The sequence below is a fragment of the Henckelia pumila genome, chromosome 4 (assembly GCF_033568475.1).
Source record: "Henckelia pumila isolate YLH828 chromosome 4, ASM3356847v2, whole genome shotgun sequence".
Lineage (NCBI taxonomy): Eukaryota > Viridiplantae > Streptophyta > Magnoliopsida > Lamiales > Gesneriaceae > Henckelia > Henckelia pumila.
The window spans coordinates 1,177,260-1,236,968 of NC_133123.1; the positions used below are offsets into that span (position 1 = coordinate 1,177,260).

Consider the following 59,709-nt stretch of genomic DNA (forward strand, 5'->3'; position numbering starts at 1 on the left):
ATTAAATTTTTTTTTTTGTTGTTTAAAATGTTAAAAAAAACACACAAAATTAAACCAAAACAATAATGCTCCCTATCTATGCTTTTTTTTTTTTTTTTTCTTTCTAGAAAAATAGAGTTCATTTAGTTGGATCCACCCGTTTGACTTTGGCTTGTTGAAATTTTTTTTCCACATATTGTTTTATTAATTGAGCGCAACTGGTATAGATAACAGACCACATTAATTATGTTAATTCGAAACTTATAAAGAATACGAGCTTGAATATATTCTTTTTCTAGAACCCAACACAGAGGAACCTCCATGAATGAATCCAATAATGTTAAAGATGCTGGCTTTTGTTCAGTTATTTTAAACTAAAAGGGTTTTTCTTTAATTATATAACATGGAATGCACCACCTAAAAGGGCGTAAATTCTTTTGATATAATGAATAATATATACAAATCTAGCTAGCACTTAGATAAAATATAAATGTCTCCGGACTCCGATCAATATAAAAAAATTCTAAAACTTATTAATTAACGGCTTGACCCTCTCGATCCATCAAATATGAATCCAATAATGACACCAGCTTATAATTTTTCAATAAATTAATAATCCTCCGACTTAAATGGGAAATGACCATGCAGTATTAACACGAGTCATTTAAAAATTAAATTAAATTAAATAAAAAATGAGTGGGATAAAATATATTTTCTGAAAAGTACTTCCCACAAAAGCACGATTCCCACCAAGCCTAACTTTTTAAAAATTTGAAGGGACTTTAGGTTGTGACATTTTGAAATCAAATAATGGTTTAGTATTGATCGAACCAATGTAATGGTTTAGTATTTACGGTGAAGAATGTAATTAATGTGTGTAATATTACTTTTTGTTGTCAATTTTAAATTAGAGGCCAAAATATGTGATGAATTATATATTTTGTTAGTGAATAAAAATATGGATACAAATTATTACAATCGTCACCACCATCATCATAATAATTAATAATGGCGGCCCCGCCTGGCTATATGTAGTTGATTTAGATGTTCTTCATAATCAATTCAATAAATATATATACATTTTATTTGTTTATATAAATTAAAAAAAATATCAAATGCATGAATCTCACGGAGAAGTAATGATATGTGACGTCACCTTATCAAAAGCTAATAGAAAAAAGTAATAGGGTTGGTTGATAAGATCAACGTGAAAGTGCACCAATCATAGACAAGAACCCTTTTTAATTCTTTTTTAAAAAAAATTTGAAAATCAATGTGAAATCTCCTCCTCCGTTTTTCACTACAGCCACCTCGTACTTTTGAAAACACCCCACATATGATTTTGACGTGACGTCCAACAACTTAAACCATTCAAGTAAAATACGAGGAGTAGTCCTTTCAAGAAGAAAATATATATATACGTGGAGTTGTAACTGTATCATAACCACTATGCCAATTTGTTACATGTGTTACTTGGTGAATTCTCCACCTTCTGAAAAATAACCTCGTTTTGGGTGGTGGGGATCCAGGGATTTTGGAACACTGCCTAAGTAAACAAGTGTATCATTTGATGTTATTGCGAGAAAATTTGATGAATTTCAGCCATGGGTGATGGTGGAAAATGGCAAGTTCCCACCCATTAAAATGTTCGTTTTCCATGAGTAAGATTACACGTTACACATTTTGTGCCGTTTCACCGGCTTTTCGCGGTCCACCCCAGATATCCTTACTGTTTAGGTTGCTGGAACAACCAACGTACATAGGAGAACTCAAAGTGTTACACATGATCTCTGTATTAGTCTGTATAGTATCAATTTTATGTTCTGTTTCATGTCCTTCCCTCGAAAAAAAAAAAAACTAATGTATTGTGTTTTGACAACTAAAAAAGATCACTCGAATACAGAGAATAAAATTTACATGTCACGATCGATGTTGGGGGGCTTTTGGATGTTATATTGCCGCTCTCATGGCTCCCCTAGCGGCTTCACGCTTCATTTCTGCAGCTTTGCCACTGCCTCGGAAGTACGTGTATACTTGCTGCACAAAGGATCGGAAGCAACAGTAAGAATTCCGACCAAACGACTCACTTGCATGTACAGCATAGAGTGGAATTAATACTGGAAAATCAACAAATAAAAAATGCCAGACCTGAATAACCCAAAGGCTTAGAACTGATTCCAGGCAAAATAGTCCGAATCCGATGAAGTAGAAAACCTGTGACATTTATTCTTTTTGTTATCAGATTTCTGCTACAGAAGAGAGTGGAGGGATCCCTTTTGTATCAATAAAATCATAAACTTAATCTGCTACAGATATGTTAAACTACTTGCTCATCATCACAGCTCAATGGGGATTAAAAACTCACCCCGACTATAACATGATCGCCTATGATATCTATAGCTGGCAGGATACCTCTGTAAAAACCAGCATCCGTGATCAGACTAAACATCATTCGAAAAGCTTCGAGGATAATACAACACAGATTAAATTAAATAATTCAAAATTAAGTGAACAAGGATTCGCAGGTGGAAATCATGAAATGAAAAATTTCAAGGAAGACTTACGTCAGGGATTTCCCTTTGAAAACAATTGGAGGCGCAACTGCCGCAAATATACAAAAGCCAATATGAAGCTGCAAGGATGTGAAATGAAGCATTGTGATCAGTTTGCAGATACAAAAATCCATGACAACTCATATAAGAAACTCACCAAGTAAAACAAGAAAAACCACCCAAACTTCAACGCACTCTCTTTTCTGTAATATATAAAGGAACAAGAAGTCAAACTCTATAAAGAATCGCCAACAGTTGATCCATGTATGTATACAACAACAAATCAGGCATTCAACGAAATTCCGATCTCCACATTGATGAATTTCCCCAACCTAGAAAGCTGTCCATATATCAAGTTTCAGCAACAACCTTTTGAATCCCCATGTTTTCCACCATAATCATACTCGAGACTAACTGTAAATTTTGGTTTTGCAAGAGATAAAAAGACGGACCTAAAAGCTCGGTAAAGTGGGCGATACCATAACACATAGGCTCCTGGAACCCCCGCAATGAAGTAAATAACACCAAGAAACCAGATCTTCGGATCTACGAGATGATTATAAAGTTAGAAGCATGAGTCCAAAACACACACGTCAATAATAGAACACAATAGCACGATTGGACAACAACCTCCAAGTTTAATCCATGCGGCAGTCACAGCAACCAAATTCCATAAAAGGGCAACTGTGAGTCCTGATCACCACCAGCGCAAGCATGATTAGTAACTTTCATATACAATCCACCTCATATCCTCAACGACAAGTAACAGGGAAGTCATGCAGATTTTAAACTAAATGACAAGAATTCTTTGATGCACCCAAAACTGTGATCCTGCACTCAATTAATCTTGATCTCTGTGAACCATGGATACAAAGACATGCAGGATCTCCAATCTTTACATGAGTGGTGTGGTCTTGGTTCTCTTTGATACACAAAAATAATCTGGCAATCTCAGACTCAGTTGAATGTTAAGAGGAAAAAAAAATGGTTGCACCCAATTCAACAGACATTCTCTAGTCAACAAGTTGTCTGGAACAAATTTCATCCAAACGCACAGTACTTTGATTTTAAAAAGGAAAGTGTTAGATGTCCCACGTCGGGTAGATTAAGTTCTTGAAAGTTGTATATATGGATTTGAACAGTCATCCCCACTTGAGCGAGCATGTATAAATCTGAGATTTTTATTATCCTTTCTGTTGAGATTATGGACTTGGGCCAACAGCTTTCACTCAAGTAGATAACAAATCTCAACCATGCATAATTAAATTACTTCTATTTTGTTATATCTAGACAAAGTATGATAAATCCTGACCATTTTTAACACTCTACAATTGAAAAGTAAAACAATTATATAAAGGGGAATGAGAAACTACAGGATAAACTTAGCAGAATAAGGTAGGTGACAAGAAACCACAGAACTTCCACAGCAATGCTATCAAATTACGTACCCAACAAGGTTGTAAATGCAACATATTGCAACCTCTGCAGATGAATTGGTATTTCATTCGCAATGTCATGATGAATGATGGGGAAAAAGGGTGGCCAATTTTTCTCCTCAAGAACAATACCAGCTGCACAGAAACAAAAGACAATGAATTTATCTTCATTATGGCGTAAATTCAAGAAAGTAAGAAATTTTTTTAATGAACGAAAAACAAGAAGTTTCAATTAAATAAGAAAATGCACCTCGTGCAGCAGCTTCTTCTTTTCTCCTAACTTCCTGCAGGGCCACATTAACATGCATTAGAAGAGTCCAAACTAAAAACATCTTGCATGCGTGTGTGTGATTTGGTTTTTTTGGTCCGGACATAGGGATGCAGGGATAGATGAGCTGGCTGGATCAGGGTCAATTGAGTTGGAAATTTTGAACTTGAGCTCAAACCCAATTTTAGTTGTCCGTGAGCTTGTAAGTTGCTTGTGAGATAAATTTCTTAAAAAATAACATTTTTAATATTATATATAATACTATTGTTGATTTTACTTATAAATTTCATGAATGTGCTCAAACCCCGCAAATCAAACTCGTGATTTGAGCTCAAGGCAGACTGTTTTCTAATCCAGCTCGCAATGGATTGGGCCTATCACATACATTAGAAAATATCGACATGACGCAAAATGTAGTCCAGTGGACACATATACACAAGTCAAAGGATCCACAAAAGAACCCTTTATATTATGCTTAATTGCTCATAGCTATTAGGCAACAATGTGGGAACTCCACTCAAATATTCAAAGAATTAAAGACTGATGCTAGATGGAGAAGTGCATTTACTGCAGGCACGGAGGTGCAAAATAAATGGATATTAAGAGCTCAGAAGGATTGTCGCACTAAGTTTTACAAATTATCATTTGGTTGCTCCTTTCATCGTAACAATGAATAGCAGGGTCTACAAGACAGGAGTCAGTAAATAAATTCATTACACATCAGGGTCGAAAGATTCCCAAAAATTCACGTTGCGCATATGCAGTTACCTGTTCCCTCCTTTTCAATTCATTTTCCTTAGCTTGTAGCTCTCTTTCCTTCTTTTTCAAGTCCTGTATTTGTGGTTATTTTCTTAGAAGATGTAGTGGGGCAGAGTGAAGGAAAAGATAACTGAAAAAATAAATATAGTGTCACAGGTTCAAGTTAAAAACTTGCACCTACCGCAGCACTATCCATAGGAATATCAACAGGAGCTGTAGGATTGTAGAAATCAGCAGGTTCTGGAGGAAGGGGCGAAAGTCTCGAGTTCGTGGCAGTCTGAAAACAGAGAAATCAAAGTTTCACGTGATTGATGATAATACAGCAATTTATATCGCTCAAGGATTAAATTATCAAAGTGCCGATAGATCATGTTGGTTATAATAAGTCATAAGTCGCATTTCTTTGTTTTACGTTTTCTTTAGCTTAATTACGTGGTTAGGCACTCTTGTATATATACAATTCCTTTGTACATCATATTAAGATATACAGTTACAGAGTTTCTTTTTCACTCTGTTATACTCTTAACATGGTATCATAGAGCTTAGGTCTTGGGCGATGCTTCATTTTTTTTCTCGCCGCTTCTTCGGCTTCGAGTTTGATCTACTGCAGCTCAGATCTATTATCCACTTTCAGATTGGAGCTTGATCGCTGTTTTGTTTTGCATCAACATCAAGATTTTTGTGTGAATCGCAGCTCGATCCCTGTTTTGGCTTTTAAATTGCAATGGCAGGTTACACCAATTCGAATGATCCTTTGTTCATTCATCCCTCGGATACTCCAGGTATAAATATCATCAATGAGCAATTGATAGGTGTTGATAATTACAGTATCTGGAGTCGCGCTATGCTAATTGCTTTGCGCGCCAAAAATAAGATCTCCTTTATCGATGGAACTTGTCCACGTCCAGCTTTGGGAACTCTTTCACTCACTCAATGGGAGCGCTGTAACGCACTTGTGTTGTCATGGATTATGAACACAGTTTCTAAAGAAATTTTTGGCGGGATCGTTTACTCTAGTGAGGCTTCTACCGTATGGTCTGATTTGAAGGAACGATTTGATAAGGTTAATGGATCTCGGATTTTTGCGCTTCATCGAGAGATCGGCCGATTGCATCAAGGTACCAACACTATCTCAACATATTATAGTCGACTCAAACAGCTTTGGGATGAGTTCGGGTCCTTGGTTCCATTACCTTCGTGTGACTGTGTTACCGCACGGAAGTATATTGAACATGATCAACAACTGAAGCTCTTGCAGTTCTTGATGGGTCTTAACGATAGTTTTATGCATGTGAGGAGTCAGATTTTATTGATGATGCCTTTACCCACTGTTAGTCAGGCTTTCTCTTTGATTTCTCAAGAAGAGTCACATCGATCTTTGGCTACTGTAGAACCATCTCCATCTGTTTTTTATTCTGCACAACATAGAGTTGCTGTTGAGGCACCTCCATCTGGTTTTTATTCTGCGCCAAATAGAGCTGCTGAATCTAAAAAGGATGAGCTTCGATGTGATCATTGTAATGGTCCCGGCCATACTAAGGCTTATTGTTATAAGCTTGTTGGTTATCCTCCTGGACATCGACTCTACAAACCACAGTATTTTAAAAATGCTCCAAGGAAACCATACCGGGATTTTAACAAGGTGAGGAAGGGCCAAACAGATGTAAATGTGGTTGAAGGAAGTACTGATGAGACATCTAAAGTGGAGAATTCCAATCCTATATTTACCCCTGCTCAATATGCTGAAATACTTAAGATGTTGGGACAAAATTTCTTGAAACCTCAAGATGATCACATTGCTAATATGGCAGGTAGTCTTTCTGTTAATGGAAGCATAAATTGGATTCTTGATACAGGGGCAAATGAACACATGACTGGTAATATTTCACTACTTCAAAGTGCCAGATCTTTGCCTGAACCATCTAGTACAGTGAGGTTGCCTAATGGTGCTCGTGTCAAAATCAATAGTGTAGGATCTGTCAATTTTTCTGACAACCTCATTCTCCATAATGTTCTTTACATTCCTAACTTCCAATTTAATCTTTTGTCTGTCTCCAAACTATCTCAATCGCATAGCTGTGTTGTCATTTTTTTCCCTCATATCTGTCTATTTCAGGACCTCAAGAGTGGGAAGATAATGGGGATTGGTGAGGAGTGCAATGGTCTATACTATCTCAAGAGTTTCCTCTCCAAATCTTCTTGGTTCACTGTTAGCCAAACTTCTTCTTTCATACCTCATGTTAATATTTCTTGTAATTCCACTAGTATTGATGTGTGGCATCAACGTTTAGGACATATGTCCCTTTCTAGAATGAGTATGTTACCTTTTATTGTCACAACAGATTCTTTACATCACTGTGTTGTTTGTCCATTATCAAAACAAACCAGATTAGTGTTTCCTAAAGCAACTCTGTCTCGAGCTTTGCACTCTTTTGCTTTATTACATATGGATATTTGGGGGCCCTTTAGAGTCCCTACCTATAATGGGGAACGATATTTCTTAACAATTGTTGATGACTTTTCTAGGGGCACATGGGTGTATCTTATGCAATCTAAGTTAGACTCACTTCAAATTCTCAAGAATTTTTTTGTCATGGCCCGAACACAGTTTAAAGCCAATATTCAAACAATTAGAACTGATAATGCATCAGATTTTTTCAAAACTGAGTGCAGAACTTTGCTCTCTTCCCTTGGCATTGTTCATCAAAGTTCCTGTCCATATACACCCCAACAAAATGGGGTGGTTGAAAGAAAACATAAACATATTCTTGAGATAGCTAGATCATTGAGATTTCAATCCTCTCTTCCACTCAAGTTTTGGGGTGACTGTGTATTAACCGCAGTGTATCTAATCAATCGAACTCCAACTCCACTTCTCCACAATAAAACACCTTTTGAAATTCTATTTCATAAACCACCCTCTTTTGACCACCTCAAAGTTTTTGGATGTCTTTGTTATGTTACTTCATTGGTTATTGAGCATAAGTTTTCTGCTCGTGCTAACCCTTGTGTATTCTTGGGATATTCTAATGTTCAAAAAGGGTATAGAGTCATGAACATACACACTCACAAGTTTTATGTTTCAAGAGATATTGTGTTTCATGAACATATATTTCCTTTTGCAACTCCATCTTCTGATTTACCTATCTTTTCTCCCTCTATTCCCATCATTGACACCGATGCTCTTGCTGATTCTTTTCCAGAAACTAATCACATCCCGGCTTCTGCTCCTATTCTTAATTCACCTTCTCAGTTACGACGGTCTTCTAGAATATCTAGACCACCTGTTTGGACTACTGATTTTTCATGTCCCACATTACCTCCAAGTATTCATGCTTCCTGCTTATATCCCATATCCAACCACCTTCAATATTTCAATTTTTCTCCCGTTTATCAGAGTTTTCTAGCTGCCATCTCTTCAGTTAAAGAGCCACGATTTTACCATGAAGCTCTTACTGATCCTCGGTGGCAACAGGCAATGGCTCTGGAACTTGAAGCTTTGGAGTCTAACCATACATGGGATGTAGTGGAGTTGCCTCCCAACGTAAAGCCAATTGGTTGTCGGTGGGTTTACAAGATTAAGTTCTTACCGGATGGCAAAGTGGATCGTTTTAAAGCCCGTTTGGTGGCCAAGGGTTATACACAACAGCTTGGAATAGATTTTCATGACACTTTTTCTCCGACTGCAAAAATTGTGACCATCCGATGTTTTCTAACACTTGCAGCCATGTATTGTTGGCCTTTGCATCAGCTGGATGTCGCAAATGCGTTTCTTCAAGGCAACTTAGATGAGGACATCTACATGCGTCTGCCACAAGGTTACAATGTGACTGGTTCAAATAAGGTTTGCAAGCTACGCAAATCTTTATATGGTCTCAAACAAGCATCTCGGCAATGGAATATTAAATTTGCAAGTGTGATGCGTGAAGGAGGTTTTAATCAATCTCAACATGATCATTCTTTATTTGTTCACATGGAGGGATCTCATATTACACTTTTGATTGTATATGTTGATGACATTATCATCACCGGCAGTAATGCACATGCCATAACCAAGTTGAAGAAGTATCTTCATTCTAAACTACAGCTTCGAGATATGGGACCATTGAAGTATTTCTTGGGTATTGAAATTGCCCGATCTAAAGAAGGAATTTACTTAAATCAAAGAAAGTATGCTCTTGAGTTAGTTGCCGATGTTGGTGTCTCAGGTGCTAAACCATTTGCTACACCCATGGAACAACACAAAAAATTGACTAGCCATGATCTGGATTCTCTTATACATCAAGATCAGCAGCATGCGTTGGATGATCCTTTACTCTCAGATCCAGACAAATTTCGGCGCTTGATTGGACGTCTCCTTTATCTTACTATTACTCGTCCAGATATATGTTATGTTGTGCAACACTTGAGCCAATTTATGCATGCTCCTAAGACATCACACATGGATGCTGCTATAAGAGTGACTCGATATATTAAAGGTTCTCCTGGATTGGGCATTTTGTTGCCTGCTAAGAATTCTTTCCAGCTTTCTGGGTATTGTGATTCTGATTGGGCTTCATGTCCCATGACTCGCCGATCTCTTACGGGCTACTGCATTAAGCTTGGAGATTCCCTACTGTCCTGGCGAACAAAGAAGCAGAACACTGTGTCTCGTTCTTCTGCTGAGGCAGAGTACCGAGCTATGGCCTCCACCACATGTGAACTTGTTTGGATTATGGGCTTGCTGGGAGATATGGGTGTTAAGTTGACTGGTCCGGCCACCATGTATTGTGATAATCAGGCTGCGATACACATTGCAGCTAATCCTATGTATCACGAGCGGACTAAACACATTGAGATTGATTGTCATTTGGTGCGTGAGAAAATTGCAGCCGGTTTAATCAAGACGATGCATCTTCCTACTTCTCTTCAACTTGCAGATCTTTTCACCAAGGCTTTAGGATATGATCAGTTTTCGTTTTTACTGTCCAAGCTTGGTATACGCAATCTATACCAAGCTTGAGGGGGGTCTGTTGGTTATAATAAGTCATAAGTCGCATTTCTTTGTTTTACGTTTTCTTTAGCTTAATTACGTGGTTAGGCACTCTTGTATATATACAATTCCTTTGTACATCATATTAAGATATACAGTTACAGAGTTTCTTTTTCACTCTGTTATACTCTTAACAGATCAAGCATATTAAATCTGAATAAAATTCTTTCTAAAACTTGGAATAGATGAACTCACCGTAGTATAGAATGAGCCTCCGCTATAGTTGGAGCCTGCTTTACCTCTTGCCCCTCCATCCTAGATTTATATACAAATTGCTGTGTCAAGTGAATAAACGATAGACAAAAATCGAGAGTTTTCAAGTCTAATCAACAAACTTTTGGTACCTAAAAGACATGTGCAACTAAAATGGAAATTTCAGCCAACCTGATTGAAGGAAGCAACCGAAAACTCAGACAGCATACAAAACTTAGGGGAAAACACGATTTTACGTGCCAAACAATATTCAGGTAACGAATGATTTCAAAATCACAAGGAATCCATATTTAATCAAGCCATGAACACAAAACAATTATCAAAAGAAAACCCCACTTTTCTCCTCAAAACAAATTCTTCACTTAAAAACAGCAAAATAACTTCGGTTTTGCGCGGTTTGGAACCCAAAATCAGTATCCACCAGCAAACCAAGACATAAATGCAGAAATAAACAGATAGAACTTACAGCAAAGGGATTGACTTCCTCTTCTTCATCAAATGGGTTACGATCATATCGGCCAGCCATCTTCCCCAAGTAAATTAAATTATCTAGTATAGCAACAACAAAAGAGAGCTTCAAAATGTTATAAAGTAGAAAACTTTGAAGAAAAGCTGGAAGCTTGGGGTGAAAGGGGACGAAGAAATTTATGACAATCTAACATTCAAAGGTTGAACAGAGATTCTAGAAAGCGAGGCAGCGATGGCTCTGGTCAGACAAAACGCGCTATTATTTTCCTTTGAATAACTTTAATTTGTATTTAATTATCACCGCGATTGTTGTTGAAAAACAAGTTTTCTAAGGTCTCTAGACCAAACGTCAGTTAAATTGTTTACAGTATTGGTTTTGGTTGTGCTTGGATTTCACCTGCTCCTTTGACACGTGTTTTCGTTCTTTACTTGTTAAGTAATCCCATCAAAACCAAAAAAACAAATGAGAAGGTATACCTGAATTCCTTTTGTGTTTGGTATAACTAAACTAATAGTTTATCCATCAAGGTGAGAGGATGTACAGTGTGTAGGAGGAAGAGAGAGACACGTGCACGCTTTGAGAAGACTTTTAGCCAAATCTATAAAAAAAACCATTCAATTACATTGATGTAGTTGACCAGAAAAGTACGTTTGATGCATGTGAATCATGGAAAATATCGTGCAAACAACTTCTCATATTAAAGTTACAATTTTTCTTGGATGAACATACATACCTGTAAAAATGATGGTGTCTGTCCTTTATTTCTTGTCCACTGCAGAGCTTCCGGTCATTTTATAAGATGATTCCCCTGCCATCGATTCATGCAAACTCGTTGAGTAAATCTTAAAGGAGTGTCTTTTGTTTTAATTAACCTTAAAGCAAATGGGTTGCTGCGTCAGTACGAATGACACTCCGCCAAAGAGTGCAAGAAGCGAAACAATGAAAGAAGTCCTCTCAGAAAACCACACAAGCTCTACTTTCGTAAATTTGGTAATCCATGATCAGGTTTCCAAGACCACCCCAGATGAGATGAAACAACGACATCTTCAAAAAATCTTCCATGGTCTCCGGTGAGCCTGAAGAGTGCTCCAAGATCTGCGGCACTGTCTGCGAAAGCCTGAGTCCTTCGACGACAGTAACAGAGAAGAAAGAACAAAACGGGCACAGGTGCAACAATGTTCCTGAAATCCGACAGAGTAATTCACCGGCCAGGGTCAGGAAAGAATCATTTGATGACGGCGGGTGGAGAGATAAAATCATTGGAAGATCACCAGTTAGGATATCCGATCCCTCACCTGATCGGGTCCGGCCAGTATCAGGACATGGGTCCCGGAGCAGTAAGGACAGCACCAGAAGGAAAAGGTCTCCCGCGATACTTATGCACTCTGGGTCATCAAAAAATGGTAACTTTCGGAGTCAATATTATGAGAAGAAAATGTGTAGGTCTCTCGATCCGGCCGGCTCAGTTTCAGGGGGAATGATCCGAAAGTTGAATGAACGGTAAGCCATTGGAGAAGACCAGGGGTCAACGAGGAATGACTCGCTTGAAAATCCATTTGTATCCTTGGAATGCTTCATATTTCTGTAACTCGACCTCGTCCTTTACTGGAACTTTAGTGATAGATAAGATACAAATCATCGATGTAAATTCTGTATTTTGCGAATTCAAGTTATATATTATTCATTTTTGCTACATAAGCTGATAAGCAGAATGCATGAGTCCATCATGATAATAAGATTTTTTTTTTTTAAGCAAACATGATAATAAGATTATAAATCTAAAAACTCAAATGTTATATTTTTAGATATCGTTTAAAAGATTTAAAGTAAAGTGTTCAAATTAAAATGCACTCATACCTGTTATAGGTAGACTCTGCAACAATAGTTGGTTCCATATACCACCTTAAATATGCATTGATTTAGACGTACATAACCACCATAAATTAACTAGTAGAACTGTAATACAAATAGTAATTATTTGAAACAATCGGTTTCCAATATGAGCTATTACATTTTATTTAAGCATCATTCTATATGCACGGTAGAGGACTTCAAAGCTTAATTCCAGAGAATACAATTGCTTTCGGGGAAAAATTACTCTTGCAAGATGACCCTCGCCTCTAGCTCCTTGAGATATGTTTCAAACGATGATAGATATCTACAAAATCCTGCATAAAGATCATACCAAACATGTACACACCACACTCGGAGGCCATGGGAGCCGTTGCCTTCCTTCCGGTTCCCACTTGAATATTTGCACCTGTACCAGCTGTGTGGCTTCTCCCTGATTTACTAGTTTCCAGCGCCATGATCACAAGTGAAGAGAGTTCGAGTTTGTTTTGCATGGAACAACTTCTTGAGCTCAGGTAGACGTGGGACATTCTTGTAAGTTGGATGGTTGTTGATGTGAAGGCCAACACATGCGTTCGAGAGGACAAGGGACGGGTGCTGGATGGGCAATATATTTGGGAACATTATCGCCTGGCATTAGCACCGAAACTTCTCTGGCGTTGACTGGTCTCTGAGAAAATGAATTGAAATGTTAGGCGTAACAAGAAAAATAAGCAAGCATTCTTGAAGTGAAATACCAAGCAAACAGTCAATCTAACACTCCTTCACAATCCTGTTTATATCCTCGTGGGAGTCGACTAACAAGTTTTTGTCCGAGGACATGTTTCACCATATATCTGATGCGAAACAAGGCCAAGATAAGAGGGAAAAAGTGCCAGAAAAACTAGGAAATAAACGTTTAGTAATCCTTCCGATTGTTCTTATATCCTAGACGAGGACAGAGCAGGGTAAATGTATGTTGGTTGCTTTTGAGTTCGATGCGTAAAGAAGATAAAATGATAAACTGTTGTGTTTCTTTTATTCAAACCAATCAATCGGTGATAACCCCTACTTGATATGATGAAAAGGCAACAAGAACCTTCCAATCATCATATACACAGGATCATATGGTCAAGGCCTCCATTATGAGATGCCTCTAAAAAGGTTCATCGTAGAGCACGAGTCACCTCACTCCAGACATTGATCAACACCTAAAGGCTAAAACCCAAGCTTTTGGGTTCAAACCTCAAACTTTGGGAGTAATGCTCACAAGTTTTGCGATCAGAGACATGGAGTTCTCTTTACATAGACATCACAAATCTCAATAAACTCCTCCCTAAAGACATAACATAAACTAATTAAGATCGTCTGGAAATCAGAATATTTGGACTTTTATTAAATCAGTCAGTATTAAAATAAGTCCAGAAAGTCGTTATTCTTGATACAAAGAACCTAGCTGTGCGTATGATTAAAGCTGGAAAGAAGACAATAAACTAACACAAAACAAAGAATTTCAAGACGGGCAGCCTGTCCCCGAACCCGGGATTTGCCACGCGAAGAGTCATAAATATTTCTTATGATGGGCCAAAAAGTGCTCACAAACTAAGGGGTGGGGTAGAGACATGGAATGGAGAAGAATATATATTTTTTAGGCTTACAGCTTCATTTCTCATTAATGGGGGTAGGCCGGTAGGGACCAAGAAACCAGCTAACAACTTCTTGAATGAGCCAAGTTTTAAAATATTAGAGTATACATTAGTGTATTCTTTATGTTACCAAAATCCCAGGAACAAGCACATGCCGTTATCTTTACTAAATTATTTTAAAATTTATGCTGCAGAAAACGACATGTACAATTCCTCTTTTCAATGAATTTTTTTATATGTTATTGCAATCAAGTTCCCGTAAAACTAGACTGTATTAAGAGGTAATTTCATGGAAATATTTTTCTGTCTTTGCCTTAGTTGCAGTATAGAAATTGTATTCGTCAAAGTAAAGAATGTTGTATAACATTCCATTGAAAAAAGATTAATACCGAAGTACCGAACCACAACAATGGTGTCAAACTGAAAAATGAAGAAAATGGGCAAAAAGAATAATAACTAGAGCTCATAGGATTTTGTCAGAACAGGAATCATCAAAGCCTGCAAAAACAACACTTAAATCCAAATTGCCAAAATAATCAAGCAAAACAACAAAGAAAGACCCATATAAAAGAAAGAAGAACAAAATAAAAGAGAGGAAAAGCCAAGAAGAAAAACCACGAAAACGTGATATGATTAAGTTGAAGACATTACTCACTTTCGGAGATGGGTACCCAAGCTTAGCATTGAAGCCACCGATACGATTATGAGCCTCAATGTCTGATTGTAACCGGCGGCCACCGGCTGACGAGAGCGCCGGCGACGTTGTTCTAAGAAACTTCTCAAAAATAGCCATGACAAGAAACATCGAAATGAGAATAGCGGTGGCTACAAACCCAAAAGAAATAGCATTCACAGAGTTATCGAAGTGCGTCCAATGATCCTCTTTCTGCAGGTACTGCGGAGCACCACTAGGTACCGATGCCCAACCCCCCAACCCCTCGTCTTCCCCTCCCATTACAAAGTCCCTTTTCAAGATAAAAATTTCAGCACAGATTCGACTTGTAACAGCTGGAAAAAAGAAAAAAAAAAGAAAGAAAGATGGGCACTTCTGAATACAAATTTAGAAAGAGTTGTAGCAGATTATAAAGACAGCAGTGAACTTTTTCCCAAAGATTTCTTAACGGAAATGTAATCAAAGCAAGAGTCTTTAAATGGAAGCTAGCGAAAGATTCTTTAGCAAGTAGAGAAAGAAGTGAGCAGAGTTGACAAAAACAAAAAAAAAATCGATTGCTACAAATAGGAAAAATCTTGCTTTATCAAGTGTACAAAGGAGAAGAAAGGGGTTGGGAAATGATCGCACCTTTGTTTTCTGACAGTTGAAAGAAACGTCTTTCAGTGAGGAGCCTCCTTCCTTCCGATTATGTATGTATATTTGCGCGAGCGAGAGAGGGTTTGGTTTTCACTTTTACAGGGCTACCTGCCATTAGCGTCTTTTACCTACTTTTTTTGCTTTTATACTTTCCTCAATTTTAACTCCAGGGCCACACTCTTCACTCCATCTTTGTATATTTTCAAATAGCCGATTATATTTTTTTTTATGGGTGGATCTCATCATAATTTTTGTCACATAATTGATCAGTGAGATAAATAAATGATAGTTTTTTTTTGGGTGATATATCGATCATTAAATGAAAAATTTTATTGTGATAATGGAAGTTCTGAAAAGATAGATATCATTTGGGATAAACAATGAGATTTATTATGAGTATTAAACTACCCCTATGTTTTCTATCTAGCATTAAAAGTTTGACGCTTCGGCATCCCTGTGGTTTATGGGCGGATCTTATCCTAAATTTTGTCACATAATTGATCGGTGAGATAAATAAATGATAGTTTTTTTTGTGATATATCGATCATTAAATGATAAATTATTAAATTTTATTGTGATAATGGAAGTTCTGAAAAGATAGATAGAAATAATGTGCTTGCTTTTATTTAGGATAAACAATGAGATTTAGAATTAAACGACTATGTTTTCTAGCATTAAAAAAGTTTGACGCTTCGGCATCAGATTTTTTCACTATTTACGTTGAAAATTAAAATAATTTTTAAATGTAAGGCAACTTGAGAAACTTTATATTTCTATCGTAACACGTCATTTCGCAGGGCGTAATTAAAAAATATATTAGTCACTCCTACTCTTGTATATATTTTTTTTTAAAAAAAAAAATTTCTTTCTAGAACTGCATAATTCGGGTTCATCAGCACCTATATTATGCTCAATCGATAACATATTATTTTATATACCACATATCATTACTAACTTGTGTTTTCAAAATCAGAGAGACCGATATGATTCGATCGGGAAACGGTGACGTATCTAGTCCGAACCAAGTCTATAAATTGTTTTAACAATTAAACATGTCTGAATTAGTAAATAACCGATCCGACCGATTTACCCTTATTATTTTTTATTTTTTAGAATTTGATTATTTCTCATGCCCTTTCCAACGGGTGACCCATATGCCCCTCTCAATTTTTTTATATAAATAAATATTATTATATCTTTTAATTATTTAATAAAATAAAATATAACACATATCAAATGATTGTATCAGGTATTATTATGAATTGATTAAAAAAATTTAACTTTTTTGCTCCTTTAGTTGATATAAATTATAATTTTTGTGATTTTATATGAATTGTTCCCGGTGTAGACCCATGCTTTTATTACCTAGATTAGAATTTTCTAAGCCTTCTTGTTTTTATCGGTTGAGCTTGTATCTTTTAGTTTTTAAATTAAATTTAGATCATCATACTATTGACAACTTGAACTAAAACTAAATTGATCAATGAGTAAAAAATAAGAAAAAAACTAACTTATCGGACGATTTTGCTCTCCCTAAACAAAATTTTTGGGTTCATGCTTTCAAAAAAAAAAAATTGATTTCTTATACGTAAAATTTAATTTTTGGTTATATATATATAATTATTTAGGATTTCAAATTTTGTTAAAAATAGTATTTTAATCGTATTTGAGCTTATTTTAATTTATTTTTGTTGTTAAAAAATAGATAAATTTATATTTGATATTTTCTTATATGTATATTGTTGTTTATAATTTAAAATTTTGTATGTATATATATATATATATATACATATATAAAAGCATTTAGTTGATACTCAATTTTAATCGAATCTTTAAAAAATAATTTATCTCCTTGATCTTCCATTTTGGGAGTTCATAGTTATTTTATTTATTGTAATTTTTAATTATTTGGAATCAAATGATTTTCGTAGTTGTGAATATGATTAAGATTATATTAGTTTAAATATTTAGTATAATATCATTTGATTCATTTTTTGTGGGATAATATTTTAATTCAATCTATATTAAAATTTGACATCGTACGTTTGCTAGCAAAAATACCGTAACAATCATAAATGTCAATTTTAAGACATATTTGTGATATATATTGAAAAAATATTTAACAATTTATCAAATTAATGTATCATGGTTATTATTGATGATAAAATAATTTTTCCTCACTTTTTAGTTGATATAAAATGGATCTTAACCATTGGTTTGGTGTAATAATTTGACTCGGGTAGCATCATTGGAAATTTGTAGACGACAAGGTTACGATCAGACAAGGCCCATTCTTCTCATTAATTAATGTACAGACGAACACCCTCCTTTATCGCTTTTTATCTTCAATTTTTGTTTCAACGGGACCAACATCAATCACTCCCATCGCTTTTATTATTTAAAAGTAAATTACTATATTTCCTTTTCTTATTTTTAAACGATGATAACTCAACGATTATATTTTTCGATGTATAATAGTAAATTTTTTAACTAATATAATAGCATGCAAATAACATTGATCGGTAAACTACATTAGACAAACTCTATACGATATTTGATCAACAAGATATTAGTATAAAGAATCGAACACATGATCGTTGTTCAAACAGTTACTTATTCCACCAACTCAAACAAAATATTCTTATCTCTTGACGACGTAAATTACTTTATTTCACTATGTTGGTCTATCATCATAGTTCGACTCAAAATTGACTAACAATATAGTCGATATTTTTTTAAAAAAAAATACATAATCACTTATTTTTAGAGTTTGCAAACATTACTTTAAAATTTCTTTATTTCGTTATGTTGGTCTATCATCATCGTTCGATTCAAAATTGACTAATAGTATAGAAGATTAAGTTCGACAGTTTTAAAACTAATCGCTTACTATAAACGAATTATTGTTGTACAAATTATTCTTGCACGTGACTTAAATCATTAAACCATAAGAAAAATTATAGCATCCCTTTGGATATTTATTTTAAAAATATTTTTAGTGTTTTATAAGCAGTGTTCTAAAAGGCATCGACTAGACCCGCCTAGGCGTTAGGTGGTTGCTCACCGCCTCGTTTTTTTGCTAGGCTATGCCTCTAGGTGTTGCCCGCCTAATCTCCCGCCGCCTAGGCTGACAGAAACCCGCCTAGGTGGAAAAAAATTCGCCTAGACGGTTACTATTTTTTATTAACAATAAAATCAAAAACTAAAAGTGAGACGCGAAGCGAAAAACAAACACAGAAAGAAAAAATAAGCGCATAAAAAAAAGTCAAGAAAAAAATTAAATCTCATATTACACATGAAGACTTGATATCTATTAATATTTATGTTGTTGTTGTTGTTATTGTTGTTATTATTAAAATTTTATAAGATTTTCGTAAAACTGAAAAACATATGATATAAAAATTATATTTTATAGTAAAACTAATGAATATTCTAAGTTATTTATTTTTTAGGTTTAAAAAAAACTGCCTAGTCCTTTAGGCGGCTAGGTGCTAGGCGGTGGGTCGCCGGCCGCCTACCGCCTAACGCTTTTTAGAACATTGTTTATAACTTATAAGTGAAAAAAACATAAACTATGTGTTTGGATAAGATTTTTGTAAAATAGTTTTGAAAAATATTTTTAAAATATTTTCTTCAATTATGTATAATTTTTAAAGAATATTTGAAAGGTATTTCTAGACGTTTTTAAAATGGAAGACAAATATAAACAACTTTACTTTTGAAATGTTAAAATATTTTTTTAATAAATAGTTGTCCAAATATACATTTATTCTTTAAAATTTTTTTAAAATATTTTATATATTTTTTTTAAAAAACACTTTTATAAAAATATTTTATAAGTACATGTCCAAATAGAACCATAATAATTCTAAACTAACTTATTGTACAGAAAAAAGTTAAATTATATAGGAATTTTTTTGAGGGGATTATATAGGAATTTTACTTAAATATTTCAGCTATAATGTATGTTGGCGAAAGTTGCAACTTGCGTACCATCAATCCTAAGGAAAGTTATTCAAAAAAATAAATAAATCCTAAGGAAAGACCTTTTATGCTAATTAAACGTAATTTGTTTGCATCCGTACAAGCATTTAGTTTGCAAAAAATTGACCAATAACTTTCGAACCTAAACTAATTTAGGTCAAATGTCGCTCTTTTCTGAACACCACGACATCTGAAAATTGAAATTTACCAAATTAACAGCAATGGGAGAATTAACCAAACAAATTAATTTTTAGATTTTTGAATCATTTGTGTGATTGACCAGCTAGCGAGTTATATTCACTCAATGAAAAACATGATATTTTTATTAGCATGCGAATGTTAACTTGACTCTATCATAAAAATTAAAAAAAAAAAAAAAAAAGTCTCACTAAATCCAAAATAAAATATAAAAGAGACTCACATATATACGTACCGACGATCTCGAGGAAAGTAGTATTAAGGAAAGCATTAGTTAAGGATAAATTGTATATTATGTAATCTGTTAGCTGTAAATATTCTACATAATTAGAGGAATCACAAGCTCGATTAGTGGTAGAGAATCACTCACTTTCTCTTATTAATTATTCTTCTTGTTGTATATATATCCTCGGTAATGGAAAGATAATATACACTTTATTTTCACAACTTATTATTATTCATTCTTCTTTACCTCTTACATGGTATCAGAGCATCAAAATTACTCAAACGAGTCTCGATCCTCTCCAAATGGCCGAATCACAATCCACAATTATCAATTCTCACAATAGTCCTTCATCCATCTTCTCCATCAATGCCAACACACAAATCTCTGTCAAACTTACATCCACTAATTATTCATCATGGCGATTCCAATTTCAAGCAATCCTCATAGGCTATGACCTTATGGGATTCATTGATGGATCCAAACCTTGTCCTCCACAAAACATCAAAACTGCAGAGGGTGTCACTACAAACCCAGATTATACTCTTTGGATACGACAAGACCAACTAATACTCAGTGCTATAGCCAATTCTATCTCTCCAAATCTTGTTCCTTTTATTGCATCTTCTCTTACATCAAGAGAAGCGTGGAATATTCTTACCAACACATATGCCAAACCCTCTCGAGGTCGAATTACACAATTAAAAGAAGACCTTCGAATTCTCACAAAAGAGACACAGTCAATAACCGACTACATGCAACATGTTAAAGTCATTGCCGATGAACTCTCCATGCTCAATCATCCTATTGATAATGATGATATCGTGTTGAAAATCTTAAGTGGCCTTGATGAAGAATACAAAGATCTTTGTTCGGCTATGCATGTTCGCGAAAGCTCTGTTACGTTTGAAGAACTGCATGAAAAACTCATCAATTTTGAAGCACACCTCAAGTATGAAGCACAGAAGAAAGCTAGCATTCCTCACATGCCTGCCTCAGCCAACCCCACACAAAAATCATCTCATTTTCAATCACAAAAGCCACCACCAAACCGCACATATTACACACCGGAAAATACCAAAAACCATCGTCCTCGATTTCCCGGAAATACATCTACATATCCTTCCCAACCTCTCTCTTCTGCCACACATCCCCGTCCATACCTTGGCAAGTGTCAATTATGTAGCGAACACGGTCACTCTGCCAAACATTGCCCTACGTTTAAATGCATACCTTGGTCTCCCAACCCTCAACCTAGTAAAAATCCAAACAACACTCCCATATACCAAGCACACTTTGCCACCCCTCAAGCCTATCCAGCCTCTCCACTTGCTCCTTCTGAAACAGAATGGCTACTCGACTCCGGTGCATCACACCATGTCACATCCGATCTACGAAATCTGTCCCTTCACTCGGAATATCCTGTGACTGAAAACATACATATCGGAGACGGCACAGGCTTACCTATCACTCATAGCGGTTCAACAACACTGCCTTCTTCTTCTAAACCCTTTCTTTTAGATAATGTTTTATGTGTTCCCTCTATGAAAAAGAATCTCATTTCTGTTTCTCAATTTTGCTCCAATAATCATGCATCAATTGAATTTTTACCATCCTCATTTTTTGTGAAGGATCTTCGTACGGGGGCAACGCTATTGGAAGGAGCGACTAGAGATGGTGTTTATGAGTGGCCGCATGTATCACCATCAACAAAACCTGTAATTGCCTTTTCGTCAATAAAAGCTTCTGCCAACCAATGGCATCATCGCCTTGGTCATCCATCTTCAAGTATTTTGCGTCATTTAATTTCCAATAAAAGCTTGCCCGTGTCATCTCCTTCAGAGTCAAGCTTCGCTTGTAATTCTTGTCACTGCAATAAAACACATAAATTGCCATTTTCAATTTCCTCACTGTCAAGTTCTCGTCCTCTTGAGTTAATATACTCTGATGTGTGGACCTCCCCCGTTGTTTCGTATGATGATTATAAATACTATATCGTTTTCGTAGATCATTACACTCGCTATATTTGGCTTTATCATCTTAAGCGCAAATCTGATGTTTTTGACGTTTTTATCCGCTTCAAAGCTCTTGTGGAAAAATATTTTAACAAAGCCATCATCACTCTTTATACAGACAATGGTGGCGAGTATATATCTCTTAAATCTTTTCTGGCCACCAATGGTATCTCTCATCTCACCACCCCCCCACACACACCTGAGCTTAACGGCTTTTCCGAACGCCGTCACCGACACATCGTCGAGACTGGTCTTACACTACTTCAACATGCGCACATGCCAATCTCTTTCTGGCCACATGCTTTTTCTACCGCCGTCTATCTCATTAATCGAATGCCAAAGGTTAATCTCGATATGAAATGTTCCTTTGAAAAACTATTTAACACCACACCCAACTATTCAAGGCTAAAGGTGTTCGGATGTCTCTGTTATCCGTGGCTTCGGCCATATGGATCTCACAAACTTGAATCTCGCTCGAAACCCTGCGTTCTTCTTGGTTACTCCTCCACACAAAGTGCATATCAATGTTATGAACCAATATCAAAGAAAATTTTTGTCTCCCGCCATGTCACATTTGTCGAAACAATCTTTCCCTTCTCGCATCAATCTCTCTCACTTCCTCGTCCGCTTAGTACTACTTTCCAAGAATGGATACCGACAAATCTTCCTAATTTCCACTCCTCCTCACATAATGCTCCATCCCCACCTCAATATTCATCATCCTCTGATTTCAGATTCAATCATCAAAATTTGTTACCTGAGGTTATTCTTTTACACACTACACCACCTGCTACTGTTATATCCCACATTCCCACTACTTCTCAAAGCCCGTCCGATCCCAGCCTTATTTCCCCACAGGTAGACTCTGGTGATCATGTGGCCACCCCTACTCAACATTTCTCTCGCAATCTCCATAGCATGTCGTCGGAAGCACCATCCTTATCACCATCCTCATCCCAACCAGCCAAGCCCTCCTCACCCCACAATACTCATCAAATGCGCACTCGAGCCAAAAATCACATACACAAACCTCTCACCAAGCTTAGCTTGACCACCACTCATTCCTCAGCCCACATCGAACCCACATCTGTCTCCCAGGCCATGAAACATCCTCAATGGAGGGCAGCCATGTCCGATGAGTTTACTGCTCTCTTACGTAATGGAACTTGGCAGCTTGTTCCTCCGAACAGTTCACAGAATCTGATTGGATGTAAATGGGTGTTTCGCATCAAACACCATCCTGATGGTTCCATCGATCGCTTCAAGGCTAGGCTAGTTGCCAAGGGCTTTCACCAACGACCAGGCATCGATTACCATGAGACATTTAGTCCTGTCATCAAACCTACCACAGTGCGTCTTGTACTCAGTCTTGCTATCTCCAAAGGGTGGCCTCTCAAGCAAATGGATGTCAATAATGCTTTTCTTCATGGACACCTAACTGAAGATGTCTATATGATTCAACCCCCAGGCTTCATTGACAAGAACAATCCAACATTTGTCTGTCAACTCAAGAAAGCTCTCTATGGATTAAAACAAGCCCCAAGAGCTTGGTACAATGAGCTTCGCCAATTTCTGCTATCAATTGGGTTTGTGAATTCCAAGACAGATGCCTCTTTGTTTATCTATAATCATATGCATCTCACCTTGTACCTTTTAGTGTATGTCGATGATTTAATCCTGACAGGTAATGATGATGGCCTTCTAGGCAGGTTCACCACCCAACTTGCCAACAAATTCTCCATCAAAGATCTTGGCACTCTCTCCTACTTTCTCGGTGTCGAAGTCATCCCATCCACTCATGGTATTTTCTTATCTCAGCACAAGTATATCCATGATCTCTTACAAAAGGCCAACATGCTCAATGCAAAACATGTTCAGACACCCATGTCTCCTAATCATGTGCCAAGTTTACTTGATGGCACCTCACTCACTGATGCCACAGAATATCGTTCTATTGTTGGTGGCTTGCAGTACCTATCACTTACACGCCCCGATATTGCGTTTTCTGTCAATAAATTATCACAATTCATGCATCACCCAACTACCGAACATTGGACAGCGGTCAAAAGATTACTCCGTTATCTTCAAGGAACTATACATCATGGTTTGTTTCTTCGCAAGAATTCTCCCTTATTACTCCATGGTTTTTCGGATGCTGATTGGGCCGGTAACACTGACGACCGCACCTCGACAAGTGCACATGTCATTTTTCTCGGACATAATGCTATTTCATGGAGCTCAAAGAAACAACGCACTGTGGCATGTTCTTCCACTGAAGCAGAATATCGAGCTGTAGCCTCTGTCACTGCTGAAATCACTTGGCTACAATCATTGTTACATGAACTAGGAGTTCACCTCTCTCCAACCCCAACCGTTTATTGTGATAATATTGGCGCCACATATTTATGTGCCAATCCCGTCTTTCATTCTCGGATGAAACATATTGCTATTGATTTTCATTTTGTTCGCGAAAAAGTACAAAGTGGTATGCTTCGAGTTTCCCATGTTTCTTCAGAAGATCAACTGGCCGATGGACTTACTAAGCCACTATCTCAACAACGTCTCGAGAAACTTCGAGTCAAGATTGGTGTCCTCCCAAGAGCCACCATCTTGAGGGGGCATATTAAGGAAAGCATTAGTTAAGGATAAATTGTATATTATGTAATCTGTTAGCTGTAAATATTCTACATAATTAGAGGAATCACAAGCTCGATTAGTGGTAGAGAATCACTCACTTTCTCTTATTAATTATTCTTCTTGTTGTATATATATCCTCGGTAATGGAAAGATAATATACACTTTATTTTCACAACTTATTATTATTCATTCTTCTTTACCTCTTACAAGTAGTTTTACAATTTCAATTATTAAGTGAATTTCATTGAAATATATAAAACAAGAGGGCCAACAGGCATCCTAATCCAAGAACCATCCACACGTGCCTCTTGTTCCTTTGCCACTCTAAACTTCGTATAATTTCCAATTTTTTTTTGCTTTCTCTTTTCGATTTGTTCACCTTTGCCCCCTTCATTGGTCCAAAATACGAACCCTACAAAGCATAGAAACATTTAGCACGAATGAAACATAATTGCCTAATTGATGGAAATTGATAAGGCCTTTTCGAGGAAAGGAAACAATTCTGAGTGACACATATTCTTACTTAATCATTGACATTAGTTATCTTTTGGCACGGCATACATCCAATATAAAAGCATTATGTATAGAAAATTTTTGTACAAAATATAGTTTCATTAAGTAAAATTTTCTCATTATATTTCGATACCTATGACATATACAAAAGGTTATTAATAATATATTTCACAAATAAAGGGACGAATTATATATATATATATCTGTGTGTGTGTGTGTGTGTTTTTTTTTTCCTTTGGTTTGTGTAATGCTATCAATACATTGACTCATAATAATTTGTGAAGAATAACCTAAGCACCGTTTGGTTAGACATATTATTAATCTATGTATAACTTATCTCATCCAATCTTGCGTTCTTCTCTTTATATTATTTATTAATCTATTAATTATTAATTTTACATCAATCAAATCATTAATAATTTATCTTACATCAATCAAATCATTGAATTTAAATTACTATATTACCCCTTATAAATATTATTATTCATATTTTATTTATTGTTAAAATGAAAAAAATAGTAATTTACTATTTTTATATAAAATTTAATCTATTAAATCAAATAAACTATAATCTATCAATCAAATCAAATACTATATTGATTATCATTTTTTATTTATTTTTTGTTACAATATATTACTTATATATGTATTATTTATCTCATCATTTTTACCAAACGATACAAGCGGACGGATTAACAAATCAGATATTCGAACGGACGTCTTATTTTCTCCTCCAATCAATGGACTTCATTGCTCCAATTACTTCAAACCACTTTCAACCGTCGATTAAGCTATCAACTGCCCCCCGAGTGACACAGTACGTGCATGTATTGGCGCAGCCTCGCACGTGTTTTTTACATAATAACCAAAGAAGAAGAAGAATTTTGTAGGGCTAACTTTGTACTGTGAAACCGGATCAGTTGGACCGGAGGACCCATCCATTATCCAGTAATTATGATATATTTTAAGGGCAATTCGAAACGAAATGAAAAAAATATATAATTAGTGATTTATATTTAATAAAAAATAAAAATGTAAAATATTAAATTGATTAAGTGATGTGTCATGTCATGTCTCCCTCTCCCGACACCCGGTGAGGCTACTTCATTATGAAATTAAGGTAGTGTTTGTAACCTCTAAAAATAAGTGATTATGGAGATTCTCTTAATAAATTAAAGTAGTGTTTGCAACCTCTAAAAATAAGTGTTTATGGAGATTCTCTTCATAAATTTGTGAAGAAAATCTCCATAAACACTTATTTTTAGAGGTTGCAAACACTACCTAAATTGACAAGAAGATTTACAGCATTTTCTTGAATCATTTTGAAATACTAAAAAATTTTAGGCTATTTTCAATAAAATTGTAACGTGGAATACTGAGGCTGCTGAGCTCATGCTTATTCAGGAAATCACGTGAAATCAAAGTACCTTTGGCACTTTATTGGATGTGACCAGCTTTCATTATGATCACTTTCTCTTCTTTTAATGACCGTAAGCTAAGTGTCTGTGTGGGGGATATATATCTATCGCGAATCTTACGAATTCTGGGTTTCCAAGTGGAGTTCGTGGGTTAAAATGAGTCTTTTAGCACAGGAAACTAATTCAGCATTTATATTTGAAAACTTGTTGACATATGCATAATTAGAAATAAGCTTCATATGATATGGTCATTGTAACCCTTTATCTGGGTGGTAATTCGACGTATTTTTAAGATATTATCATAAATTTTGTACATATTTTTACGTATAAGATCCATGATTTTTAACATGAACTGCGCGCATACTAATCATTATTAGTCAAATCCTTGTATAGCACGTGGTAATCTGTGTAATGTGCGATGGAATTACGTGATACGTACTTAACCTTCCATATTTAACCTAGAAGAGATAAAAATAAATAAATAATATAAGCAATAAGTGCTAGATATAATTAAGAGTTTAAGACTAGTTAATGAACAATAATTAACACTATAAGGCAAGGCAAGGCTGCTGGCACATGCATATGCATATTCATGCTGTTACCACTTTGAAAAGGGCCGGGAGCAAATCCAAATGAGATATTATTAATTAGAATGAATGCTATTTTCATCTCGCATTTCATTACTTTGTTTCTGTGGAGCCAACATTAATTCGGCGCTAAACATAGGTTTCGTACTAAGTTGTCCCATTTATTATAATATCTTGTGTTGTTAAAGTGCATTATTTAGATCTTCCGAATCTACCTTTTCAGCCAAAAAATACTGTTTATCACAACACATTTTAACCGAATAAATAGTATTATAATTTTTTTTAAAAAAACATATACTTCCCTTTAATATCATACAATAAACTTTAAAATATAATATGTACGCCCTCACCAGCACCAATTCTAAAAAGTTCCTCTTAGTGGGCTCAATATAATTTGTTGGCCCTGAACGTAATTTTGGTAGAACCGGCCCAATACTATTGCAGAAATATTGAGTGGGCTCTTGTATGGTACAAGTATCGACCCAAGTTTTAGACCTTGATACATGAAACAGAACACATACATTTTTTTAAAAAAAAAAATACGCTTAAAATGGATTAAATCTAGGGGGTTTTAATTATAAATTAATTATATAATATTTAACGAAAATATAAATTTCAGAAGGCTAAGGACTGAGGAGGATGGGCCCAAGGCTGAAAAGGGTGGGTGGTTTCAGTTGATAGGAACGTGAGAGAAAATAAGGGAGAATATATGGAAGGCATAAAATGGCTTTGCACTCAAAGACAAATGAGAGATTCAGAAAAATCCACTTTTTCAATTTTCTCTGGATGAATGTATTACCTTTATTTGAAGGAAAACAAGTTTTATACAAAAAGGGTTATTTGATTTGATGTATCGCAACACTGATTCATTATATCAACAAAGTATGGGGCCATATACTTTATATCTTTCTATGTTTCATGAGGTTGGATATTGTCTTATTAACTTGAAAAGAACAAGAGTACTTTTCAATCAATCAAAGACAACTAACTATTCATATGCATCAACACATAATAAGTTTAAAAAAAGAAAAACAAATATTATTAGGAACAATATTACTTGAAATTTTTCAATGTTATAATGATTCAAACAAGAAAACATATTCCTAAGTTGGTACTAGGAGGGGTACATGATAGTGGCCTGTGCATGCAGTGGATCCAAAGGTGCGTACACAAATCTAAGCCAAAAAAAAACATAAATAATGGCGATGTAGATAAACAGAGGACGATTGGGAGTTTTCACATTTACTGCTGGGGAATGGAGGAGCTCTCAAGATGGATATATAGTAACAAATTTGATGGTGATGTAACCCTGAAATGTGGGCTCTTTTCCCACTGCCCTCCTCTCTCACGCACTGTGTGTGGGGATTGTTGGAATTTGAATCCCCCGAGGCAATGAAAAAGAAAGTGTAGCAGCTAGTACTATTACTGGCGAGAAGCCTGCAGCTAGAAAGTAGAGCGAAACAGATTTCTCCAAAAGACCAAAAGGAATTGCGATTTTGTGTCGTTTGTCTGTATTTGAGTGTCCCCCCCACCTTTACATTCTGCATAAAGCGTCACCATTTTCTTGTTTATTTTTTAGATTTGTGGATACACAACTCCTCTCAATCTTTAAATGTGATTCTTGGAAGAACCCTCTTGAGATATAGAGGAAGTCGTTCTTGGATTTTCTTGAAAATGGGATTTATGAGAAGGTTAGCGTGGTTGAAGAAGTGCGGCACGAGACAGTGCAGAAGCTTGTATTGGAGAACCAAAGCAATATTGAAGAAGACTTCGAGAAATGGGGGCAACAATCGGCACTGCAAATTTCAGTATGATCCTTACAGTTACGCCCTGAATTTTGACGATGGGTGTCATCGAGAGGTGGAGGAAGCTAAAGTGCTTCATCTGTTCGAAATTCAAGAATTGCCAAAGAACTGCACTTGGATTTATGTTGTATGGGTTGAGTTGTAGAGATTAATGGGAGGAGAGTTAGTTCTTGGAAATATAAGTTCATGCATATTCATATTATTATCGTTAATTTGCAGTATGAGATTTACCGAAAGCAGTGGCTTAAAAAGAAGAAAAAAACAGAGTGATCTCTTTCGCCGTTTTAGCCATACAAAGAATTGTTCATTTTTGAAGCATTTGTTATGTGATTGTGAAGCCTCACCACTAGTGTGATTATATTCCTCAATTAATCCACAATGTTCGGAAAGCCATTAAAGAAAATTCTTTGTTACTGTAATGGGAAACATAATTTTAATTAGGAAAGTGGTTGAAACTGAGATTTATGTGAGTTTCTCTTAGTTTTAAAAATCAAATTATTATCCCTATGAAAAAGAAAATTCTTTGGCTTACCATCGTCGCGATCCAACATGACAAATTATAAGGTTTTGAAAGGTATACACTTGCACAGTTTGTGGTGTAGAGTTCGTCCAGGTTTCAAACTTCATCAATTTATTTTTCTGTATCTCGTTTCTTTACTATAACTTCATGGCTTTTAAACCTTGAGCATGATCTTTAATTTCCTATATTTTGTCCAATGATTGTATCCATAATTCATAAAAGAATTGGACTATTTACATGAAGAAAAACTGGCTCCCTTAGCTCATCATTAATGCCCTCAATTGCTCCAATAAGTTCAAACTACTTTCTATTATTATTATTATTATTATTATTATTATTATTATTATTGTTATTATTATTATTATTATTATTATTATTATTATTATTATTATTATTATTATTATTATTATTATTCGTTGGGCCCACATCACAATAAATTAATTTCAGGATAAATAAATTAATTTCAGGATAAATAAATGTTATGTTAATGACCATATGCTATATATCATACAAGACATTATCCGACCACATAAACCGAATAAATACTGTATTATAAAAATACCGGTCCTAATAAAGAGACGCAAGAAATTATCGAGGATCGAAAATTAGACAAAAATTCGTACAACACAAATTGAAGACTTGTCAAACCCCCTCCCTAATTGTTGAAAAAACAAAAAGAAAAGAACTTTCAAAAATAATATAAACTCTATGCTCTCACCAATTCTCTAATAAGTGGGCTACTTAGTAGAATTCCCTGGGCCTGAACATATATTTTGTAAATTGGCCCCAAAATTGTTTCTGGGCTCTTAAATTGTAAAAAAGTATTGGACAAATTAACTACTAAGAGACCCAGTTTGATTCTGTCAACCAAGGCTTTCATAATCGAATCGGTCGGGATAAAGCCCATTTTCGTCCCTTTTGTTTGTAACTTATTCTCAAATAATCCCTTGAATTTTCGGGCCGCCAAAATAGTCCCTCGTGTTTCATTTTTTCCCGCATTTGGTCCCTCCCGTTATCTGCACGTTAAAATTTGACGGGAAAAAAGCTCACGTCTCCATTTCTCTGTTATTTCCCCCAAATTGAAACTCTTCTTCACATTTTCCCCAAATCCAAACCCTAGAACACATAACACAAATTCAAATTCGACGCCCACATCTTGATACTACGCTCTTCTTCAAGTTTTGCACCGTCATTTTTTCCGGTTGGGTGGAAAGATAAGGTCATCTCTTTGAAATCCAGATCTCGTGTAAGGTAAATGCTTGCCTTCATCTATCTCTAGATTCGCGTTTACATGTTTTCGAGGATGAAAAGCCACATAATTTGACTTCTTTTCAAGAGGAGCAATTTATCTAATGTTGGTATGTGGTATAGATAGGTCTGATAATGAAATTTCAGATCTAAACCTGTCATCTCTACATGTTATTTACCATATTATTGTAGTCAAAGATCTGCACGTTTCTGATGCTCGACTCTTCTGCTGAAACAAGGAAATGTAAGGAAACCATAGCTATAGCTATCTCTGTTAACATTGATGGCTTGAATGTCTCCATGAAGTGTTCAAAGTAGAATCATGCTATTCTTCAAATTCTCAAATGTTTCTTGTGGTTTCAATTAGTCATTATATGAATTATGACCTTTGAATAATTATAGATATTATGTGTGATCCTGTAGTATCTCTGCTAATCTTTAGGTGAATTGACCTCAAGTTCTTGGTGTTAAAGTTTAAACTGCATAATCTGTGCTTCGTTTGCCTCTAAGAATTCGACCTTTCGCTCCCTGATTTACTGGTGGATTCTATACGTGTCTACAACCACTATGAAATTCCATATTTTTCTAATGCTAGACAGCATGTTGTTCTATGATATAAACTGATCAAGTAATGTAAGTGTTTGGACAGAAACTGCACCATATTCATTGTGAGAATTATTTGATGATATTGTTTGAGATATATTTATGATGTAGTTGATGATAGTGTTTGGACATAAATTGTAACAGTGTTTGGGATAGAGCTTCTTGATTTGATTTGCTTTGTATTGCTGTGTATTTTCATTTGATTTAAGCACATGTCTCGAATTGATTACTTTTCGCACTGTTTGTGTCTTCTAATTTTGCAAGTGTTTGTGTGTGAAAGAATGGTTAATGAATGTCTACTTGGATTGTAATTTGCAAAGGAACTTAGCATACTACCAAAAATTTTATGTAAGGGTCAATGCCATGCTTTAGTAAAATTGCAGTTTTTGTCATTTGTTTTTTAATGTGTTCTTTTGATTTGGATAGTTTTTTATGTTTATTGCCAAAGACTGCTCAAATTTGCATTTTCCACTCTCGTATCATATCCAACTTATGAACTGATTTTGATGTCGTATTTTTTTATAATTCATGCCCTACATTGTTGAATTGTACATTATTGTTCAGTTTTCCATCTCCTGTTTATGTTGTTGAAAGAAATATGACCTCAAAGTCTTCTTATGCCATCTGTTGAAGGTTTTCTTGAGAATGTAAATTTATTTCATTTATTCCTTTGGTTTAACCATGGTATATCTTGTGATGATGCCGGAATACATATTATGAGATTGTGTTGATGCTGGAATACACTCTTCATTTAGACCACTGATTTCTTGCATTGTCATTGCATATATTTAATTTTTTTTGTAACCTTCATTCGTGTGTAAGGTGAATCCAATCGCGAAGAAAAATTTCATTGTGAAAGATGGAAAGAATTTTGTGACAAGCTCTCATTTAAGAGCTTCATTGGATGATAAAAAGAAGAAACCACCAACAGATTCAAGTGGATCTCTATCATTACGGCCTATGACAAAGGAGAAAACTGTCGCATCATCAGCTTCATCATCTAAAAACAAACAGTGACATAATTCCACGATGATGGGTTATGAAGAGGGTCTTTACTGTGGGACTAGTCCTTTTTTTTTTTTGCCAAATATTGTATTTTAGTTTACTTCATGTGTGAAGATGTTTGCATTAGTGAATGTATGATCTTGAGACTAATACTTTTTTGTCAAAACTTGGATTTCATTTTATTTAAAAATTTATTTGGATCAATTTTCTGTCAATGTATGATCATGTTCTTTCCATTTTTCCATACAAGTTATAATTTTTTTGCACTTATATCACTGATAGATTTTATTTCACCACTTACCAGTCCATTTTAATTGCTTACTTATACGAAAATTTTTTTTTACCATTACTAAATAACCAAATACACATTAATCAACATTTTAAATTTATACCAATAACAAAAAGACTAATAAAATTTCAATACATTGCAGCCCTGAAAACATGATTCACCTTTACACCATTAAACTTGTTAAATATCATGTGATCAGGATAGATTCATAAATAAAATAACCAAGTAGCATGTCAATAGTACGTCAACACAACCATACAAATACCTTAATCATCATAAATAAATAAACTACAAGGATTTCGAAAGTTATTGCATCTTTTTAGTTATCTCTGAAATTCTGGAAGCATGCCTGCGATTCTCTTGCTCTAATTCCACTCCAGCAATTCTTAGCTGAGCTACTTTTTCTCGTGCTTCGAAGTAGAACTTGAACATTTCTTCTCATTTATTGGTACAAGAGCCAATCTGTTTATCCAGAAATGCATCAAATGCTTCCACAGCTTCTCGTCTACTATAGTAGGATTTCTGAGAAGCGCCACTAACTTTATTAACTTGCTCATGTGCTTCATTCTAGCTCTCGTAAACACCAGGTTTCGTCCAACAAAAACAACATATATTTTAGTCTGCATAGGGAAAATATTAATAGCAAAATTTAAGCTCGGGTCATTAATAAAGTACAAAGCACGTAGTCTTGTTCTAAGAATCAACATGTATTTTTGTTATAAAAATCACTTGTATTTCTTTCCAAGAATCGAAGAAAATTATACAATCACATAAGATACCAAAATAAACAAAGAAACTATAATGCAAAAATTAATTTGATTTTTTCAGTTGTGTCTTGGAACAAAAAAAAATCCCATTTTCTGTTCTTTTTGAGGTGTTTTTGCTTCTAAATTCTCAGAATACAACAAGCATTTATCTGTTCTTGAGCTTGCTCACTATTTGCGTGTGCTAAAGATTACACAAAAATCATAAAAAAAAATACAACTGATATTTTACCATCGAATGAAGCTTTTCTTGTCATGCGTGTGGTGGCTACCAGAAATTACCTTCGTGTGCTTCAACCTTGGGCGCTTGAAATTTGCGTTATGTGTTCTAGGGTTTTGATTTGGGGAAAGACGTGATGAAGGGTTCTAAATTGGAGGAAATGACAGAGAAATCAGCTGCAACCCGATAAATACCCGATAAATAGAGATGTGGGCTTTTTTCACCGTTAATTTTAACGTGCAAATAACGAGAAGGACCAAAGGCGGAAAAAAATGAAACACGAGGGACTATTTTGGCGGCCCGAAAACTCGAGGGACTATTTGAGGATAAGTCACAAACAAGAGGGACGAAAATGGGCTTTATCCCCGAATCGGTCTATCTCGAAAAAATGATCCAACCGGTCGAACTGTTTGAACCGAACGGTTGGACTGAAAAACCGTTTATATAATATAATATAATTAATAATATATTTTAAATTTTAAAAACCTAAAAGATGTACATAAATATACAAATAGTTTGAAAAATAAATTACTATATAAATATATTCAAAATATTAATTATAGTTATATATGTTTTAAAAAATTAATTAATTAATTAAAAAAAACTCTAATTATATCAAAATAATATTTTTAACGAAGTACAAATTTCAAATCATCATGTATAAATATAATAAAATATTAAATTAAAGTTTTAAAATTTTAAAAAATAATTTTTCAAAAAAAAATCGAAAAACCGGTTGAACCGGTTCTTGGGACCGGTTTTTGACTTGTTCGACCGGTATTGACTAGTTCTTGACTGGTGCTGAACAGTTCAACCGTTAAAACGATTTTCTAAATTGTTCCGGAGCACACCATTGACAGGTTCTCGGTTGGTGTGCTCCGAAACACTTTCGAAAATCGTTTTAACGGTTAAACTGCTCAGAACCAGTCAAGAACCGGTTAAAATCGGTTGGGCCGGTTCGATTTTGAAAACATGGCTCTGAACACGACAATAAAATAATGGAAAATTTTATTCTGTAAAGAATCAATACAAGGCACGATGATTATATGACGCCAAAAATAAACTTATATATAAATATATGTATATATATATATAATCGAGTTTAATATATATATATATATATATAATTGTTATTAATTATCATTGTTTCGTAATTAATTATCATTGTTTCGTAATGCAATGGTATCAACTCGATTTCAAACTTCACATTATAAAAATAGGCGCATTATTTTATGATAACTTTCTCATGGAGAAGTAAATTCATCAGGCAAATTTTTTTTTTTTTTGAGGTACATTAATTAGGCAATTATGACATATGGAAACAATTGGAATGTAATTGAATTTCCATTTATATATGCCCTTAAATTTAGATAATGGATTTGTACATAAAAAAATTCACTTTTTTAGCCTATGCACGTCTTAATTAGTATAAACTTCAACTTCAATCTCCTTAGTCCTGGCCTTATAAAAATAATCAATCGTTCAAAGAGTACTTCGAATTAACCCGAATTAATTCAGAAGAATCTAATTCACTTCACAAAATAAAATTACCTCAAAGTCACCCCATGCACATGCGGTATTCTTACCTTAATTATTATTATATTTTTTAAAGTATTATTATATTATTAACAGCATAAACTTAAATTAAATTATTATTAACAACGTAAACTAAAATTTAAATAATGAAATCATCTAAATGAGTAAAACATCATTGTTGGGAAGAGTTTTTTCAAATAAAGTGGACGGATAATTTTGTAATTTCATGTATAGCATGTAAATCAACGTGTAATTCATTATGTACATGTAATATTTTACTAAAAAATATATGTACGGTGTACCAAAAAGAATGGCAAAATTGCATGGAAACATACTATGCGATCCCATGTTTATAAAAGCTAGCATTTCTTCTCTGGAAATCCAACCGAGAGGTACGTACACACAAGTACGGTCCATTTACTTAATTAATGAAACCAGATATATAGAACTCATTCTGAATATATAAATATATATATATTTCAAGCCATATATATATGAATTACAAATAAATTAATAAATATTATTTAGAATTTAATTGAATTAATGTATCAGGTAGCAAACTGCATGTATAACATACTGCTTAGCTTGAGATAGTCCAAAGAAATCTATTTGTGAATAAACTACCACTAGCTAGCTTAGCTTGGGGAATATAATCATTAATCAACAACCAATGAATGAATGAATTATACAAAAAACTGTTATTGGCGGAGCTGCTTGCGCTCGTTTATTTCCTTCTCGTAAAAATATTCCAAGCTTATGCTGGTTGGTTGGCCACTTTCGCATTGTATCCTGTGGAATTAATATTGCTTTCTTCATCAGGAGAACGATGAAGGTTGTTGTTCTTCCTAATTATGCTCTCTTCTTCTACTTCAATCAAATTCTTGACCACCGCATCCGTCGCGCTTGCAAGAAATTCCGGCCAATCCCTGATTCATTTACACATATAATATGTAATGTTATGTCACAAAATGTTCATTATATTGAAGCATATCAGAGACATAATTCGAGGAGTACTCATGATACATGTACAATGTAAAACATTTTTCTAATTCCAGAGCCCGACAGTTATATATACAAATATGTCTTGTACGTGTACGTACGTACCCTTTTGATGTGTCAAAGGTTACCCCGACGGTGTATTTTGCCTCTTCGAGTGCCCGTCTGAACTTGTCGAGCTCGTGAGCGGGGCAAGAACCGTCGTTCTTGACACGAAGATCCGAGGGTTTTATGTCACAAAATATGGGGATGACCCTTTTCCTAGACTCCATCATGAGGCTCAGCTCATGCAAACAAAAGTAGGAGTCGCAGTACATGGGAGAGAAGACGGCCACACCAACCTTGCATTCACGAATGGCCGCGTCGATCTTGTCGAAAAGCTTGTCCCCCGGCTTCATGCTCTTGCTATCCAAGAACGGGCGGAGCCCTAGGCGGTGGAGGTGGTGGTACAACAGCCCCGCCACGTTCCTCTTCGTGTCGACCCCACGGTGATTAATGAAAACATTGCACGGGAGAGAAGGCTCATGAGCTCTTCGGCGGAACTCGCCAAGAATGTGGCGGGAAATGTTGTTCATGATCCTGACGGCTGAAGGACGCTGCATTGCCCAAAAAATAAGTTGGTAGTAATTTTTATATATTCCCGAATTGTAAGTCGCTAGCTAGCTTTTGTTCAATATAATTATTAATGAAATTTGTTTTTAACGCTGAAAGGGAATTAATTAAGGTTATTTATAATGGGTTTCAGAAAGGTCTAGGGTTTCATGATTTTGAATGGGAAAGAATTTCGCTGTGTACTAATCAGAATGTTGGACCGCAAGAAAACCACGGGGCATTTCTTTTGACAAGCATGGAGCTAGGAAGAGTAAGAGAGTTGAATAAAAGATTGACTCCACAGGCCTTTCATTTCATATCTTCAGGTCCATATCCTTGTAATCCTTCAAACACGCTCACTTTGTCTTTTTTTTAATCCTTTCTTTTTTTGGACGAGCTTATTTAATCTCATTTTAATACCATATATATATATATATATATATAATATTACGTACATATATAATAAATATAAACTCTCTCCTCATGAGTAATTGATAAAAGTAATTTTTAAGCGTCACCTACGTATAGATTAATCATCTATGATATTCTTTTCGGTTTTTTCATCCCTACAATATACATCACTCTAGCTAATATATTACGTACCAGTGTTCGTGCGTGTTTTGCATTTCTGTGTACTTAGTATATATATGTTTTGAACTGATATACATGCATCTTCAATGGCCGTATACGGAATTTGAATTAAGACATGTATTATACGGTATTTGAATCAAAAGTTTAAAACATATATATGTTATACGGTATTCGAATTAAAAACATATTGTGTCTTAATATATACTAGTCGCACCGCACACGCAATGCGTGTGTAACTTTATATACAAATATTATGTTCTGTCCATATAATATAAATTTATTTTTTTCAAGTATTTGATTTTAACTTTTCTTTCAATTTGATAATTTTGTGGGATTTTGTTTTTTGAAAAATAAAAATTAAAATGAGCTCATACCAAAGAGACCACTAAGGTGCAAATATAGATATATTTATAAATATATATAAAAAAGGAAAATGCTTTTTTTGGTCCAATAAGTTGTCTATTTTTTGGTTTTAATCTATTAACTTTTCAAATTTTGGTTTTGGTACACTAACTTTTAATTTTCAGTGATTTTGATCCAACGATGACGTGACAGCTAGACACATAGGCATTTTTTTGGTGCCATGTCATCATTTTTTGATGCCACATCATTATTTTTCGGTGTCACATCAACAGTTGAACCAAAATACCCGAAAACTAAAAGTTAGTGTATCAAAATAAAATTTTGAAAAATTAATAGACTAAAACCAAAAAATGAACAAGTTAATGAAATAAAAAAATATTTTCAATATATATATATGTGTGTGTATTTAGACATAGAAAATACATTATATATTATCTCTATGTTCATGTAGAGACACATTCTTTTGATCAACTAATATGATATTATTGATTTATTTCCCCAAATGAGAAATAGAACCCATCCGTCTCGCACAAAATAATACTTCGCACCCACATGACTTTCTTGGTCACGTAATAACTATACTAACAAACGGTCTTTATTATGTGTTAGATAATTTATAGTTTCCTTTTCTTTATTTTTTTAGGACTATTTAATAGCTGGAGCTAGCTAGAGGTTGTCAAATGATGTGTCATTATATATAGCCATACCCGTGTTACGTGTACAGTAGAATTTATTACGTTAGATAATTTATGTCCAAATATATTATATATATATATATAGTTTTATACTTTTTTTTTGAATAAATAGTTTTATACTTTTATTACCCTATAACTTGGGTGACAACTAAATGCTAAATCTTAGCATTTATTACATGTTAATTAGATATTTTATGTCACCCACACACACGTATTATTATATAGTTTCTTTCAAATGTCCATCTATCATACTTACTATCATGCCCACCAATGATGTGACACTATTCTATTGGACCTACAATTTATCACATCCAATTGAATAGTGCCATGTCATTGGTGGGCATGATAGTGAGCATGATAGATGGGCACTTGAAAGAAACTATATATATATATTACATGTTAGATATTTTATGTCACCCACACACACATATCTAACATGTAATATATATATATATATATATATATATATATATATATGAGTTCTTTTATGGTGCCCAACAACTATGCCCAACTTCGTGCACACCATGTATAATAGGTGAGTTGACAAGCACAATTGGTGAGTTGACTTACATGGTGGGCACGGAGTTGGGCATAGTTGTTGGGCACCATAAAAGAAATATATATATATATATATATATATATATATATATACTATATATATATATATATATATATATATATATATATATTATATATATATACTTTTGTTACCATACATGTTATGCGCCCAATTGCAACTTTTTACATTAAAAAAAATTAAGATGTTTAGGTGAATATTTTGTGGAATATCACATGCATCCATAATTTTATCGGTTCATATAAGATGTTCTTTTTAAAAAAAACATAAAGCTGTCAGTTGCACCCAGGCGAATTATCATGCACATTCGAGCGCCAGCACAACTTGTTATTTTTTTAGATGTTCGTGCGAACATGCATCTTAAATTATTTTAAAAAGAAAAGCAAGTGAATGCCTAAGTTACCCTTCATATATGCACAAATTAAAACTACAAAACTACATATATATGTATATATATGTGCTTGTATGTATTTTCATAAAAATTAAGAAATTGATTATTAAATAAAAGTTTACGAGCAAACTTTTTATTTTTGTACGTAAGGCCTATGATCAATATATCATATATGTGTGAATTATTTATTTCGTTTCAGGTAAAAGAGAACGAATGACTCGGAGAACATTCTAAATCAACTATAATTTACTACTCATATATATCTTTGTTTTTCTTTCATTCAAATTTGTGTTGAAACTGATTTCTTTCAAACTAGAAACAGTCCAACATGTTATTTAATTAATATAATTAATACGTACAGTATTCATTCCGATATTCTTATTTTTTAAAACAAAAATGGGAGTGGGAGATTCAGCGAGTATGAAATCCCGATTGTGGATGGTTGGTTGATTTCTCTCCCGTCTTTACATCACATTTTCACGGCAACACCCTAAACTTATAATTAATTATAAAAATTAATGCTTCGAATTTAATATCGCTTTCAGCTATTGTTATATAAAGACAGCTTTATGTGAGGTTGAATATTATTAGTGAGTGTTTGCAATAGATTGTGTTTTTGTAAAAGTGATCAGTAATTTATAGATTATAAAAAAGTTAAGAAAAATCAAAAATTGGTAGTGTTTGAAAAAATATGTAAAAATCTAAAAATCAAAGTTGGGTAGTGTTTGATAAATAAGTTATTAAAGTGATTTTAACAATGACTTTCTTATTAGAATCACTTTTGGAGAATCATAATCACCACATGACTAGCTTTTGGATTTCAATTAAGTTAAACATAAGCTAACACATAATCTAGGTTTAAGAAACACACAAAAATGATTTTTTTAAGCCAAAAACTAACAATCACTTTTTTTTAGTGATTGCAAACACTCCCTTAATCAACTCATAAATTGTTGCAACTACAATTCGTACTTGTGTTGTTAATTTGGCCATGAAGAAAAATGTGGGGAAATGGTATTTGTCGGGAAAACAAGTAAAGCCACTAGAAATTGGTTTGAAAGTGCTTCAGAAAACAATTCCAGCCAATTTCCAAAAAAAATCGCTCAAGGAATATATATGGAAATTTGACACTTTTCAGATCGCCGCCTGGGAATATCAAGAGCCGTGTCTCTATTTTTAGTATCTACGACCACGTAACATTACGTGTGCATATTGCAAAGTTTAAAAAATACATCATTGTTACTAATTATCATTATATTATATATGCAACCTAAATTTGATACTTGTTCGAGGCTTCCAAACAGTTATTTTTGTACTTAAAAAAAATATTGAGAGTATTTAAACATGAAATCACATGCCTAAACTTTTCTATTGACAAAATTTAAAGTATACCTCTCAATCACAAACAACTAAATTAAAATTAAATTAAAGACATTTGAATGATGATATTGTTAGCTAGTTAGTCTCATGTATTGATGATTTATTTTTTATTTGACGTGAGAATTCGCGGCCGCTACCTTTTGGTACGCACTAAGTAAACTTTTGATATAACGTAATAGCTTGTAAACTACGTTAATCCACTCTAGACAAGCCCTTTGCGATGGTTTATTATTTGCATGGATGCTTCATTAACCATGCATCTCTACTGAACCAATATGGCGATGGTGGTTGCAATCAATATATATTGGAGGATTAATTAGAGTCGCTAATGCTCCCCTTTTAATGGGATTGATTTGTTGCTTGTCACCTCGTGAATTTTGACCGATTAATTAAGAGACGATCGAATCCCCGTAGAAAACGGCATCACGCGGTTTTGTCCTAAAATAATCGAGAATCCTCTTCTCACCCAATTCGACTCTCACTCTCTCCCTCTTTTGGAAACAAGGGGAGAAGCAGAAGTTGTCCTTTGAGGAACCTTTAAGAGACGAAATCAACAACAACTGGGATGCACGTTATACATAATTATTAATTTTAGAATATTGAAATTTGAATGGTCTCCAACAAAATAACACCTCTTGTGTATTTCTTGTTTATATTTTGTGTATATGCTCGGAAATTGACAGATTATGTTGATTTGAGTGGTTTGATAATAATAATAATCATCGTCATTAAAATATACCAGGTAAATTGTTTTTTTATTGAGGACTCTATAAAAGTTTTGTACAGTTGGCCATGGCGACGAGGGCATTTTGTGGGGTGGCACCTTTCTTTTTACGTAAGAAGGCTTCTGGATTTGAGGTACGCATGTTTGTTTTCACGATTCATTTTTAATGAATTTGAACGTCTTCTTGACCATAAAAATGTGAGAGAGAGAGAGAGATATGAGAAAAGCCAAAAAGATATTGACATTATTTCGTAAATGGCAGGGGAAATCACAACCGGAGCACACTAAAATCTTTGATGCATCAAAGAATACAAAAGGCCTAAAAGGTTCGAAAATCAGCAATTCACACGGGGTGGCAGGTAACTTTGTAACAATGACGGATCTCAAGAACAAGATTTCCACTTTTAGAGACTTGCTCGATTTCGCTCCTTGTAGCGGATCCGCCACCGTAACTGAGGTACCTCAAATTCTAAATTGTTAAGAGTTTTTTTTTCCTTTCTTGGTAAATGATCTTATATACTCGTTTTAACAGCTGCTGATATTGACCCTGAATGATATCTTTAAACTTCATCCTGGAATCAAACCTGACCTACCAATTTCAAAAATCGAAGGTGCATCAATGCATAAGGTTAGCTCATGTTGTCAATAGTACGTATTTAGACACTGAAGGGCAATAATTTTATATATATCGGGTACCATATAATTTTCGAATATTGATCTCATCAAAACAGGCTCTTAAACTCTTCTGTGATGCTATGAAATCACTGGGAGCCCTGTGGACAACAGACGAGTGGATGGTCAAATGTAAATATGACTCGAATGTGAAACTGGGACACGTTGAATTGGAGCAAATCGGTATGCATTTTATGTTGTCCCAAACAAGTTCAGATATTAAATGTAATGTTTTTGACATGTTGAGCTTTAAAATCAGCTCTGCTGATGCTGGAGGACGCAATAAAGCTAGCAAGGGAACGGTTGTTCGACGAAAGTGAGGAAGATGAAGACATGGAGCAATGCAGTCCTCCAGCAAGCCGAGCCTATGGAAAGTCTCCGTTTGGATCATGTACAGATAACAAGAATTCTCTTTCTGGTTCTCCAGAAACCCCAACTTCAGTCCTTCCCGAAGCATGGAAATCGTCGACGAAAGGAGGGAAAACAGGGTCTTATGCTCCACCTCTACTCTTGCCACTCAGGGTTCAAGCTATTGAGAAACTGAACCCCATTGATATTAAACGCCTTTCGTTTCAAATGTTCCCTCACGCTGTCGTACAAGATCCTAATTATCATATCCAAACCCAAAAGGCAGAGAGAGAACAACAGCCTGTGTTTGAAGAAAAGAAGAGTTCTGAAGTGAAGGAAACAGGTGGTATCAATGAGAGTGACCAAGATTATGAGATGATAGACGTTATAGACAAGATTGATGAAGTTGAGCCAGAAGATGATATAAAAACTGAAGTGCCAAAGATCACGAGAACTGGTTTGGTTGGGATAATAGAGGATAAGGGCAGAAATTGGATTGGTATCCCGGATACTAAAGCACATGTCACTCATGATGTGCCAGTAGAGCGAAAAATGGATGTGATCCTGCCTCCGCCATCGCTTCCAAAGTTGCGATCAAGTGTAACAGAATTCGTCACGCCTGTAGCATGCATTCAACCTACATCATTGCCGAGCGATGAGGTAAAATTTCAAATACCAGTGCCACAGGCTCGAATTGAAGCAATACCAGTGACAGTACTGCCTCCGCAAGCATTATCCGTGCCTGCACCACCACCACCACTACCACCAGTAGTACCATCAGCCCAGCCATCAACACACTTTGTGCCTGCACCGGTTCCGCCGCCTCCACCTCCATTGTTTTCCACTAAAACATCACAGCCACTACCACCACCACCACCTCCTCCTCCACCCTCGGCAATAAGGACTGGAGCACCACCACCCCCTCCCCCGCCAATGGCAGTGAGGACTGGAACACCACCGCCCCCTCCCCCACCTATGGGTGGATCAAAGGGGCCAGTTCCACCCCCACCACCTGGAATGCACATGGCAAATGCGGCTGCTCCCCCACCCCCTCCAGGGCTTGCTGGCGCGAAAAACCTCCGTCCCAAGAAAGCTGTGACAAAACTGAAGAGATCATCCCAGATGGGCAATCTTTATCGGCTTCTCAAGGGAAAAGTAGAAGGATCGAGTTTAGATGGTAAATCATCAGGGAGAAGGGGTAAAGTTGGAGCAGCCTCTGGTGGAAAGCAAGGAATGGCTGATGCTTTGGCAGAAATAACAAAGAGGTATAAATATAATCCTCTGTTCTCATCCATTTACGACACCAAATCATTAATTCTTTGAATTCATGACACACCTTTTGTGGTTCAAAGACTTGAAATTTTTTTCCCATTTCTTGTGTAAACGTATAATCAGGTCAGCATACTTCCAACAAATTGAAGAAGATGTCAAGAACTATGAGAAAACAATCAAGGAGGTAAAATTAGCAATCAATTCTTTCCAGACATCAGACATGACCGAGCTCCTGAAATTCCACAAATATGTAGAATCTCATCTTGAGAAACTCACCGATGAAACTCAGGTTTACACATACTCATTTATTTTCACAATAAAAAAATCGTTGTTCGACATTCATATCCCATAAATTTGCAAAATCATGTAGGTTCTAGCAAGATTTGAAGAGTTCCCTTCAAAGAAATTGGAAGCTTTGAGAATGGCAGCAGCTCTCTACTCAAAGTTAGATTCTGTTGCCAGTACTTTGAAAAACTGGCCAATAGTGTCACCTGTTGGCCAACTCCTGGACAAGGCTGAGAGTTACTTCAACAAGGTGAGCCTTATCATTTGTAACAGAACGAATCCATATTCTTTTTACTATATTTGCAAAAATCCCTGTTCGTTTCGCTCATCGAGTACATACTTAATGGCATCCAGATGAAGGGTGAAATGGATGCCCTGGAGCGTACTAAAGACGAAGAATCCAAGAAATTCCAGGCTCACAAGATCAACTTTGATTTCCACATCATTATACATATCAAAGAACTAATGGTCGATGTTTCTTCAAGCTGCATGGAACTGGCTCTTAAGGTAGCTCATATATCAACTAATTATTCAGATGGTGCCTCGTGTTTTTTTTTTTTTTTATCCTAACACAATGAAATGGGATTCAAATGCAGGAGAAGAGAAATGCGGATGATAAAGGAAATGAAAACGAAGCGAAAAGGAAAGGTTCCACGAAAATGCTTTGGAGAGCATTCCAATTTGCTTTCAGAGTTTATTCATTTGCTGGTGGCCATGATGAACGTGCTGATAAGCTCACAAGAGAACTAGCTCAAGAAATCGAAACCGAATCTCATCACTGATCACACACACTGTGTTCAAGAACGAACACAATTCGGCGACAGTTTTAGAGAGTTGAGGCAATATTTATGCATATGATTTATCAGACCGCGTCATTTCTTGGCTATGGTGTTTGGTGATATCAACATATAGACAGAAAAATAGGGAGACTCTGTCAGGAAGATACATGAGCTAAAATTTTAGCTTCCTCCAATACTGTGGTATAAGTATACATATTCTTTATAAACTCTTATTATTTATACACTGTGTGACGATTTAATGTGCTTATTTGTTCATTTGATTGTTGGTTTTTACTATATAAAAGCACTTTGAACACACATTTTCGTGTTGGCGATCACGATGGAACTATATATTCTATTTTATGCTAGTAATGATACATGTAACCTTCGTATTATATCTTTACTACAGGCAATATGTGGTTTTAAGTATTTGAATAAAACTTATTCAATTTTCTCTCGTCTTCGCATGAATATATGTTCCCTGTAAAATATTGGGTGTTCGCATCTTCTTATTTCTTTGATCCAAATATTGCGGCTTTTTCGCTTGTGGTCTCCGCGGAGCCGTGCTATAGGTCCTCTGTGAGTTCTTTTGTTTTCTTAATTAATCGAGCATAACACCATTTTTTTCTTCTTTTTTTTTGGGCTTTCCCACTGCATGAAATTTTTATTTGGATGCGTGTTTCACTTAATCTTAATATCTTTTTTATAACGCGGAAACTCGTAGTCGTTTGTTTTTATAATAAAATTATATTTTAATTAAAACAGTCAATTAAAGTAATTTTAATATATTAAAGTGATTGTATTATATATTAAATACAACAATCGAGGAGAAAAAAAAAATAGTTAAATTAAAAAGAAAAAAAATAAATCATAATTGAGGTGGGGAAAATTGAGATACTGGAGAACTGTTTTTTTTTTTTTAATTTATTGGCATACCAAGAGATCAAATGCTCTTACATATATATATATATAGGAATAGATAAACTTTATTCTTCTTTGAAACCTACTTTGAACAAAGTAATTGAAAGGGCCCGTGTCCTGATTTAATATTTAATGATCAAACAACCAGGATTAATTAATGTAAACAGCGAAAACGAGTTAAAAATTTGCGTTTGGGCCTACAGAAATTTCGGCATGACCTATTCGTAAATAGGACATCCCAAAAACTTGTACAACACAACCAACAATATATATACTCGAAAATAGAGTCACAACTCCAATTTACACACCTATAGCCGCACTGGCCAGGACTAAACACATGCAGAGCCGGCAAGGCTCGATCATACAAATAACAATTCAAAACAAAGTCCAAAACTATTTATACAGATACACAGGGCATCACCCCGGCAAATATAAAACTCGCTAAAATGATATATATACATATATATCTGGGAACTCAACTCCACGCTCGCCTCACTGGGTACCACTAGATGACGCTCCACCAGATGCGTCAAATCCCCCTGGATAACCTGCTATGGAATCACAAACAACCACAGCATAAAAAGAAAACAGGGGTCGGACCCCAGTACGACGAACTATAAAAATTACGACAAATATAACTGACATGAATAAAATCAAGTACAATGCAATGAAATGCAATGTAATGCGTGACAGGTATCAATGAAATAGGAATACCAAAAGGAGTCCAAATAATCGTATCACAATAAACTCAGTGGCCACCCGTGCCAGGAACGCAGCAGACCTCGAATCATCACTGCTAATCCATACACGTAGCATCGGAGGGTGACAGGAGCGACCCGTCCAGCCTCATGCTGTCATCAGGAGTGTCGTACGTAGCATCAGAGGGCGACAGGAGCTACCTGTCCGTGCCTCATACTATCTCAGGAGTGCACTAAAATAATGTCACTCGCTCCATGATGACTCAATACATCTCAAGAGATCAATATCAATAGTAATCAAAGGAGTCAAGGCTCAACGTGCTATGTAAATTTATAAATTAGTGAATGCAATCATATAATCCACGTAAGCACATAAAACACATTATCACTCATTACAAAATATTTAATATCATTACATGTCATTATAGACGTCGTAATATAAACAGCTCATACGTACCTCAACCGACACTTAATTACCACAGAAATATCTCAAGTATTTCTCGGATATTCCAATCCCAAATTTTCAGAATCTGTAATTCCAGAAAAATTGCTCATAAATCCTAAAATTTATATTTAATATTAAAACATCCTATCAATAACCAAATATCGAATTTACGACTCTAAAAGTCGAAATACCAAAAATATCATAATCTGAATTTTTCCAGAAAATTCCCAAAAATTCTGAAATTTATATATATTAATTCTAGCACATCTAGAAATCCAAACAGTGATTTAAATAGCTCTAAACTTCAAAAATCCCAATTTAAATAATCTGGAAATTCGAAATAATGCCCCAATAATTTCTGAAAAATAGTCAATACCTCCAATCGAGTCCGGTATAATACCTACAACCAATAATAAATCAAATATCAATTATCGGATGTCAATTGAATCGAAATACCCAAAATTCAAAACCCTAGATTCAACATTATACCTCAAAGCTTGGAATTAAAGGGTTAAACAACTAACACAACCCCTAAACTCCGGCGACGATCGGCGGCGGCGAACGGCGGCGGACGGCGGCAGCGAACGGCGGCAGCTGTGCGACGGGTTTTTCGGAAACTTCACTAAAAATATGAAATATGGGTACCAAAAGATAGCTCTCGTCGCGAGGATTCCGGAACTATATTTACTTTTGAAATCCGGCCAAAAACGAAGGAGATACGGAGATTTGAAACGATAGGAAGATTTTGAAATTGAAAAGAAACGGAAAAGAACAGACGGGCGAAGGCGGTGGAAAAACAAATGGAGGAGAAAGATTATGCGTTATATATATTATGTATTAGTTTAATGTGTGTCTTATTTTATTCATTCGGGGTTCAAACTGGACCCGGTTCGAGTTATTTCAACTCCTGTGTGCTCTATAAATAACATATTCATTTAATATCGTCTATAAACCGATATTTAAAAATCAATATTTTTAACACACAAATAATTAATAGAGTAAAATCGGGTCCTTACATTTCTCCCCCTCTAAAAAGAAGATTTCGTCCTCGAAATTAAACACACATCAAACTTATATACAAAGTGGTTAAACATCTACCACTGATAGTACATAGGGAAATCAGAGTACAAGGCATAATTCATAACATTGTCAAACAAATGAGGCCATTCTTGACGCATTCGAGACTCCAATTCCCATGTAGCTTCTTCTCTTCCATGTCTACTCCATTCTACCATAACCAAAGGAATCGTCTTGTTCCTCAGTTGCTTTTCTTTACGATCAAGAATCTGCACTGGATACTCAACATAGCTAAGGGAACTATCCAACTCCACATCATCAGCCCTCAAGATATGAGAAGGATCTGGTTCATACTTCCGCAGCATAGATACGTGAAATACATCATGTATCGCAGACAAACTCTGCGGCAAGTTCAAACGATACGCTAAAATACCAATTTTCTCAACAATCTCGTATGGACCGATATAACGAGGAGCTAATTTCCCTTTACGCCCAAATCTCATAGTACCACGAAATGGTGATACTTTCAAGAAAACAAAATCGCCAACCTGAAATTCTAAAGGTCTACGTCTGTTATTAGCATAGCTGGCTTGACGATCCTGGGCTGCTTTCATTCTTTTCCTGATCAGGTCAACTTTTTCTTTCATCTCTTGAATAAACTCTGGTCCTGACAACTGTCGTTCTCCTACTTCTTCCCAACATATCGGAGATCTACATTTTCTGCCATACAAGGCTTCAAATGGTGCCATCCCGATAGATACATGATAACTATTATTGTAAGAGAATTCCACCAAAGCTAAAGATTCTTGCCAACCGCCACTAAAATCCATCACAACAGCTCGTAATAAATCTTCAAGTGTCTGAATAGTTCTTTCAGATTGACCATCTGTCTGTGGATGATAGGCAGTACTCACGGCCAATTTAGAACCTAAAGATGATTGCAAACTAGACCAAAACTTAGAAGTAAATCTGGGATCACGGTCTGATACTATAGTAACTGGCACACCATGCAATCGCACTATCTGATCAATGTACATTTTCGCCATTTTCGTATATGTCCACGTACGATCATATGGAATAAAATGGGCAGATTTAGACAATCTATCCACAATAACCCAAATGGCATCACAACCACGATTAGATCGAGGTAGGTGTGTCACGAAATCCATAGTAATGTGTTCCCAATTCCACTGTGGTACTTCAAGACTAAGTAACATACCACCTGGTCTCATTCTTTCAGCCTTAACTTGTTGACACGTCAAACACTTAGCCACAAAATCAGAAATATCATTCTTCATACCTTCCCACCAGTAATGGGCTTTCAAGATATGATACATCTTTCTAATTCCAGGATGTACACTATGTCGACTACAATGAGCTTCTCGTAGTATATTGTCTTTCAAATCTATCAAATTCGGAACCACAAGTCTACCATTATAACGCAAACATCCATCAGAAGCAACAAGAAATTTCCCTGACTGACCAGCTGGAGTTAATTCTTTCAAATGATGAATATATGGATCAGTCTTTTGTGCTTCTTTGATTTTCGAAATTATTCGTGGTTCAACTTGTATAGATGAAACTATGAAATGATTACCTTTAGCTCGATAAGTCCATCCTGAAGTTCTCAAATGTTCATGAACTTTAGAAATAGTTAAAGATGCCAACATCTTAGTATGAACTTTTCTGCTCAAAGCATCTGCAACTTGATTCACGTTTCCTGGCTGGTATTGAATATCACAGTCAAAATCCTTAAGCAGTTCCAACCATCGACGTTGTCTCATATTCAAATCAGACTGTGTGAATAAATATTTCAGACTCTTATGATCAGAATAAATCACAAACTGCTCACCGTACAGATAATGACGCCATATTTTCAATGCATGCACAATGGCAGCCAATTCTAAATCATGAACTGGATAACGAGTCTCATGTGGTTTCAATTGACGAGATGCATATGCAATCACGCGTCCATTTTGCATCAAAACACAACCCAGTCCATTCAAAGAAGCATCTGTACAGATAACAAACCCACCTGAGCCTGAAGGTAATGCTAGTACTGGAGCCGTAGTCAATTTCTCTTTCAAAGTCTGAAAACTAGCTTCACATTCCCCAGTCCACACAAAACGTCGATCTTTTTGCGTTAATATAGTCATAGGCCTAGCTATTTCAGAAAATCCCTTGATGAAACGCCTATAATATCCAGCCAAACCCAAAAAACTACGAATCTCAGAGACATTGGTTGGTCGAGACCAATTAAGAACAGCTTCAATTTTACTAGGATCGACAGATACTCCTTGTGCTGATATCACATGTCCTAGAAATAATACTCTGTCCAGCCAAAATTCACACTTCGAAAACTTAGCATATAATTGTGATGTTCTGAGTTTCTGAAGTACTAACGTCAAATGTTCTTTATGATCCTTCCTTGACTTAGAATAAATCAAAATGTCATCAATGAAAACGATAACAAATCGATCTATGAATTCCCGAAACACACGATTCATTAAATCCATAAAAACTGCTGGAGCATTAGTCAACCCGAAAGGCACAACTAAGAATTCATAATGTCCGTAACGCGTTCGAAATGCTGTCTTGGAAACATCTTCCTCTCGAACTCGAAGTTGATGATATCCGGAACGAAGATCAATTTTAGAATATACAGATGTACCCTGCAACTGATCAAACAAGTCATCAATTCGTGGCAAAGGATACTTATTCTTCACAGTAGCCTGATTCAATTGTCGATAATCGATGCACATTCTCATCGTTCCGTCTTTCTTCTTCACAAACAAGACTGGAGCACCCCAAGGTGATACACTTGGTCTAATATAACCTTTTTCCAGCAAATCTTGCAATTGCGTCTTGAGTTCTTTCAATTCTGCTGGAGCTAATCGATATGGAGCTCGAAAAATAGGACTTGTCCCTGGCATTAATTCAATGCTAAGATCTATTTCCCTTTGAGGCGGAAAACCCGGAATCTCATCAGGAAATACATCAATAAAATCCTTAACTACAGGGATATCTGAAACTTTCAATTTCTCTTCCTTCGTCGCATCTAGAGCATAAATCATAAATCCTTCATTTCCTATCGACAATAATCTAAACATTTCCATTGCCGATACTAATGGAATGCGAGATTGTGAATCAATACCATAAAAATTCCACTTATTGCCATAATACGGTCTAAATCTCACAATGCCATGAAAACAATCAACCGTAGCTCTATAATTCATCAGTGTATCCATACCCAAGATACAGTCAAAATCGGACATAGCTAGTTTGATTAAATTAGTTATCATGATCTTATCCTCAAATCTAATCACACAATTCAACACTATCTCATTAGACATCAAGAAAACACCAGCAGGAGTAGCAACAGACACAGTATCCAATAACGGAGTAAAAGCAATCTCATGCTCATCAGCAAATGTAACAGATAAAAATGAATGAGATGCTCCTGTGTCTATCAAGATACGTGCAGGATACTCAAAAATATAACAAATACCTGCAATAACTCCCCCAGGTGCATCTTGTGCCTGATCCTGAGTCAGAGCATGGACTTGAACCTGCTGTGGACCTGGAAAACGCTGCTGACTCTGAGGAGATGGATACCTAGGCTGCTGAGTGGACTGTCCTGGAATATAAGGCTGTGTAGGAACAAACTGTGGTACAGGAGCATATGGTCTGAATGATGGTCGTCCAGGAAACTGGCCAAACTGTTGTGGCTGAAATTGCTGTCTTCCAGCATTTGGACATACTCGAGACGAATGTCCAGCCTGCCCACAAGTATAACAAGTTCCTGGAAATCCTGTACAATGTGCACTCAAATGATTACCACCACATCTGTCACAGTACACTCTCCCAGATGATCCAACTGAACTTCCACCACGACTACCACTGGAACTGGAGGAACTAGACTGTGGTTTCTTTTTAAATGGCTTCCCTCTAGCTTTAAACCAAGGCCTTTTCGCTTGCTGAGAAGATTGAATAGGCTGATATGAAGGTAAACCCATTGGTGTCTGTGAACTGCTTCCAGCTCCTTGAGGAACAGATGCTGGGATTGATTGTGGTTCACTCCTTAGTAGACTTGCTTCAATTTTCTTGGCCTTTTCTACTGCTTTCATATAAGTAGATGGAGTTCCAGTAGTCACCAAAGTATGGATCGTTCGTGTAAGCCCTTTCAGAAAATGTGAAAGCTTTGACCGATCATTCTTTGCAACATATGGGACATAAGGCAGAAGAGCAGAGAACTGAGAAGCATATTCAGCAACAGATTTATTGCCTTGCACCAACAGATTAAATTCATCTTCTTTAGCAGAATAATAAGATGGTGGTGCATATTCTTGTGCAAACTGCTTACAAAATACTTCCCATGTGATCTTTTCACCAGAATCAGAAAGTGTTTCTGCTGTCGTTTCCCACCACAGTTGCGCTCGGTCTTTCAGCTGAAAAGGAACTAACTTCAGTCGAATGTCATCAGGATATTCTAATCCATTAAACATATTGTTGAGACTTTTCAACCAACTAGTAGCTTTCTCACTTCCTTCATTGCCAAAGAACTTTTGCGGACGCAACTCCTGAAATTGAGAAATTATTAATCGTATTCCTCCCATTTTCTCAGTCAATTGGGTTACTGGATCAGCCTCAGCCTGAATCGCTTTTCCTTTGTCAGGATTTACCCGTGGTTGTTGTTCCACCTCTAATTCCACATCTTTCGGAGGCTGAACAGCTGGTCGACCACGTCTTCCCCTGACAATATCATCAAGATTTCTAACATTTATCGCTGCAGACTCTTCGACAACTTCCTTCCCTTTTCTACCTCTTCCTCCTGGTGCCATTCTACAAGACACAAGGATTTAAATACACAGGCAAAAATATCTTAACGAATAGAAAACTATGATAGAAATACAGAGTTCTAATAGAATTCATAAACGAATTCTAAAGCCAAGAACTACTGGTTCTAACAAATACGTTCAAAAATAAGCACCACAAGTAAGTCACGTAAGAACAAGTAGTCACACACATACGCAACCATTTTGTTAGTGTCTAAACTCGAGTGTCCTAGACTCTAATTCGAGCATATCCCAGTATATGCTCTGATACCAAATGAAAGGGCCCGTGTCCTGATTTAATATTTAATGATCAAACAACCAGGATTAATTAATGTAAACAGCGAAAACGAGTTAAAAATTTGCGTTTGGGCCTACAGAAATTTCGGCATGACCTATTCGTAAATAGGACATCCCAAAAACTTGTACAACACAACCAACAATATATATACTCGAAAATAGAGTCACAACTCCAATTTACACACCTATAGCCGCACTGGCCAGGACTAAACACATGCAGAGCCGGCAAGGCTCGATCATACAAATAACAATTCAAAACAAAGTCCAAAACTATTTATACAGATACACAGGGCATCACCCCGGCAAATATAAAACTCGCTAAAATGATATATATACATATATATCTGGGAACTCAACTCCACGCTCGCCTCACTGGGTACCACTAGATGACGCTCCACCAGATGCGTCAAATCCCCCTGGATAACCTGCTATGGAATCACAAACAACCACAGCATAAAAAGAAAACAGGGGTCGGACCCCAGTACGACGAACTATAAAAATTACGACAAATATAACTGACATGAATAAAATCAAGTACAATGCAATGAAATGCAATGTAATGCGTGACAGGTATCAATGAAATAGGAATACCAAAAGGAGTCCAAATAATCGTATCACAATAAACTCAGTGGCCACCCGTGCCAGGAACGCAGCAGACCTCGAATCATCACTGCTAATCCATACACGTAGCATCGGAGGGTGACAGGAGCGACCCGTCCAGCCTCATGCTGTCATCAGGAGTGTCGTACGTAGCATCAGAGGGCGACAGGAGCTACCTGTCCGTGCCTCATACTATCTCAGGAGTGCACTAAAATAATGTCACTCGCTCCATGATGACTCAATACATCTCAAGAGATCAATATCAATAGTAATCAAAGGAGTCAAGGCTCAACGTGCTATGTAAATTTATAAATTAGTGAATGCAATCATATAATCCACGTAAGCACATAAAACACATTATCACTCATTACAAAATATTTAATATCATTACATGTCATTATAGACGTCGTAATATAAACAGCTCATACGTACCTCAACCGACACTTAATTACCACAGAAATATCTCAAGTATTTCTCGGATATTCCAATCCCAAATTTTCAGAATCTGTAATTCCAGAAAAATTGCTCATAAATCCTAAAATTTATATTTAATATTAAAACATCCTATCAATAACCAAATATCGAATTTACGACTCTAAAAGTCGAAATACCAAAAATATCATAATCTGAATTTTTCCAGAAAATTCCCAAAAATTCTGAAATTTATATATATTAATTCTAGCACATCTAGAAATCCAAACAGTGATTTAAATAGCTCTAAACTTCAAAAATCCCAATTTAAATAATCTGGAAATTCGAAATAATGCCCCAATAATTTCTGAAAAATAGTCAATACCTCCAATCGAGTCCGGTATAATACCTACAACCAATAATAAATCAAATATCAATTATCGGATGTCAATTGAATCGAAATACCCAAAATTCAAAACCCTAGATTCAACATTATACCTCAAAGCTTGGAATTAAAGGGTTAAACAACTAACACAACCCCTAAACTCCGGCGACGATCGGCGGCGGCGAACGGCGGCGGACGGCGGCAGCGAACGGCGGCAGCTGTGCGACGGGTTTTTCGGAAACTTCACTAAAAATATGAAATATGGGTACCAAAAGATAGCTCTCGTCGCGAGGATTCCGGAACTATATTTACTTTTGAAATCCGGCCAAAAACGAAGGAGATACGGAGATTTGAAACGATAGGAAGATTTTGAAATTGAAAAGAAACGGAAAAGAACAGACGGGCGAAGGCGGTGGAAAAACAAATGGAGGAGAAAGATTATGCGTTATATATATTATGTATTAGTTTAATGTGTGTCTTATTTTATTCATTCGGGGTTCAAACTGGACCCGGTTCGAGTTATTTCAACTCCTGTGTGCTCTATAAATAACATATTCATTTAATATCGTCTATAAACCGATATTTAAAAATCAATATTTTTAACACACAAATAATTAATAGAGTAAAATCGGGTCCTTACAGTAATTATAAATTAAGAAAGGCGAGTGACAAGAATTTGCTAGATATATAACTTAGAGCAATAATAAATATATAAATTTCAGCGTTTGATTGAAAAAAAAATGCTCTAGCCATGACTTACATTTTACCTGACCAAATACAAAACTACACATGAAAAATTAAATAAATATTTTTTTAGCTAAAGTGTACACATTTAGGCTCTAGCATTACTCTTATTGGAAATGGAAGTCTAATTTAGTAATAATCTGAATTTTATTCATGACATCAAGGGAATATTTGGTAGAGTTCATGCAAAGTGATTCTTAGATTCTAGTATATGAAAGTGTTTTTGAGTGTTTGTATTTAATTCTACAACTTTTATCCAAAAGCATGAAGTTCAAATTTGTTGTTTTTTTTACTTTTGTTTTTTTGTTTAGGATTTAAAATTACAAGTTGAAATTTATATCCCTAATAAATTACATTGTTAAATTTTATTTATATACGAGTTTTATTAGTTTCTAATAGAATTTATAAAATTTCAATCATATTATATTACAAGCGTTTATTTTTTTGAAAAATATATTGCATTTTCATAAATTTTTTTTTAGTACATATATTGTGTATTAGAATCATACGATCGAGAGTCGGTTTTCTTATATTTTTGTAATTTTTTTATATTTTTATTAATCTTAAATATTTTTGTGTATTAAATTTTTTGTTCATTTTTATATTTATATTTTTATTAATCTTATATATTTTTTCAAGCATTCATGTTATAAAAAATAAATTATTTTTGATACAAAATTCATAATGTAATAATAATTATATAAACACATTTTTATGGTGTGATTATTAATTAAATAATTAAAAGAGGTCAATTTTATATAGTTTAAGGATATGGTTGTTATTTAACTAAAAATTAAGCTTGTAAGCAATTATTCTTCAAACACTCAAACTTTAGCTTGTATTAGATTTAATTAAACTTCTATTTCCAAACACTTTCTACCTTAGCTTCTCACCAACTTCAAAACCAACTTCAAAATAATCTCTACAAGAATCACTTTTAAATAAGCAAAAGCTCTCCAAAACACTACCTAAATGACTAGATACTTTCACTTATTAGTGACATTTAGGTAGTGTTTGAGATAGCTTATAGGAATTATTTCTCAACTTTTTTTTCACAAATTTTTTTTCACAAAATTTCAATATGAGAAGTGCGTTTAGAAACTTTCTCAAACACTACTGTAGTGTCCGCCCCTTCATTGCCATTGGCCCATTGTCATTAACATATATAACTATCATGATGATTGAATTATATGTGACGAAGACGGAAATTGTCATCCATAAATATCTAAACAAGCTTAATTAAATAAATAATATGCAAAAGTTTCAAAGTTGAGTCCAAGCATTCATTCAAAGATTGACAACTCAAAACAATTTCCATGGCAAGTCGTTTGTATAAGTTTACAACTCTTTCTCCTCTGATTAATAGAAGAAGATCAACAAAATCCAGAGTACGTGAAGAGCTATATATACAGAGTCCTACTCAATAATATGTATCCTTAAGAATCCTCCATTACATGTCTACTTACCCTACCAATTACCTCGTGAATACGCCTCAACATACAACATTTCATTTCTTGAATCCTTTCATCATCAAGAAATTAAGAAAACACAAAGATATCAAATTTGACCTTAAAATCATCATTAATATCTACTGGCTTGCCTGGAACTGATACCAAAAAAGGACAGCTTCAAACAATATATATGGCAGTTAATAACAAACTATACAAATGCGACCACTAAAACGTGCGTGTATGACATATGTAAGCTATATAATTAAGATGAGGAAAATATCATAATATATATATATATATATATATATATATATATATGCTCTGGAGGAATTGAAAATCACATGGTACTAGCTAGCTATATGGACTACTTGAACAAGATTATTTAAAATTCAGTACAGGGTTTGATCTCTGAATCATTAATATCATCCCATGATATATTGAGATGATCAGATGAAGTTAACACATGATCAATATCATTCCAATCCCAATAGCTTGGCAAGTCAGTGGAACAGCTGTTGCTCGAGTTAGGCCATGGGATGCTTCTTGTGGATGAATTAGTGTTCGCTGACGTAATCGTCGATTCTTCTATGGAGTCAGGATTGCTTGAACAGTACTGATCGTATGTTTTTAAGGATTGATAAGTCGTGGGATTACTATCCAAAGAAGCAATCTTTATGTCAAATTTTGAGTTTAAAAATGAAAATGAACATTCTGTGTTGGGATTTATGTTACTCGGCGCTGAGACATTGTTCAAACCTGTCGTGTTGATGCCGTTTGTTGTGTGAGTATTATGCGACGGGGAACGGATTAATGCATGGTAGAGAATATTAGACGTAGTTATCTGATCACCATTATTGTCACCCAGGGAGGAGGCACTAGTGGTGGCAGAATTTGTAATCTTTGGCCGCTTGTTTTTGCGGCCACCGCCCGCGGGAACGTTACGAAGAGTGCCACCTTTAGTCCAGTGCCTTTTGCAAGATTTGCAAAAATGGCGAGGCTGAGATTTGTTATAATTGTTGAAATAACAAAACTTGGTGTTTGTTGAACAACACCTTGGGCACTTCAAAGGGTGTGTAGATTTCGACAGCTCCGGCGACCCTGCCTGAACCAATGTTTGATCCAATCCATCACGCCCATGACCATCATCATAAACCTGCTTGGTACTCAAACCCATGCTTAAAAATCCAAATCTAAGAAACCCAAATAGCAAATGCAAGATCAAAGCTAGATAAAGAAGAAAACCAAATTTTCTAGTACTTGAAGGGGATTCGTGTGCAACGGATGAGATGAATTAATAAGCAAGAGCATCAAGAGTACTACGATTAATAGATTCTTGAAATCTCAAGTGGACCATTATATGATGGGTTGTTGTTGTGAGGATAATATATATAACCAGAGAATATTAGCTCGGAATGAATGGAATTTGGGGGAAAGTGGTGAGAAATTATAAGGGTGCCCTGTCTAAGATTCTATTGTCTATTTTCTTCAACTGTTTTTGCCTATCAGCTATCACCATCCATCAATCTATCTGTAAAAATATGATGATAATCAATAATTTATTTGATTTGAGTGATAGGATAAGTAATCTATAGATAAGTAATATAATGTAAATTAAAAATAAATAAGAAAAAATAGTTAATACATTATTTGATTTGATGGATATATTATAATTTATTTGATTTAATTGATTTAAAATTATTAATTAATAAATAGATAAATAATATGACGAAAATAAGACGAAATTAATTGGATAAGTTATACATAGATTAATAATACATCAAACCAAACAATGTCTTAATAGTACGTAGTATGAATCAAGTTCTATGGTACAGATTCCAGAGGGTTTACTTATATATATATATTTTTTTTACACATGCATGTAGGGAAAGGGTCGATGCTGGCATGTGGGTACTACCCACATATCAGATTTAACGGTCCGTTATTTTATGTAAGTCAGATGTTTCACATGTATTTGCATAAAATATGAACAGTTGGATATCCCGTTGGGCACTACCCAATGGGGTAGCATCGACGCTTTCGCATGTAGAGTACAGACCTACAGTCTCGTGGCAATTATGTATAAACATGGATTCTTCTTTGGCTTATAAATTTCGTTCATCTCTAACATCATGCATGCTGCTGCCGTAGCCGACATCGTATACAAAAATTAAATTCAATTATACTAGATGAATGACGGATTGAATATCGGTATTGGGCCTATCTTTCGATTTTAATTATGGAAATTATGTACGAGGATCAACAAATTTTCTGTATATTTTAGTTTAAAGCATCCAAAAAAAATTATAATATATATAATTGGAAATTTGAAATAATTTTTTCAGGGATATCATTAAAGTTTTAGCGAACAAATTTGATTTATATATATATATATATATATATATATATATACACACATGCTCGACGTAGGATTGTAATTTTTATTGATAAAAATTATAATTAAATCGGGTCTCTCTTAATTAATCCTGATGCGTGCCAATCTTTTTTTTTAAAAACAAAAAACTTATAAATATCTAGCTCACTAGCTAGCATGTGGTTTCTCGTGATCTAGGATCATTCTAATGGGGTCATTTTCATGTGCATAGAATGCATGTTATCACATGCATCTACCACTTGCAGCTGATGGGGTACTGCGTGGCTAAGTTCTTCACTTGTCAAACAATGAGTGAAAATTAATCGAATAATAAATCAGTACTTATCAACATATGCATTCTTTAGTAAATTAACTAATAATATATTTAGATATATATCAATTGGAGTTTATTACGAAAATCGGTGTTTTAGTGAATGATCAAAATATACCGTTTCCAGCCGGCTAACATTGATTTATATAAGACCGGTGAGGCATACACACAATTACTCATGTTTTTAAAACATAATTGTCATTTTTGTATATATTTATACTTTGAGAATCGACAAGTTTTCGGATTTATATGTATGTATATATATATATTATATATCGATTTCATATGGCCACATCTGTACAAGCGAAGATAAAAAATTTAGTAGTAGGTCGGTCGATTAGGTAAAGCCACGGCCACCTGTAGCATTTGTATTATCACAAGTTGTCCGAAGGGAATATTTGTCGAATAGGGTGCGTGGGGACACATTATATTGTAACTTCATTATTAAGAATCATGATAAATTAACTAATAATTAACATCA

The 59,709-nt window shown here is 35.2% G+C and overlaps 5 protein-coding genes and 1 long non-coding RNA gene across 7 annotated transcripts; 1 reads left to right on the forward strand and 5 right to left on the reverse strand.

The window, feature by feature from the left end:
• Positions 1-1,660: 1,660 nt before the first annotated feature.
• On the reverse strand, positions 1,661-10,788 carry LOC140865436 (secretory carrier-associated membrane protein-like). Its single transcript, XM_073270086.1, has 13 exons — positions 10,706-10,788; positions 10,222-10,281; positions 5,176-5,271; positions 5,004-5,066; positions 4,218-4,251; positions 3,980-4,102; positions 3,162-3,224; positions 2,984-3,077; positions 2,689-2,734; positions 2,544-2,611; positions 2,345-2,393; positions 2,128-2,193; positions 1,661-2,016 (listed from the first exon to the last, which is right to left on the reverse strand). Exons 1-13 carry the CDS (start codon positions 10,763-10,765, stop codon positions 1,930-1,932), a joined length of 909 nt encoding a protein of 302 aa, XP_073126187.1. The 5' UTR covers positions 10,766-10,788; the 3' UTR covers positions 1,661-1,929.
• A 25,024-nt stretch (positions 10,789-35,812) lies between these two features.
• On the reverse strand, positions 35,813-36,656 carry LOC140867747 (probable 2' cyclic ADP-D-ribose synthase BdTIR). The gene is made up of 2 exons (XM_073272794.1): positions 36,163-36,656; positions 35,813-35,984 (listed from the first exon to the last, which is right to left on the reverse strand). Exons 1-2 carry the CDS (start codon positions 36,654-36,656, stop codon positions 35,813-35,815), a joined length of 666 nt encoding a protein of 221 aa, XP_073128895.1.
• Positions 36,657-41,113: 4,457 nt separating this feature from the next.
• On the forward strand, positions 41,114-45,031 carry LOC140865025 (uncharacterized). Of its 2 annotated transcripts, none has more exons than XM_073269511.1 (10): positions 41,114-41,279; positions 41,385-41,500; positions 41,629-41,823; positions 41,899-41,994; positions 42,098-42,221; positions 42,298-43,651; positions 43,782-43,947; positions 44,029-44,193; positions 44,298-44,450; positions 44,540-45,031. In XM_073269511.1, exons 2-10 carry the CDS (start codon positions 41,435-41,437, stop codon positions 44,723-44,725), a joined length of 2,505 nt encoding a protein of 834 aa, XP_073125612.1. In that variant the 5' UTR covers positions 41,114-41,279; positions 41,385-41,434; the 3' UTR covers positions 44,726-45,031. The 2 variants fall into 2 exon arrangements, with proteins under 2 accessions (XP_073125612.1, XP_073125613.1); XM_073269512.1 differs by having other exon boundaries at positions 41,118-41,255.
• Positions 45,032-45,942: 911 nt separating this feature from the next.
• Positions 45,943-52,644, reverse strand: LOC140867749 (uncharacterized). The gene is made up of 5 exons (XM_073272796.1): positions 52,194-52,644; positions 51,312-52,088; positions 47,276-47,380; positions 47,163-47,186; positions 45,943-46,871 (listed from the first exon to the last, which is right to left on the reverse strand). Exons 1-3 carry the CDS (start codon positions 52,642-52,644, stop codon positions 47,298-47,300), a joined length of 1,311 nt encoding a protein of 436 aa, XP_073128897.1. The 3' UTR covers positions 45,943-46,871; positions 47,163-47,186; positions 47,276-47,297.
• Positions 52,645-53,111: 467 nt separating this feature from the next.
• On the reverse strand, positions 53,112-54,680 carry LOC140866794 (uncharacterized). The gene is made up of 3 exons (XR_012144974.1): positions 54,445-54,680; positions 54,332-54,355; positions 53,112-54,040 (listed from the first exon to the last, which is right to left on the reverse strand). It is a non-coding gene; the product is annotated as an uncharacterized lncRNA (long non-coding RNA).
• A 2,228-nt stretch (positions 54,681-56,908) lies between these two features.
• Positions 56,909-57,700, reverse strand: LOC140867751 (uncharacterized). The gene has a single exon (XM_073272798.1). The coding sequence runs from the start codon at positions 57,698-57,700 to the stop codon at positions 56,909-56,911; it is 792 nt and encodes a 263-aa protein (XP_073128899.1).
• Between the last annotated feature and the right edge of the window lie 2,009 nt (positions 57,701-59,709).

Bases quoted from the DNA above. Each gene is read 5' to 3' on its own strand.
- LOC140867751 (XM_073272798.1), bottom strand. From the start codon at position 57,700: ATGGGTTTGAGTACCAAGCAGGTTTATGATGATGGTCATGGGCGTGAT.
- LOC140865436 (XM_073270086.1), bottom strand. From the start codon at position 10,765: ATGGCTGGCCGATATGATCGTAACCCATTTGATGAAGAAGAGGAAGTC. The intron at 5,272-10,221 runs GTGAGTTCATCT...CTCTGTTTTCAG, and splicing joins GAGGCTCATTCTATACTACG to ACTGCCACGAACTCGAGACT. The intron at 5,067-5,175 runs GTAGGTGCAAGT...CCACAAATACAG, and splicing joins TTCCTATGGATAGTGCTGCG to GACTTGAAAAAGAAGGAAAG.
- LOC140867749 (XM_073272796.1), bottom strand. From the start codon at position 52,644: ATGGCACCAGGAGGAAGAGGTAGAAAAGGGAAGGAAGTTGTCGAAGAG. The intron at 52,089-52,193 runs GTGAAAAGATCA...TGTTGGTGCAAG, and splicing joins AGAAACACTTTCTGATTCTG to GCAATAAATCTGTTGCTGAA. The intron at 47,381-51,311 runs GTATTTGTTATA...CCCGTCGCACAG, and splicing joins ACCTGGGGGAGTTATTGCAG to CTGCCGCCGTTCGCTGCCGC.
- LOC140865025 (XM_073269511.1), top strand. From the start codon at position 41,435: ATGGCGACGAGGGCATTTTGTGGGGTGGCACCTTTCTTTTTACGTAAG. The intron at 43,652-43,781 runs GTATAAATATAA...ACGTATAATCAG, and splicing joins TTGGCAGAAATAACAAAGAG to GTCAGCATACTTCCAACAAA. The intron at 43,948-44,028 runs GTTTACACATAC...AAAATCATGTAG, and splicing joins AACTCACCGATGAAACTCAG to GTTCTAGCAAGATTTGAAGA.
- LOC140867747 (XM_073272794.1), bottom strand. From the start codon at position 36,656: ATGCAGCGTCCTTCAGCCGTCAGGATCATGAACAACATTTCCCGCCAC. The intron at 35,985-36,162 runs GTACGTACGTAC...TAAATGAATCAG, and splicing joins ACCTTTGACACATCAAAAGG to GGATTGGCCGGAATTTCTTG.